Source organism: Gymnoscopelus braueri, assembly GCF_963280865.1.
Source record: "Gymnoscopelus braueri genome assembly, chromosome: 12".
NCBI classification, from domain to species: Eukaryota; Metazoa; Chordata; class Actinopteri; order Myctophiformes; family Myctophidae; genus Gymnoscopelus; species Gymnoscopelus braueri.
Window position 1 is genome coordinate 38,881,894 of NC_137614.1, and position 72,089 is coordinate 38,953,982.

Here is a 72,089-nt window from a genome sequence, read left to right on the forward strand (position 1 = left end):
CGAACCCGGGTCAACTGCTTGGAAGGCAGCTATGCTAGCCACTATACCACCAACGCATGTATTATAAGCCGTTAAAGTGTGAATATTTGCAGAAGGACAAGGTCGCAAGGGACATAAAGGAGTACAAAAAGCCTGTGTTCTGCGTCTGGCAACTGTTCATCATTTTTCCCAAAGCTTTACAGTTCCCAAATTTGCATGAGTGCTTGGCCATTGAACCTCTTCTGAGGACTGCTGGTTCCACAAAGACATAGTAAATGACACTTTTGCCCGATAAGTTGTTTGTTGCATTGGCCGGGAATCGAACCCGGGTCAACTACTTGGAAGGCAGCTATGCTAGCCACTATACCACCAACGCATGTATTATAAGCCGTTAAAGTGTGAATATTTGCAGAAGGACAATGTCGCAAGGGACATAAAGGAGTACAAAAAGCCTGTGTTCTGCGTCTGGCAACTGTTCATCATTTTTCCCAAAGCTTTACAGTTCCCAAATTTGCATGAGTGCTTGGCCATTGAACCTCTTCTGAGGACTGCTGGTTCCACAAAGACATAGTAATTGACACTTTTGCCCGATAAGTTGTTTGTTGCATTGGCTGGGAATCGAACCCGGGTCAACTGCTTGGAAGGCAGCTATGCTAGCCACTATACCACCAACGCATGTATTATAAGCCGTTAAAGTGTGAATATTTGCAGAAGGACAAGGTCGCAAGGGACATAAAGGAGTACAAAAAGCTTGTGTTCTGCGTCTGGCAACTGTTCATCATTTTTCCCAAAGCTTTACAGTTCCCAAATTTGCATGAGTGCTTGGCCATTGAACCTCTTCTGAGGACTGCTGGTTCCACAAAGACATAGTAAATGACACTTTTGCCCGATAAGTTGTTTGTTGCATTGGCCGGGAATCGAACCCGGGTCAACTGCTTGGAAGGCAGCTATGCTAGCCACTATACCACCAACGCATGTATTATAAGCCGTTAAAGTGTGAATATTTGCAGAAGGACAAGGTCGCAAGAGACATAAAGGAGTACAAAAAGCTTGTGTTCTGCGTCTGGCAACTGTTCATCATTTTTCCCAAAGCTTTACAGTTCCCAAATTTGCATGAGTGCTTGGCCATTGAACCTCTTCTGAGGACTGCTGGTTCCACAAAGACATAGTAAATGACACTTTTGCCCGATAAGTTGTTTGATGCATTGGCTGGGAATCGAACCCGGGTCAACTGCTTGGAAGGCAGCTATGCTAGCCACTATACCACCAACGCATGTATTATAAGCCGTTAAAGTGTGAATATTTGCAGAAGGACAAGGTCGCAAGGGACATAAAGGAGTACAAAAAGCTTGTGTTCTAAGTCTGGCAACTGTTCATCATTTTTCCCAAAGCTTTACAGTTCCCAAATTTGCATGAGTGCTTGGCCATTGAACCTCTTCTGAGGACTGCTGGTTCCACAAAGACATAGTAAATGACACTTTTGCCCGATAAGTTGTTTGTTGCATTGGCCGGGAATCGAACCCGGGTCAACTGCTTGGAAGGCAGCTATGCTAGCCACTATACCACCAACGCATGTATTATAAGCCGTTAAAGTGTGAATATTTGCAGAAGGACAAGGTCGCAAGGGACATAAAGGAGTACAAAAAGCTTGTGTTCTGCGTCTGGCAACTGTTCATCATTTTTCCCAAAGCTTTACAGTTCCCAAATTTGCATGAGTGCTTGGCCATTGAACCTCTTCTGAGGACTGCTGGTTCCACAAAGACATAGTAAATGACACTTCTGCCCGATAAGTTGTTTGTTGCATTGGCCGGGAATCGAACCCGGGTCAACTGCTTGGAAGGCAGCTATGCTAGCCACTATACCACCAACGCATGTATTATAAGCCGTTAAAGTGTGAATATTTGCAGAAGGACAAGGTCGCAAGGGACATAAAGGAGTACAAAAAGCTTGTGTTCTGCGTCTGGCAACTGTTCATCATTTTTCCCAAAGCTTTCCAGTTCCCAAATTTGCATGAGTGCTTGGCCATTGAACCTCTTCTGAGGACTGCTGGTTCCACAAAGACATAGTAAATGACACTTCTGCCCGATAAGTTGTTTGTTGCATTGGCCGGGAATCGAACCCGGGTCAACTGCTTGGAAGGCAGCTATGCTAGCCACTATACCACCAACGCATGTATTATAAGCCGTTAAAGTGTGAATATTTGCAGAAGGACAAGGTCGCAAGGGACATAAAGGAGTACAAAAAGCTTGTGTTCTGCGTCTGGCAACTGTTCATCATTTTTCCCAAAGCTTTACAGTTCCCAAATTTGCATGAGTGCTTGGCCATTGAACCTCTTCTGAGGACTGCTGGTTCCACAAAGACATAGTAAATGACACTTTTGCCCGATAAGTTGTTTGTTGCATTGGCCGGGAATCGAACCCGGGTCAACTGCTTGGAAGGCAGCTATGCTAGCCACTATACCACCAACGCATGTATTATAAGCCGTTAAAGTGTGAATATTTGCACAAGGAGGGACATAAAGGAAAGTACAAAAAGCTTGTGTTCTGCGTCTGGCAACTGTTCATCATTTTTCCCAAAGCTTTACAGTTCCCAAATTTGCATGAGTGCTTGGCCATTGAACCTCTTCTGAGGACTGCTGGTTCCACAAAGACATAGTAAATGACACTTTTGCCCGATAAGTTGTTTGTTGCATTGGCCGGGAATCGAACCCGGGTCAACTGCTTGGAAGGCAGCTATGCTAGCCACTATACCACCAACACATGTATTATAAGCCGTTAAAGTGTGAATATTTGCAGAAGGACAAGGTCGCAAGGGACATAAAGGAGTCCAAAAAGCTTGTGTTCTGCGTCTGGCAACTGTTCATCATTTTTCCCAAAGCTTTACAGTTCCCAAATTTGCATGAGTGCTTGGCCATTGAACCTCTTCTGAGGACTGCTGGTTCCACAAAGACATAGTAAATGACACTTCCGCCCGATAAGTTGCTTTGTTGCATTGGCCGGGAATGGAACCCGGGTCAACGGCTTGGAAGGCAGCTATGCTAGCCACTATACCACCAACGCATGTATTATAAGCCGTTAAGGTGTGAGTATTTGCACAAGGACAAGGTCGTAAGGGACACAAAGGAAAGTCCAAAATGCTTGTGTTCTGCGTCTGGCAACTGTTCATCATTTGTCCCAAAGATGATCAATTTCCAAATTTGCGTGAAACCATGGCCTTTGAACCTCTTCTGACGATTGCTGGTTCCACGCAGACACATTAAATGATACTTTTGCCCGATAAGTTGCTTTGTTGCATTGGCCGGGAATCGAACCCGGGTCAACTGCTTGGAAGGCAGCTATGCTAGCCACTATACCACCAACGCATGTATTTTAAGCCCTTAAAGTGTGAATATTTGCACAAGGAGGGACATAAAGGAGTACAAAAAGCTTGTGTTCTGCGTCTGGCAACTGTTCATCATTTTTCCCAAAGCTTTACAGTTCCCAAATTTGCATGAGTGCTTGGCCATTGAACCTCTTCTGAGGACTGCTGGTTCCACAAAGACATAGTAAATGACACTTTTGCCCGATAAGTTGTTTGTTGCATTGGCCGGGAATCGAACCCGAGTCAACTGCTTGGAAGGCAGCTATGCTAGCCACTATACCACCAACACATGTATTATAAGCCGTTAAAGTGTGAATATTTGCAGAAGGACAAGGTCGCAAGGGACATAAAGGAGTACAAAAAGCTTGTGTTCTGCGTCTGGCAACTGTTCATCATTTTTCCCAAAGCTTTACAGTTCCCAAATTTGCATGAGTGCTTGGCCATTGAACCTCTTCTGAGGACTGCTGGTTCCACAAAGACATAGTAAATGACACTTCCGCCCGATAAGTTGCTTTGTTGCATTGGCCGGGAATGGAACCCGGGTCAACGGCTTGGAAGGCAGCTATGCTAGCCACTATACCACCAACGCATGTATTATAAGCCGTTAAGGTGTGAGTATTTGCACAAGGACAAGGTCGTAAGGGACACAAAGGAAAGTCCAAAATGCTTGTGTTCTGCGTCTGGCAACTGTTCATCATTTGTCCCAAAGATGATCAATTTCCAAATTTGCGTGAAACCATGGCCTTTGAACCTCTTCTGACGATTGCTGGTTCCACGCAGCCACAATAAATGATACTTTTGCCCGATAAGTTGCTTTGGCCGGGAATCGAACCCGGGTCAACTGCTTGGAAGGCAGCTATGCTAGCCACTATACCACCAACGCATGTATTTTAAGCCCTTAAAGTGTGAATATTTGCACAAGGAGGGACATAAAGGAGTACAAAAAGCTTGTGTTCTGCGTCTGGCAACTGTTCATCATTTTTCCCAAAGCTTTACAGTTCCCAAATTTGCATGAGTGCTTGGCCATTGAACCTCTTCTGAGGACTGCTGGTTCCACAAAGACATAGTAAATGACACTTTTGCCCGATAAGTTGTTTGTTGCATTGGCCGGGAATCGAACCCGGGTCAACTGCTTGGAAGGCAGCTATGCTAGCCACTATACCACCAACACATGTATTATAAGCCGTTAAAGTGTGAATATTTGCAGAAGGACAAGGTCGCAAGGGACATAAAGGAGTACAAAAAGCTTGTGTTCTGCGTCTGGCAACTGTTCATCATTTTTCCCAAAGCTTTACAGTTCCCAAATTTGCATGAGTGCTTGGCCATTGAACCTCTTCTGAGGACTGCTGGTTCCACAAAGACATAGTAAATGACACTTCCGCCCGATAAGTTGCTTTGTTGCATTGGCCGGGAATGGAACCCGGGTCAACGGCTTGGAAGGCAGCTATGCTAGCCACTATACCACCAACGCATGTATTATAAGCCGTTAAGGTGTGAGTATTTGCACAAGGACAAGGTCGTAAGGGACACAAAGGAAAGTCCAAAATGCTTGTATTCTGCGTCTGGCAACTGTTCATCATTTTTCCCAAATCTTATCAGTTTCCAAATTTGCATGGCCTTTGAACCTCTTCTGACGATTGCTGGTTCCACGCAGACACATTAAATGACACTTTTGCCCGATAAGTTGCTTTGTTGCATTGGCCGGGAATCGAACCCGGGTCAACTGCTTGGGAAGCAGCTATGCTAGCCACTATACCACCAACGCATGTATTATAAGCCGTTAAAGTGTCAATATTTGCACAAGGACAAGGTCGTAAGGGACATAAAGGAAAGTACAAAAAGCTTGTGTTCTGCGTCTGGCAACTGTTCATCATTTGTCCCAAAGATGATCAATTTCCAAATTTGCATGAAATCATGGCCTTTGAACCTCTTCTGACGATTACTGTTTCCACGAAGACACATTAAATGATACTTTTGCCCGATAAGTTGCTTTGTTGCATTGGCCGGGAATCGAACCCGGGTCAACTGCTTGGAAGGCAGCTATATTAGCCACTATACCACCAACGTATGTATTTTAAGCCCTTAAAGTGTGAATATTTGCACAAGGAGGGACATAAAGGAAAGTACAAAAAGCTTGTGTTCTGCGTCTGGCAACTGTTCATCATTTTTCCCAAAGATTATTAGTTTCCAAATATGCATGAAACCATGGCCTTTGAACCTCTTCTGACGATTACTGTTTCCACGAAGACACATTAAATGATACTTTTGCCCGATAAGTTGCTTTGGCCGGGAATAGAACCCGGGTCAACTGCTTGGAAGGCAGCTATGCTAGCCACTATACCACCAACGCATGTATTTTAAGCCCTTAAAGTGTGAATATTTGCAGAAGGAGGGACATAAAGGAAAGTACAAAAAGCTTGTGTTCTGCGTCTGGCAACTGTTCATCATTTTCCCCAAAGATTATTAGTTTCCAAATTTGCATGAAACCATGGCCTTTGAACCTCTTCTGACGATTGCTGGTTCCACGCAGACATAGTAAATGACACTTTTGGCCGATAAGTTGTTTGTTGCATTGGCCGGGAATCGAACACGGGTCAACTGCTTGGAAGGCAGCTATGCTAGCCACTATACCACCAACGCATGTATTATAAGCCGTTAAAGTGTGAATATTTGCAGAAGGACAAGGTCGCAAGGGACATAAAGGAGTACAAAAAGCTTGTGTTCTGCGTCTGGCAACTGTTCATCATTTTTCCCAAAGCTTTACAGTTCCCAAATATGCATGAGTGCTTGGCCATTGAACCTCTTCTGAGGACTGCTGGTTCCACAAAGACATAGTAAATGACACTTTTGCCCGATAAGTTGTTTGTTGCATTGGCCGGGAATCGAACCCGGGTCAACTGCTTGGAAGGCAGCTATGCTAGCCACTATACCACCAACGCATGTATTATAAGCCGTTAAAGTGTGAATATTTGCAGTAGGACAAGGTCGCAAGGGACATAAAGGAGTACAAAAAGCTTGTGTTCTGCGTCTGGCAACTGTTCATCATTTTTCCCAAAGCTTTACATTTCCCAAATTTGCATGAGTGCTTGGCCATTGAACCTCTTCTGAGGACTGCTGGTTCCACAAAGACATAGTAAATGACACTTTTGCCTGATAAGTTGTTTGTTGCATTGGCCGGGAATCGAACCCGGGTCAACTGCTTGGAAGGCAGCTATGCTAGCCACTATACCACCAACGCATGTATTATAAGCCGTTAAAGTGTGAATATTTGCAGAAGGACAAGGTCGCAAGGGACATAAAGGAGTACAAAAAGCTTGTGTTCTGCGTCTGGCAACTGTTCATCATTTTTCCCAAAGCTTTACAGTTCCCAAATTTGCATGAGTGCTTGGCCATTGAACCTCTTCTGAGGACTGCTGGTTCCACGAAGACATAGTAAATGACACTTTTGCCCGATAAGTTGTTTGTTGCATTGGCCGGGAATCGAACCCGGGTCAACTGCTTGGAAGGCAGCTATGCTAGCCACTATACCACCAACGCATGTATTATAAGCCGTTAAAGTGTGAATATTTGCAGAAGGACAAGGTCGCAAGGGACATAAAGGAGTACAAAAAGCCTGTGTTCTGCGTCTGGCAACTGTTCATCATTTTTCCCAAAGCTTTACAGTTCCCAAATTTGCATGAGTGCTTGGCCATTGAACCTCTTCTGAGGACTGCTGGTTCCACAAAGACATAGTAAATGACACTTTTGCCCGATAAGTTGTTTGTTGCATTGGCCGGGAATCGAACCCGGGTCAACTACTTGGAAGGCAGCTATGCTAGCCACTATACCACCAACGCATGTATTATAAGCCGTTAAAGTGTGAATATTTGCAGAAGGACAATGTCGCAAGGGACATAAAGGAGTACAAAAAGCCTGTGTTCTGCGTCTGGCAACTGTTCATCATTTTTCCCAAAGCTTTACAGTTCCCAAATTTGCATGAGTGCTTGGCCATTGAACCTCTTCTGAGGACTGCTGGTTCCACAAAGACATAGTAATTGACACTTTTGCCCGATAAGTTGTTTGTTGCATTGGCTGGGAATCGAACCCGGGTCAACTGCTTGGAAGGCAGCTATGCTAGCCACTATACCACCAACGCATGTATTATAAGCCGTTAAAGTGTGAATATTTGCAGAAGGACAAGGTCGCAAGGGACATAAAGGAGTACAAAAAGCTTGTGTTCTGCGTCTGGCAACTGTTCATCATTTTTCCCAAAGCTTTACAGTTCCCAAATTTGCATGAGTGCTTGGCCATTGAACCTCTTCTGAGGACTGCTGGTTCCACAAAGACATAGTAAATGACACTTTTGCCCGATAAGTTGTTTGTTGCATTGGCCGGGAATCGAACCCGGGTCAACTGCTTGGAAGGCAGCTATGCTAGCCACTATACCACCAACGCATGTATTATAAGCCGTTAAAGTGTGAATATTTGCAGAAGGACAAGGTCGCAAGGGACATAAAGGAGTACAAAAAGCTTGTGTTCTGCGTCTGGCAACTGTTCATCATTTTTCCCAAAGCTTTACAGTTCCCAAATTTGCATGAGTGCTTGGCCATTGAACCTCTTCTGAGGACTGCTGGTTCCACAAAGACATAGTAAATGACACTTTTGCCCGATAAGTTGTTTGATGCATTGGCTGGGAATCGAACCCGGGTCAACTGCTTGGAAGGCAGCTATGCTAGCCACTATACCACCAACGCATGTATTATAAGCCGTTAAAGTGTGAATATTTGCAGAAGGACAAGGTCGCAAGGGACATAAAGGAGTACAAAAAGCTTGTGTTCTAAGTCTGGCAACTGTTCATCATTTTTCCCAAAGCTTTACAGTTCCCAAATTTGCATGAGTGCTTGGCCATTGAACCTCTTCTGAGGACTGCTGGTTCCACAAAGACATAGTAAATGACACTTTTGCCCGATAAGTTGTTTGTTGCATTGGCCGGGAATCGAACCCGGGTCAACTGCTTGGAAGGCAGCTATGCTAGCCACTATACCACCAACGCATGTATTATAAGCCGTTAAAGTGTGAATATTTGCAGAAGGACAAGGTCGCAAGGGACATAAAGGAGTACAAAAAGCTTGTGTTCTGCGTCTGGCAACTGTTCATCATTTTTCCCAAAGCTTTACAGTTCCCAAATTTGCATGAGTGCTTGGCCATTGAACCTCTTCTGAGGACTGCTGGTTCCACAAAGACATAGTAAATGACACTTCTGCCCGATAAGTTGTTTGTTGCATTGGCCGGGAATCGAACCCGGGTCAACTGCTTGGAAGGCAGCTATGCTAGCCACTATACCACCAACGCATGTATTATAAGCCGTTAAAGTGTGAATATTTGCAGAAGGACAAGGTCGCAAGGGACATAAAGGAGTACAAAAAGCTTGTGTTCTGCGTCTGGCAACTGTTCATCATTTTTCCCAAAGCTTTCCAGTTCCCAAATTTGCATGAGTGCTTGGCCATTGAACCTCTTCTGAGGACTGCTGGTTCCACAAAGACATAGTAAATGACACTTCTGCCCGATAAGTTGTTTGTTGCATTGGCCGGGAATCGAACCCGGGTCAACTGCTTGGAAGGCAGCTATGCTAGCCACTATACCACCAACGCATGTATTATAAGCCGTTAAAGTGTGAATATTTGCAGAAGGACAAGGTCGCAAGGGACATAAAGGAGTACAAAAAGCTTGTGTTCTGCGTCTGGCAACTGTTCATCATTTTTCCCAAAGCTTTACAGTTCCCAAATTTGCATGAGTGCTTGGCCATTGAACCTCTTCTGAGGACTGCTGGTTCCACAAAGACATAGTAAATGACACTTTTGCCCGATAAGTTGTTTGTTGCATTGGCCGGGAATCGAACCCGGGTCAACTGCTTGGAAGGCAGCTATGCTAGCCACTATACCACCAACGCATGTATTATAAGCCGTTAAAGTGTGAATATTTGCACAAGGAGGGACATAAAGGAAAGTACAAAAAGCTTGTGTTCTGCGTCTGGCAACTGTTCATCATTTTTCCCAAAGCTTTACAGTTCCCAAATTTGCATGAGTGCTTGGCCATTGAACCTCTTCTGAGGACTGCTGGTTCCACAAAGACATAGTAAATGACACTTTTGCCCGATAAGTTGTTTGTTGCATTGGCCGGGAATCGAACCCGGGTCAACTGCTTGGAAGGCAGCTATGCTAGCCACTATACCACCAACACATGTATTATAAGCCGTTAAAGTGTGAATATTTGCAGAAGGACAAGGTCGCAAGGGACATAAAGGAGTCCAAAAAGCTTGTGTTCTGCGTCTGGCAACTGTTCATCATTTTTCCCAAAGCTTTACAGTTCCCAAATTTGCATGAGTGCTTGGCCATTGAACCTCTTCTGAGGACTGCTGGTTCCACAAAGACATAGTAAATGACACTTCCGCCCGATAAGTTGCTTTGTTGCATTGGCCGGGAATGGAACCCGGGTCAACGGCTTGGAAGGCAGCTATGCTAGCCACTATACCACCAACGCATGTATTATAAGCCGTTAAGGTGTGAGTATTTGCACAAGGACAAGGTCGTAAGGGACACAAAGGAAAGTCCAAAATGCTTGTGTTCTGCGTCTGGCAACTGTTCATCATTTGTCCCAAAGATGATCAATTTCCAAATTTGCGTGAAACCATGGCCTTTGAACCTCTTCTGACGATTGCTGGTTCCACGCAGACACATTAAATGATACTTTTGCCCGATAAGTTGCTTTGTTGCATTGGCCGGGAATCGAACCCGGGTCAACTGCTTGGAAGGCAGCTATGCTAGCCACTATACCACCAACGCATGTATTTTAAGCCCTTAAAGTGTGAATATTTGCACAAGGAGGGACATAAAGGAGTACAAAAAGCTTGTGTTCTGCGTCTGGCAACTGTTCATCATTTTTCCCAAAGCTTTACAGTTCCCAAATTTGCATGAGTGCTTGGCCATTGAACCTCTTCTGAGGACTGCTGGTTCCACAAAGACATAGTAAATGACACTTTTGCCCGATAAGTTGTTTGTTGCATTGGCCGGGAATCGAACCCGAGTCAACTGCTTGGAAGGCAGCTATGCTAGCCACTATACCACCAACACATGTATTATAAGCCGTTAAAGTGTGAATATTTGCAGAAGGACAAGGTCGCAAGGGACATAAAGGAGTACAAAAAGCTTGTGTTCTGCGTCTGGCAACTGTTCATCATTTTTCCCAAAGCTTTACAGTTCCCAAATTTGCATGAGTGCTTGGCCATTGAACCTCTTCTGAGGACTGCTGGTTCCACAAAGACATAGTAAATGACACTTCCGCCCGATAAGTTGCTTTGTTGCATTGGCCGGGAATGGAACCCGGGTCAACGGCTTGGAAGGCAGCTATGCTAGCCACTATACCACCAACGCATGTATTATAAGCCGTTAAGGTGTGAGTATTTGCACAAGGACAAGGTCGTAAGGGACACAAAGGAAAGTCCAAAATGCTTGTGTTCTGCGTCTGGCAACTGTTCATCATTTGTCCCAAAGATGATCAATTTCCAAATTTGCGTGAAACCATGGCCTTTGAACCTCTTCTGACGATTGCTGGTTCCACGCAGCCACATTAAATGATACTTTTGCCCGATAAGTTGCTTTGGCCGGGAATCGAACCCGGGTCAACTGCTTGGAAGGCAGCTATGCTAGCCACTATACCACCAACGCATGTATTTTAAGCCCTTAAAGTGTGAATATTTGCACAAGGAGGGACATAAAGGAGTACAAAAAGCTTGTGTTCTGCGTCTGGCAACTGTTCATCATTTTTCCCAAAGCTTTACAGTTCCCAAATTTGCATGAGTGCTTGGCCATTGAACCTCTTCTGAGGACTGCTGGTTCCACAAAGACATAGTAAATGACACTTTTGCCCGATAAGTTGTTTGTTGCATTGGCCGGGAATCGAACCCGGGTCAACTGCTTGGAAGGCAGCTATGCTAGCCACTATACCACCAACACATGTATTATAAGCCGTTAAAGTGTGAATATTTGCAGAAGGACAAGGTCGCAAGGGACATAAAGGAGTACAAAAAGCTTGTGTTCTGCGTCTGGCAACTGTTCATCATTTTTCCCAAAGCTTTACAGTTCCCAAATTTGCATGAGTGCTTGGCCATTGAACCTCTTCTGAGGACTGCTGGTTCCACAAAGACATAGTAAATGACACTTCCGCCCGATAAGTTGCTTTGTTGCATTGGCCGGGAATGGAACCCGGGTCAACGGCTTGGAAGGCAGCTATGCTAGCCACTATACCACCAACGCATGTATTATAAGCCGTTAAGGTGTGAGTATTTGCACAAGGACAAGGTCGTAAGGGACACAAAGGAAAGTCCAAAATGCTTGTATTCTGCGTCTGGCAACTGTTCATCATTTTTCCCAAATCTTATCAGTTTCCAAATTTGCATGGCCTTTGAACCTCTTCTGACGATTGCTGGTTCCACGCAGACACATTAAATGACACTTTTGCCCGATAAGTTGCTTTGTTGCATTGGCCGGGAATCGAACCCGGGTCAACTGCTTGGGAAGCAGCTATGCTAGCCACTATACCACCAACGCATGTATTATAAGCCGTTAAAGTGTCAATATTTGCACAAGGACAAGGTCGTAAGGGACATAAAGGAAAGTACAAAAAGCTTGTGTTCTGCGTCTGGCAACTGTTCATCATTTGTCCCAAAGATGATCAATTTCCAAATTTGCATGAAATCATGGCCTTTGAACCTCTTCTGACGATTACTGTTTCCACGAAGACACATTAAATGATACTTTTGCCCGATAAGTTGCTTTGTTGCATTGGCCGGGAATCGAACCCGGGTCAACTGCTTGGAAGGCAGCTATGCTAGCCACTATACCACCAACGTATGTATTTTAAGCCCTTAAAGTGTGAATATTTGCACAAGGAGGGACATAAAGGAAAGTACAAAAAGCTTGTGTTCTGCGTCTGGCAACTGTTCATCATTTTTCCCAAAGATTATTAGTTTCCAAATATGCATGAAACCATGGCCTTTGAACCTCTTCTGACGATTACTGTTTCCACGAAGACACATTAAATGATACTTTTGCCCGATAAGTTGCTTTGGCCGGGAATAGAACCCGGGTCAACTGCTTGGAAGGCAGCTATGCTAGCCACTATACCACCAACGCATGTATTTTAAGCCCTTAAAGTGTGAATATTTGCAGAAGGAGGGACATAAAGGAAAGTACAAAAAGCTTGTGTTCTGCGTCTGGCAACTGTTCATCATTTTCCCCAAAGATTATTAGTTTCCAAATTTGCATGAAACCATGGCCTTTGAACCTCTTCTGACGATTGCTGGTTCCACGCAGACATAGTAAATGACACTTTTGGCCGATAAGTTGTTTGTTGCATTGGCCGGGAATCGAACACGGGTCAACTGCTTGGAAGGCAGCTATGCTAGCCACTATACCACCAACGCATGTATTATAAGCCGTTAAAGTGTGAATATTTGCAGAAGGACAAGGTCGCAAGGGACATAAAGGAGTACAAAAAGCTTGTGTTCTGCGTCTGGCAACTGTTCATCATTTTTCCCAAAGCTTTACAGTTCCCAAATTTGCATGAGTGCTTGGCCATTGAACCTCTTCTGAGGACTGCTGGTTCCACAAAGACATAGTAAATGACACTTTTGCCCGATAAGTTGTTTGTTGCATTGGCCGGGAATCGAACCCGAGTCAACTGCTTGGAAGGCAGCTATGCTAGCCACTATACCACCAACACATGTATTATAAGCCGTTAAAGTGTGAATATTTGCAGAAGGACAAGGTCGCAAGGGACATAAAGGAGTACAAAAAGCTTGTGTTCTGCGTCTGGCAACTGTTCATCATTTTTCCCAAAGCTTTACAGTTCCCAAATTTGCATGAGTGCTTGGCCATTGAACCTCTTCTGAGGACTGCTGGTTCCACAAAGACATAGTAAATGACACTTCCGCCCGATAAGTTGCTTTGTTGCATTGGCCGGGAATGGAACCCGGGTCAACGGCTTGGAAGGCAGCTATGCTAGCCACTATACCACCAACGCATGTATTATAAGCCGTTAAGGTGTGAGTATTTGCACAAGGACAAGGTCGTAAGGGACACAAAGGAAAGTCCAAAATGCTTGTGTTCTGCGTCTGGCAACTGTTCATCATTTGTCCCAAAGATGATCAATTTCCAAATTTGCGTGAAACCATGGCCTTTGAACCTCTTCTGACGATTGCTGGTTCCACGCAGCCACATTAAATGATACTTTTGCCCGATAAGTTGCTTTGGCCGGGAATCGAACCCGGGTCAACTGCTTGGAAGGCAGCTATGCTAGCCACTATACCACCAACGCATGTATTTTAAGCCCTTAAAGTGTGAATATTTGCACAAGGAGGGACATAAAGGAGTACAAAAAGCTTGTGTTCTGCGTCTGGCAACTGTTCATCATTTTTCCCAAAGCTTTACAGTTCCCAAATTTGCATGAGTGCTTGGCCATTGAACCTCTTCTGAGGACTGCTGGTTCCACAAAGACATAGTAAATGACACTTTTGCCCGATAAGTTGTTTGTTGCATTGGCCGGGAATCGAACCCGGGTCAACTGCTTGGAAGGCAGCTATGCTAGCCACTATACCACCAACACATGTATTATAAGCCGTTAAAGTGTGAATATTTGCAGAAGGACAAGGTCGCAAGGGACATAAAGGAGTACAAAAAGCTTGTGTTCTGCGTCTGGCAACTGTTCATCATTTTTCCCAAAGCTTTACAGTTCCCAAATTTGCATGAGTGCTTGGCCATTGAACCTCTTCTGAGGACTGCTGGTTCCACAAAGACATAGTAAATGACACTTCCGCCCGATAAGTTGCTTTGTTGCATTGGCCGGGAATGGAACCCGGGTCAACGGCTTGGAAGGCAGCTATGCTAGCCACTATACCACCAACGCATGTATTATAAGCCGTTAAGGTGTGAGTATTTGCACAAGGACAAGGTCGTAAGGGACACAAAGGAAAGTCCAAAATGCTTGTATTCTGCGTCTGGCAACTGTTCATCATTTTTCCCAAATCTTATCAGTTTCCAAATTTGCATGGCCTTTGAACCTCTTCTGACGATTGCTGGTTCCACGCAGACACATTAAATGACACTTTTGCCCGATAAGTTGCTTTGTTGCATTGGCCGGGAATCGAACCCGGGTCAACTGCTTGGGAAGCAGCTATGCTAGCCACTATACCACCAACGCATGTATTATAAGCCGTTAAAGTGTCAATATTTGCACAAGGACAAGGTCGTAAGGGACATAAAGGAAAGTACAAAAAGCTTGTGTTCTGCGTCTGGCAACTGTTCATCATTTGTCCCAAAGATGATCAATTTCCAAATTTGCATGAAATCATGGCCTTTGAACCTCTTCTGACGATTACTGTTTCCACGAAGACACATTAAATGATACTTTTGCCCGATAAGTTGCTTTGTTGCATTGGCCGGGAATCGAACCCGGGTCAACTGCTTGGAAGGCAGCTATGCTAGCCACTATACCACCAACGTATGTATTTTAAGCCCTTAAAGTGTGAATATTTGCACAAGGAGGGACATAAAGGAAAGTACAAAAAGCTTGTGTTCTGCGTCTGGCAACTGTTCATCATTTTTCCCAAAGATTATTAGTTTCCAAATATGCATGAAACCATGGCCTTTGAACCTCTTCTGACGATTACTGTTTCCACGAAGACACATTAAATGATACTTTTGCCCGATAAGTTGCTTTGGCCGGGAATAGAACCCGGGTCAACTGCTTGGAAGGCAGCTATGCTAGCCACTATACCACCAACGCATGTATTTTAAGCCCTTAAAGTGTGAATATTTGCAGAAGGAGGGACATAAAGGAAAGTACAAAAAGCTTGTGTTCTGCGTCTGGCAACTGTTCATCATTTTCCCCAAAGATTATTAGTTTCCAAATTTGCATGAAACCATGGCCTTTGAACCTCTTCTGACGATTGCTGGTTCCACGCAGACATAGTAAATGACACTTTTGGCCGATAAGTTGTTTGTTGCATTGGCCGGGAATCGAACACGGGTCAACTGCTTGGAAGGCAGCTATGCTAGCCACTATACCACCAACGCATGTATTATAAGCCGTTAAAGTGTGAATATTTGCAGAAGGACAAGGTCGCAAGGGACATAAAGGAGTACAAAAAGCTTGTGTTCTGCGTCTGGCAACTGTTCATCATTTTTCCCAAAGCTTTACAGTTCCCAAATTTGCATGAGTAAGCAGCTTGGCCATTGAACCTCTTCTGAGGACTGCTGGTTCCACAAAGACATAGTAAATGACACTTTTGCCCGATAAGTTGTTTGTTGCATTGGCCGGGAATCGAACCCGGGTCAACTGCTTGGAAGGCAGCTATGCTAGCCACTATACCACCAACGCATGTATTATAAGCCGTTAAAGTGTGAATATTTGCAGAAGGACAAGGTTGCAAGGGACATAAAGGAGTACAAAAAGCTTGTGTTCTGCGTCTGGCAACTGTTCATCATTTTTCCCAAAGCTTTACAGTTCCCAAATTTGCATGAGTGCTTGGCCATTGAACCTCTTCTGAGGACTGCTGGTTCCACAAAGACATAGTAAATGACACTTTTGCCCGATAAGTTGTTTGTTGCATTGGCCGGGAATAGAACCCGGGTCAACTGCTTGGAAGGCAGCTATGCTAGCCACTATACCACCAACGCATGTATTATAAGCCGTTAAAGTGTGAATATTTGCAGAAGGACAAGGTCGCAAGGGACATAAAGGAGTACAAAAAGCTTGTGTTCTGCGTCTGGCAACTGTTCATCATTTTTCCCAAAGCTTTACAGTTCCCAAATTTGCATGAGTGCTTGGCCATTGAACCTCTTCTGAGGACTGCTGGTTCCACAAAGACATAGTAAATGACACTTTTGCCCGATAAGTTGTTTGTTGCATTGGCCGGGAATGGAACCCGGGTCAACTGCTTGGAAGGCAGCTATGCTAGCCACTATACCACCAACGCATGTATTATAAGCCGTTAAAGTGTGAATATTTGCACAAGGAGGGACATAAAGGAAAGTACAAAAAGCTTGTGTTCTGCGTCTGGCAACTGTTCATCATTTTTCCCAAAGCTTTACAGTTCCCAAATTTGCATGAGTGCTTGGCCATTGAACCTCTTCTGAGGACTGCTGGTTCCACAAAGACATAGTAAATGACACTTTTGCCCGATAAGTTGTTTGTTGCATTGGCCGGGAATCGAACCCGGGTCAACTGCTTGGAAGGCAGCTATGCTAGCCACTATACCACCAACGCATGTATTATAAGCCGTTAAAGTGTGAATATTTGCAGAAGGACAAGGTCGCAAGGGACATAAAGGAGTACAAAAAGCTTGTGTTCTGCGTCTGGCAACTGTTCATCATTTTTCCCAAAGCTTTACAGTTCCCAAATTTGCATGAGTGCTTGGCCATTGAACCTCTTCTGAGGACTGCTGGTTCCACAAAGACATAGTAAATGACACTTCCGCCCGATAAGTTGCTTTGTTGCATTGGCCGGGAATGGAACCCGGGTCAACGGCTTGGAAGGCAGCTATGCTAGCCACTATACCACCAACGCATGTATTATAAGCCGTTAAGGTGTGAGTATTTGCACAAGGACAAGGTCGTAAGGGACACAAAGGAAAGTCCAAAATGCTTGTGTTCTGCGTCTGGCAACTGTTCATCATTTGTCCCAAAGATGATCAATTTCCAAATTTGCGTGAAACCATGGCCTTTGAACCTCTTCTGACGATTGCTGGTTCCACGCAGACACATTAAATGATACTTTTGCCCGATAAGTTGCTTTGTTGCATTGGCCGGGAATCGAACCCGGGTCAACTGCTTGGAAGGCAGCTATGCTAGCCACTATACCACCAACGCATGTATTTTAAGCCCTTAAAGTGTGAATATTTGCACAAGGAGGGACATAAAGGAGTACAAAAAGCTTGTGTTCTGCGTCTGGCAACTGTTCATCATTTTTCCCAAAGCTTTACAGTTCCCAAATTTGCATGAGTGCTTGGCCATTGAACCTCTTCTGAGGACTGCTGGTTCCACAAAGACATAGTAAATGACACTTTTGCCCGATAAGTTGTTTGTTGCATTGGCCGGGAATCGAACCCGGGTCAACTGCTTGGAAGGCAGCTATGCTAGCCACTATACCACCAACGCATGTATTATAACCCGTTAAAGTGTGAATATTTGCAGAAGGACAAGGTCGCAAGGGACATAAAGGAGTACAAAAAGCTTGTGTTCTGCGTCTGGCAACTGTTCATCATTTTTCCCAAAGCTTTACAGTTCCCAAATTTGCATGAGTGCTTGGCCATTGAACCTCTTCTGAGGACTGCTGGTTCCACAAAGACATAGTAAATGACACTTCCGCCCGATAAGTTGCTTTGGCCGGGAATGGAACCCGGGTCAACGGCTTGGAAGGCAGCTATGCTAGCCACTATACCACCAACGCATGTATTATAAGCCGTTAAGGTGTGAGTATTTGCACAAGGACAAGGTCGTAAGGGACACAAAGGAAAGTCCAAAATGCTTGTGTTCTGCGTCTGGCAACTGTTCATCATTTTTCCCAAATCTTATCAGTTTCCAAATTTGCATGAGTGCATGGCCTTTGAACCTCTTCTGACGATTGCTGGTTCCACGCAGACACATTAAATGACACTTTTGTCCGATAAGTTGCTTTGTTGCATTGGCCGGGAATCGAACCCGGGTCAACTGCTTGGGAAGCAGCTATGCTAGCCACTATACCACCAACGCATGTATTATAAGCCGTTAAAGTGTCAATATTTGCACAAGGACAAGGTCGTAAGGGACATAAAGGAAAGTACAAAAAGCTTGTGTTCTGCGTCTGGCAACTGTTCATCATTTGTCCCAAAGATGATCAATTTCCATGAAACCATGGCCTTTGAACCTCTTCTGACGATTACTGTTTCCACGAAGACACATTAAATGATACTTTTGCCCGATAAGTTGCTTTGTTGCATTGGCCGGGAATCGAACCCGGGTCAACTGCTTGGAAGGCAGCTATGCTAGCCACTATACCACCAACGCATGTATTTTAAGCCCTTAAAGTGTGAATATTTGCACAAGGAGGGACATAAAGGAAAGTACAAAAAGCTTGTGTTCTGCGTCTGGCAACTGTTCATAATTTTTCCCAAAGATTATTAGTTTCCAAATATGCATGAAACCATGGCCTTTGAACCTCTTCTGACGATTACTGTTTCCACGAAGACACATTAAATGATACTTTTGCCCGATAAGTTGCTTTGGCCGGGAATAGAACCCGGGTCAACTGCTTGGAAGGCAGCTATGCTAGCCACTATACCACCAACGCATGTATTTTAAGCCCTTAAAGTGTGAATATTTGCACAAGGAGGGACATAAAGGAAAGTACAAAAAGCTTGTGTTCTGCGTCTGGCAACTGTTCATCATTTTCCCCAAAGATTATTAGTTTCCAAATTTGCATGAAACCATGGCCTTTGAACCTCTTCTGACGATTGCTGGTTCCACGCAGACATAGTAAATGACACTTTTGCCCGATAAGTTGTTTGTTGCATTGGCCGGGAATCGAACCCGGGTCAACTGCTTGGAAGGCAGCTATGCTAGCCACTATACCACCAACGCATGTATTATAAGCCGTTAAAATGTGAATATTTGCAGAAGGACAAGGTCGCAAGGGACATAAAGGAGTACAAAAAGCTTGTGTTCTGCGTCTGGCAACTGTTCATCATTTTTCCCAAAGCTTTACAGTTCCCAAATTTGCATGAGTGCTTGGCCATTGAACCTCTTCTGAGGACTGCTGGTTCCACAAAGACATAGTAAATGACACTTTTGCCCGATAAGTTGTTTGTTGCATTGGCCGGGAATCGAACCCGGGTCAACTGCTTGGAAGGCAGCTATGCTAGCCACTATACCACCAACGCATGTATTATAAGCCGTTAAAGTGTGAATATTTGCAGAAGGACAAGGTCGCAAGGGACATAAAGGAGTACAAAAAGCTTGTGTTCTGCGTCTGGCAACTGTTCATCATTTTTCCCAAAGCTTTACAGTTCCCAAATTTGCATGAGTGCTTGGCCATTGAACCTCTTCTGAGGACTGCTGGTTCCACAAAGACATAGTAAATGACACTTCCGCCCGATAAGTTGCTTTGTTGCATTGGCCGGGAATGGAACCCGGGTCAACGGCTTGGAAGGCAGCTATGCTAGCCACTATACCACCAACGCATGTATTATAAGCCGTTAAGGTGTGAGTATTTGCACAAGGACAAGGTCGTAAGGGACACAAAGGAAAGTCCAAAATGCTTGTGTTCTGCGTCTGGCAACTGTTCATCATTTTTCCCAAATCTTATCAGTTTCCAAATTTGCATGAGTGCATGGCCTTTGAACCTCTTCTGACGATTGCTGGTTCCACGCAGACACATTAAATGACACTTTTGCCCGATAAGTTGCTTTGTTGCATTGGCCGGGAATAGAACCCGGGTCAACTGCTTGGGAAGCAGCTATGCTAGCCACTATACCACCAACGCATGTATTATAAGCCGTTAAAGTGTCAATATTTGCACAAGGACAAGGTCGTAAGGGACATAAAGGAAAGTACAAAAAGCTTGTGTTCTGCGTCTGGCAACTGTTCATCATTTGTCCCAAAGATGATCAATTTCCATGAAACCATGGCCTTTGAACCTCTTCTGACGATTACTGTTTCCACGAAGACACATTAAATGATACTTTTGCCCGATAAGTTGCTTTGTTGCATTGGCCGGGAATCGAACCCGGGTCAACTGCTTGGAAGGCAGCTATGCTAGCCACTATACCACCAACGCATGTATTTTAAGCCCTTAAAGTGTGAATATTTGCACAAGGAGGGACATAAAGGAAAGTACAAAAAGCTTGTGTTCTGCGTCTGGCAACTGTTCATCATTTTTCCCAAAGATTATTAGTTTCCAAATATGCATGAAACCATGGCCTTTGAACCTCTTCTGACGATTACTGTTTCCACGAAGACACATTAAATGATACTTTTGCCCGATAAGTTGCTTTGTTGCATTGGCCGGGAATCGAACCCGGGTCAACTGCTTGGGAAGCAGCTATGCTAGCCACTATACCACCAACGCATGTATTATAAGCCGTTAAAGTGTCAATATTTGCACAAGGACAAGGTCGTAAGGGACATAAAGGAAAGTACAAAAAGCTTGTGTTCTGCGTCTGGCAACTGTTCATCATTTTCCCCAAAGATGATCAATTTCCAAATTTGCATGAAACCATGGCCTTTGAACCTCTTCTGACGATTACTGTTTCCACGAAGACACATTAAATGATTCTTTTGCCCGATAAGTTGCTTTGGCCGGGAATAGAACCCGGGTCAACTGCTTGGAAGGCAGCTATGCTAGCCACTATACCACCAACGCATGTATTTTAAGCCCTTAAAGTGTGAATATTTGCACAAGGAGGGACATAAAGGAAAGTACAAAAAGCTTGTGTTCTGCGTCTGGCAACTGTTCATCATTTTCCCCAAAGATTATTAGTTTCCAAATTTGCATGAAACCATGGCCTTTGAACCTCTTCTGACGATTGCTGGTTCCACGCAGACATAGTAAATGACACTTTTGCCCGATAAGTTGTTTGTTGCATTGGCCGGGAATCGAACCCGGGTCAACTGCTTGGAAGGCAGCTATGCTAGCCACTATACCACCAACGCATGTATTATAAGCCGTTAAAGTGTGAATATTTGCAGAAGGACAAGGTCGCAAGGGACATAAAGGAGTACAAAAAGCTTGTGTTCTGCGTCTGGCAACTGTTCATCATTTTTCCCAAAGCTTTACAGTTCCCAAATTTGCATGAGTGCTTGGCCATTGAACCTCTTCTGAGGACTGCTGGTTCCACAAAGACATAGTAAATGACACTTTTGCCCGATAAGTTGTTTGTTGCATTGGCCGGGAATCGAACCCGGGTCAACTGCTTGGAAGGCAGCTATGCTAGCCACTATACCACCAACGCATGTATTATAAGCCGTTAAAGTGTGAATATTTGCAGAAGGACAAGGTCGCAAGGGACATAAAGGAGTACAAAAAGCTTGTGTTCTGCGTCTGGCAACTGTTCATCATTTTTCCCAAAGCTTTAGAGTTCCCAAATTTGCATGAGTGCTTGGCCATTGAACCTCTTCTGAGGACTGCTGGTTCCACAAAGACATAGTAAATGACACTTTTGCCCGATAAGTTGTTTGTTGCATTGGCCGGGAATAGAACCCGGGTCAACTGCTTGGAAGGCAGCTATGCTAGCCACTATACCACCAACGCATGTATTATAAGCCGTTAAAGTGTGAATATTTGCAGAAGGACAAGGTTGCAAGGGACATAAAGGAGTACAAAAAGCTTGTGTTCTGCGTCTGGCAACTGTTCATCATTTTTCCCAAAGCTTTACAGTTCCCAAATTTGCATGAGTGCTTGGCCATTGAACCTCTTCTGAGGACTGCTGGTTCCACAAAGACATAGTAAATGACACTTTTGCCCGATAAGTTCTTTGTTGCATTGGCCGGGAATCGAACCCGGGTCAACTGCTTGGAAGACAGCTATGCTAGCCACTATACCACCAACGCATGTATTATAAGCCGTTAAAGTGTGAATATTTGCAGAAGGACAAGGTCGCAAGGGACATAAAGGAGTACAAAAAGCTTGTGTTCTGCGTCTGGCAACTGTTCATCATTTTTCCCAAAGCTTTACAGTTCCCAAATTTGCATGAGTGCTTGGCCATTGAACCTCTTCTGAGGACTGCTGGTTCCACAAAGACATAGTAAATGACACTTTTGCCCGATAAGTTGTTTGTTGCATTGGCCGGGAATCGAACCCGGGTCAATTGCTTGGAAGGCAGCTATGCTAGCCACTATACCACCAACTCATGTATTATAAGCCGTTAAAGTGTGAATATTTGCAGAAGGACAAGGTCGCAAGGGACATAAAGGAGTACAAAAAGCTTGTGTTCTGCGTCTGGCAACTGTTCATCATTTTTCCCAAAGCTTTACAGTTCCCAAATTTGCATGAGTGCTTGGCCATTGAACCTCTTCTGAGGACTGCTGGTTCCACAAAGACATAGTAAATGACTCTTTTGCCCGATAAGTTGTTTGTTGCATTGGCCGGGAATCGAACCCGGGTCAACTGCTTGGAAGGCAGCTATGCTAGCCACTATACCACCAACGCATGTATTATAAGCCGTTAAAGTGTGAATATTTTCAGAAGGACAAGGTCGCAAGGGACATAAAGGAGTACAAAAAGCTTGTGTTCTGCGTCTGGCAACTGTTCATCATTTTTCCCAAAGCTTTACAGTTCCCAAATTTGCATGAGCGCTTGGCCATTGAACCTCTTCTGAGGACTGCTGGTTCCACAAAGACATAGTAAATGACACTTCCGCCCGATAAGTTGCTTTGTTGCATTGGCCGGGAATGGAACCCGGGTCAACGGCTTGGAAGGCAGCTATGCTAGCCACTATACCACCAACGCATGTATTATAAGCCGTTAAGGTGTGAGTATTTGCACAAGGACAAGGTCGTAAGGGACACAAAGGAAAGTCCAAAATGCTTGTGTTCTGCGTCTGGCAACTGTTCATCATTTGTCCCAAAGATGATCAATTTCCAAATTTGCGTGAAACCATGGCCTTTGAACCTCTTCTGACGATTGCTGGTTCCACGCAGACACATTAAATGATACTTTTGCCCGATAAGTTGCTTTGTTGCATTGGCCGGGAATCGAACCCGGGTCAACTGCTTGGAAGGCAGCTATGCTAGCCACTATACCACCAACGCATGTATTTTAAGCCCTTAAAGTGTGAATATTTGCACAAGGAGGGACATAAAGGAGTACAAAAAGCTTGTGTTCTGCGTCTGGCAACTGTTCATCATTTTTCCCAAAGCTTTACAGTTCCCAAATTTGCATGAGTGCTTGGCCATTGAACCTCTTCTGAGGACTGCTGGTTCCACAAAGACATAGTAAATGACACTTTTGCCCGATAAGTTGTTTGTTGCATTGGCCGGGAATCGAACCCGGGTCAACTGCTTGGAAGGCAGCTATGCTAGCCACTATACCACCAACGCATGTATTATAACCCGTTAAAGTGTGAATATTTGCAGAAGGACAAGGTCGCAAGGGACATAAAGGAGTACAAAAAGCTTGTGTTCTGCGTCTGGCAACTGTTCATCATTTTTCCCAAAGCTTTACAGTTCCCAAATTTGCATGAGTGCTTGGCCATTGAACCTCTTCTGAGGACTGCTGGTTCCACAAAGACATAGTAAATGACACTTCCGCCCGATAAGTTGCTTTGGCCGGGAATGGAACCCGGGTCAACGGCTTGGAAGGCAGCTATGCTAGCCACTATACCACCAACGCATGTATTATAAGCCGTTAAGGTGTGAGTATTTGCACAAGGACAAGGTCGTAAGGGACACAAAGGAAAGTCCAAAATGCTTGTGTTCTGCGTCTGGCAACTGTTCATCATTTTTCCCAAATCTTATCAGTTTCCAAATTTGCATGAGTGCATGGCCTTTGAACCTCTTCTGACGATTGCTGGTTCCACGCAGACACATTAAATGACACTTTTGTCCGATAAGTTGCTTTGTTGCATTGGCCGGGAATCGAACCCGGGTCAACTGCTTGGGAAGCAGCTATGCTAGCCACTATACCACCAACGCATGTATTATAAGCCGTTAAAGTGTCAATATTTGCACAAGGACAAGGTCGTAAGGGACATAAAGGAAAGTACAAAAAGCTTGTGTTCTGCGTCTGGCAACTGTTCATCATTTGTCCCAAAGATGATCAATTTCCATGAAACCATGGCCTTTGAACCTCTTCTGACGATTACTGTTTCCACGAAGACACATTAAATGATACTTTTGCCCGATAAGTTGCTTTGTTGCATTGGCCGGGAATCGAACCCGGGTCAACTGCTTGGAAGGCAGCTATGCTAGCCACTATACCACCAACGCATGTATTTTAAGCCCTTAAAGTGTGAATATTTGCACAAGGAGGGACATAAAGGAAAGTACAAAAAGCTTGTGTTCTGCGTCTGGCAACTGTTCATAATTTTTCCCAAAGATTATTAGTTTCCAAATATGCATGAAACCATGGCCTTTGAACCTCTTCTGACGATTACTGTTTCCACGAAGACACATTAAATGATACTTTTGCCCGATAAGTTGCTTTGGCCGGGAATAGAACCCGGGTCAACTGCTTGGAAGGCAGCTATGCTAGCCACTATACCACCAACGCATGTATTTTAAGCCCTTAAAGTGTGAATATTTGCACAAGGAGGGACATAAAGGAAAGTACAAAAAGCTTGTGTTCTGCGTCTGGCAACTGTTCATCATTTTCCCCAAAGATTATTAGTTTCCAAATTTGCATGAAACCATGGCCTTTGAACCTCTTCTGACGATTGCTGGTTCCACGCAGACATAGTAAATGACACTTTTGCCCGATAAGTTGTTTGTTGCATTGGCCGGGAATCGAACCCGGGTCAACTGCTTGGAAGGCAGCTATGCTAGCCACTATACCACCAACGCATGTATTATAAGCCGTTAAAATGTGAATATTTGCAGAAGGACAAGGTCGCAAGGGACATAAAGGAGTACAAAAAGCTTGTGTTCTGCGTCTGGCAACTGTTCATCATTTTTCCCAAAGCTTTACAGTTCCCAAATTTGCATGAGTGCTTGGCCATTGAACCTCTTCTGAGGACTGCTGGTTCCACAAAGACATAGTAAATGACACTTTTGCCCGATAAGTTGTTTGTTGCATTGGCCGGGAATCGAACCCGGGTCAACTGCTTGGAAGGCAGCTATGCTAGCCACTATACCACCAACGCATGTATTATAAGCCGTTAAAGTGTGAATATTTGCAGAAGGACAAGGTCGCAAGGGACATAAAGGAGTACAAAAAGCTTGTGTTCTGCGTCTGGCAACTGTTCATCATTTTTCCCAAAGCTTTACAGTTCCCAAATTTGCATGAGTGCTTGGCCATTGAACCTCTTCTGAGGACTGCTGGTTCCACAAAGACATAGTAAATGACACTTCCGCCCGATAAGTTGCTTTGTTGCATTGGCCGGGAATGGAACCCGGGTCAACGGCTTGGAAGGCAGCTATGCTAGCCACTATACCACCAACGCATGTATTATAAGCCGTTAAGGTGTGAGTATTTGCACAAGGACAAGGTCGTAAGGGACACAAAGGAAAGTCCAAAATGCTTGTGTTCTGCGTCTGGCAACTGTTCATCATTTTTCCCAAATCTTATCAGTTTCCAAATTTGCATGAGTGCCTGGCCTTTGAACCTCTTCTGACGATTGCTGGTTCCACGCAGACACATTAAATGACACTTTTGCCCGATAAGTTGCTTTGTTGCATTGGCCGGGAATAGAACCCGGGTCAACTGCTTGGGAAGCAGCTATGCTAGCCACTATACCACCAACGCATGTATTATAAGCCGTTAAAGTGTCAATATTTGCACAAGGACAAGGTCGTAAGGGACATAAAGGAAAGTACAAAAAGCTTGTGTTCTGCGTCTGGCAACTGTTCATCATTTGTCCCAAAGATGATCAATTTCCATGAAACCATGGCCTTTGAACCTCTTCTGACGATTACTGTTTCCACGAAGACACATTAAATGATACTTTTGCCCGATAAGTTGCTTTGTTGCATTGGCCGGGAATCGAACCCGGGTCAACTGCTTGGAAGGCAGCTATGCTAGCCACTATACCACCAACGCATGTATTTTAAGCCCTTAAAGTGTGAATATTTGCACAAGGAGGGACATAAAGGAAAGTACAAAAAGCTTGTGTTCTGCGTCTGGCAACTGTTCATCATTTTTCCCAAAGATTATTAGTTTCCAAATATGCATGAAACCATGGCCTTTGAACCTCTTCTGACGATTACTGTTTCCACGAAGACACATTAAATGATACTTTTGCCCGATAAGTTGCTTTGTTGCATTGGCCGGGAATCGAACCCGGGTCAACTGCTTGGGAAGCAGCTATGCTAGCCACTATACCACCAACGCATGTATTATAAGCCGTTAAAGTGTCAATATTTGCACAAGGACAAGGTCGTAAGGGACATAAAGGAAAGTACAAAAAGCTTGTGTTCTGCGTCTGGCAACTGTTCATCATTTTCCCCAAAGATGATCAATTTCCAAATTTGCATGAAACCATGGCCTTTGAACCTCTTCTGACGATTACTGTTTCCACGAAGACACATTAAATGATTCTTTTGCCCGATAAGTTGCTTTGGCCGGGAATAGAACCCGGGTCAACTGCTTGGAAGGCAGCTATGCTAGCCACTATACCACCAACGCATGTATTTTAAGCCCTTAAAGTGTGAATATTTGCACAAGGAGGGACATAAAGGAAAGTACAAAAAGCTTGTGTTCTGCGTCTGGCAACTGTTCATCATTTTCCCCAAAGATTATTAGTTTCCAAATTTGCATGAAACCATGGCCTTTGAACCTCTTCTGACGATTGCTGGTTCCACGCAGACATAGTAAATGACACTTTTGCCCGATAAGTTGTTTGTTGCATTGGCCGGGAATCGAACCCGGGTCAACTGCTTGGAAGGCAGCTATGCTAGCCACTATACCACCAACGCATGTATTATAAGCCGTTAAAGTGTGAATATTTGCAGAAGGACAAGGTCGCAAGGGACATAAAGGAGTACAAAAAGCTTGTGTTCTGCGTCTGGCAACTGTTCATCATTTTTCCCAAAGCTTTACAGTTCCCAAATTTGCATGAGTGCTTGGCCATTGAACCTCTTCTGAGGACTGCTGGTTCCACAAAGACATAGTAAATGACACTTTTGCCCGATAAGTTGTTTGTTGCATTGGCCGGGAATCGAACCCGGGTCAACTGCTTGGAAGGCAGCTATGCTAGCCACTATACCACCAACGCATGTATTATAAGCCGTTAAAGTGTGAATATTTGCAGAAGGACAAGGTCGCAAGGGACATAAAGGAGTACAAAAAGCTTGTGTTCTGCGTCTGGCAACTGTTCATCATTTTTCCCAAAGCTTTAGAGTTCCCAAATTTGCATGAGTGCTTGGCCATTGAACCTCTTCTGAGGACTGCTGGTTCCACAAAGACATAGTAAATGACACTTTTGCCCGATAAGTTGTTTGTTGCATTGGCCGGGAATAGAACCCGGGTCAACTGCTTGGAAGGCAGCTATGCTAGCCACTATACCACCAACGCATGTATTATAAGCCGTTAAAGTGTGAATATTTGCAGAAGGACAAGGTTGCAAGGGACATAAAGGAGTACAAAAAGCTTGTGTTCTGCGTCTGGCAACTGTTCATCATTTTTCCCAAAGCTTTACAGTTCCCAAATTTGCATGAGTGCTTGGCCATTGAACCTCTTCTGAGGACTGCTGGTTCCACAAAGACATAGTAAATGACACTTTTGCCCGATAAGTTCTTTGTTGCATTGGCCGGGAATCGAACCCGGGTCAACTGCTTGGAAGACAGCTATGCTAGCCACTATACCACCAACGCATGTATTATAAGCCGTTAAAGTGTGAATATTTGCAGAAGGACAAGGTCGCAAGGGACATAAAGGAGTACAAAAAGCTTGTGTTCTGCGTCTGGCAACTGTTCATCATTTTTCCCAAAGCTTTACAGTTCCCAAATTTGCATGAGTGCTTGGCCATTGAACCTCTTCTGAGGACTGCTGGTTCCACAAAGACATAGTAAATGACACTTTTGCCCGATAAGTTGTTTGTTGCATTGGCCGGGAATCGAACCCGGGTCAATTGCTTGGAAGGCAGCTATGCTAGCCACTATACCACCAACTCATGTATTATAAGCCGTTAAAGTGTGAATATTTGCAGAAGGACAAGGTCGCAAGGGACATAAAGGAGTACAAAAAGCTTGTGTTCTGCGTCTGGCAACTGTTCATCATTTTTCCCAAAGCTTTACAGTTCCCAAATTTGCATGAGTGCTTGGCCATTGAACCTCTTCTGAGGACTGCTGGTTCCACAAAGACATAGTAAATGACTCTTTTGCCCGATAAGTTGTTTGTTGCATTGGCCGGGAATCGAACCCGGGTCAACTGCTTGGAAGGCAGCTATGCTAGCCACTATACCACCAACGCATGTATTATAAGCCGTTAAAGTGTGAATATTTTCAGAAGGACAAGGTCGCAAGGGACATAAAGGAGTACAAAAAGCTTGTGTTCTGCGTCTGGCAACTGTTCATCATTTTTCCCAAAGCTTTACAGTTCCCAAATTTGCATGAGCGCTTGGCCATTGAACCTCTTCTGAGGACTGCTGGTTCCACAAAGACATAGTAAATGACACTTCCGCCCGATAAGTTGCTTTGTTGCATTGGCCGGGAATGGAACCCGGGTCAACGGCTTGGAAGGCAGCTATGCTAGCCACTATACCACCAACGCATGTATTATAAGCCGTTAAGGTGTGAGTATTTGCACAAGGACAAGGTCGTAAGGGACACAAAGGAAAGTCCAAAATGCTTGTGTTCTGCGTCTGGCAACTGTTCATCATTTTTCCCCAATCTTATCAGTTTCCAAATTTGCATGAGTGCACGGCCTTTGAACCTCTTCTGACGATTGCTGGTTCCACGCAGACACATTAAATGACACTTTTGCCCGATAAGTTGCTTTGTTGCATTGGCCGGGAATCGAACCCGGGTCAACTGCTTGGGAAGCAGCTATGCTAGCCACTATACCACCAACTCATGTATTATAAGCCGTTAAAGTGTCAATATTTGCACAAGGACAAGGTCGTAAGGGACATAAAGGAAAGTACAAAAAGCTTGTGTTCTGCGTCTGGCAACTGTTCATCATTTGTCCCAAAGATGATCAATTTCCAAATTTGCATGAAACCATGGCCTTTGAACCTCTTCTGACGATTACTGTTTCCACGAAAACACATTAAATGATACTTTTGCCCGATAAGTTGCTTTGTTGCATTGGCCGGGAATCGAACCCGGGTCAACTGCTTGGAAGGCAGCTATGCTAGCCACTATACCACCAACGCATGTATTTTAAGCCCTTAAAGTGTGAATATTTGCAAAAGGAGGGACATAAAGGAAAGTACAAAAAGCTTGTGTTCTGCGTCTGGCAACTGTTCATCATTTTCCCCAAAGATTATTAGTTTCCAAATATGCATGAAACCATGGCCTTTGAACCTCTTCTGACGATTGCTGGTTCCACGCAGACACATTAAATGACACTTTTGCCCGATAAGTTGCTTTGTTGCATTGGCCGGGAATCGAACCCGGGTCAACTGCTTGGGAAGCAGCTATGCTAGCCACTATACCACCAACGCATTGTATTATAAGCCGTTAAAGTGTCAATATTTGCACAAGGACAAGGTCGTAAGGGACATAAAGGAAAGTACAAAAAGCTTGTGTTCTGCGTCTGGCAACTGTTCATCATTTTCCCCAAAGATGATCAATTTCCAAATTTGCATGAAACCATGGCCTTTGAACCTCTTCTGACGATTACTGTTTCCACGAAGACACATTAAATGATACTTTTGCCCGATAAGTTGCTTTGTTGCATTGGCCGGGAATAGAACCCAGGTCAACTGCTTGGAAGACAGCTATGCTAGCCACTATACCACCAACGCATGCATTTTAAGCCCTTAAAGTGTGAATATTTGCACAAGGAGGGACATAAAGGAAAGTACAAAAAGCTTGTGTTCTGCGTCTGGCAACTGTTCATCATTTTCCCCAAAGATTATTAGTTTCCAAATTTGCATGAAACCATGGCCTTTGAACCTCTTCTGACGATTGCTGGTTCCACGCAGACACATTAAATGACACTTTTGCCCGATAAGTTGCTTTGTTGCATTGGCCGGGAATCGAACCCGGGTCAACTGCTTGGGACGCAGCTATGCTAGCCACTATACCACCAACGCATGTATTATAAGCCGTTAAAGTGTCAATATTTGCACAAGGACAAGGTCGTAAGGGACATAAAGGAAAGTACAAAAAGCTTGTGTTCTGCGTCTGGCAACTGTTCATCATTTTCCCCAAAGATGATCAATTTCCAAATTTGCATGAAACCATGGCCTTTGAACCTCTTCTGACGATTACTGTTTTCCACGAAGACACATTAAATGATACTTTTGCCCGATTTGTTGCATTGGCCGGGAATCGAACCCGGGTCAACTGCTTGGAAGGCAGCTACGCTAGCCCCTATACCACCAACGCATGTATTTTAAGCCCTTAAAGTGTGAATATTTGCACAAGGAGGGACATAAAGGAAAGTACAAAAAGCTTGTGTTCTGCGTCTGGCAACTGTTCATCTTTTTCCCCAAAGATTATTAGTTTCCAAATTTGCATGAAACCATGGCCTTTGAACCTCTTCTGACGATTGCTGGTTCCACGCAGACACATTAAATGACACTTTTGCCCGATAAGTTGCTTTGTTGCATTGGCCGGGAATCGAACCCGGGTCAACTGCTTGGGAAGCAGCTATGCTAGCCACTATACCACCAACGCATGTATTATAAGCCGTTAAAGTGTCAATATTTGCACAAGGACAAGGTCGTAAGGGACATAAAGGAAAGTACAAAAAGCTTGTGTTCTGCGTCTGGCAACTGTTCTTCATTTTCCCCAAAGATGATCAATTTCCAAATTTGCATGAAACCATGGCCTTTGAACCTCTTCTGACGATTACTGTTTCCACGAAGACACATTAAATGACACTTTTGCCCGATAAGTTGCTTTGTTGCATTGGCCGGGAATCGAACCCGGGTCAACTGCTTGGGAAGCAGCTATGCTAGCCACTATACCACCAACGCATGTATTATAAGCCGTTAAAGTGTCAATATTTGCACAAGGACAAGGTCGTAAGGGACATAAAGGAAAGTACAAAAAGCTTGTGTTCTGCGTCTGGCAACTGTTCATCATTTTCCCCAAAGATGATCAATTTCCAAATTTGCATGAAACCATGGCCTTTGAACCTCTTCTGACGATTACTGTTTCCACGAAGACACATTAAATGATACTTTTGCCCGATAAGTTGCTTTGGCCGGGAATAGAACACGGGTCAACTGCTTGGAAGGCAGCTATGCTAGCCACTATACCACCAACGCATGTATTTTAAGCCCTTAAAGTGTGAATATTTGCACAAGGAGGGACATAAAGGAAAGTACAAAAAGCTTGTGTTCTGCGTCTGGCAACTGTTCATCATTTTCCCCAAAGATTATTAGTTTCCAAATTTGCATGAAACCATGGCCTTTGAACCTCTTCTGACGATTGCTGGTTCCACGCAGACATAGTAAATGACACTTTTGCCCGATAAGTTGTTTGTTGCATTGGCCGGGAATCGAACCCGGGTCAACTGCTTGGAAGGCAGCTATGCTAGCCACTATACCACCAACGCATGTATTATAAGCCGTTAAAGTGTGAATATTTGCAGAAGGACAAGGTCGCAAGGGACATAAAGGAGTACAAAAAGCTTGTGTTCTGCGTCTGGCAACTGTTCATCATTTTTCCCAAAGCTTTACAGTTCCCAAATTTGCATGAGTGCTTGGCCATTGAACCTCTTCTGAGGACTGCTGGTTCCACAAAGACATAGTAAATGACACTTTTGCCCGATAAGTTGTTTGTTGCATTGGCCGGGAATAGAACCCGGGTCAACTGCTTGGAAGGCAGCTATGCTAGCCACTATACCACCAACGCATGTATTATAAGCCGTTAAAGTGTGAATATTTGCAGAAGGACAAGGTTGCAAGGGACATAAAGGAGTACAAAAAGCTTGTGTTCTGCGTCTGGCAACTGTTCATCATTTTTCCCAAAGCTTTACAGTTCCCAAATTTGCATGAGTGCTTGGCCATTGAACCTCTTCTGAGGACTGCTGGTTCCACAAAGACATAGTAAATGACACTTTTGCCCGATAAGTTGTTTGTTGCATTGGCCGGGAATAGAACCCGGGTCAACTGCTTGGAAGGCAGCTATGCTAGCCACTATACCACCAACGCATGTATTATAAGCCGTTAAAGTGTGAATATTTGCAGAAGGACAAGGTTGCAAGGGACATAAAGGAGTACAAAAAGCTTGTGTTCTGCGTCTGGCAACTGTTCATCATTTTTCCCAAAGCTTTACAGTTCCCAAATTTGCATGAGTGCTTGGCCATTGAACCTCTTCTGAGGACTGCTGGTTCCACAAAGACATAGTAAATGACACTTGTGCCCGATAAGTTCTTTGTTGCATTGGCCGGGAATCGAACCCGGGTCAACTGCTTGGAAGACAGCTATGCTAGCCACTATACCACCAACTCATGTATTATAAGCCGTTAAAGTGTGAATATTTGCAGAAGGACAAGGTCGCAAGGGACATAAAGGAGTACAAAAAGCTTGTGTTCTGCGTCTGGCAACTGTTCATCATTTTTCCCAAAGCTTTACAGTTCCCAAATTTGCATGAGTGCTTGGCCATTGAACCTCTTCTGAGGACTGCTGGTTCCACAAAGACATAGTAAATGACACTTTTGCCCGATAAGTTGTTTGTTGCATTGGCTGGGAATCGAACCCGGGTCAATTGCTTGGAAGGCAGCTATGCTAGCCACTATACCACCAACGCATGTATTATAAGCCGTTAAAGTGTGAATATTTGCAGAAGGACAAGGTCGCAAGGGACATAAAGGAGTACAAAAAGCTTGTGTTCTGCGTCTGGCAACTGTTCATCATTTTTCCCAAAGCTTTACAGTTCCCAAATTTGCATGAGTGCTTGGCCATTGAACCTCTTCTGAGGACTGTTGGTTCCACAAAGACATAGTAAATGACACTTTTGCCCGATAAGTTGTTTGTTGCATTGGCCGGGAATCGAACCCGGGTCAACTGCTTGGAAGGCAGCTATGCTAGCCACTATACCACCAACGCATGTATTATAAGCCGTTAAAGTGTGAATATTTGCAGAAGGACAAGGTCGCAAGGGACATAAAGGAGTACAAAAAGCTTGTGTTCTGCGTCTGGCAACTGTTCATCATTTTTCCCAAAGCTTTACAGTTCCCAAATTTGCATGAGCGCTTGGCCATTGAACCTCTTCTGAGGACTGCTGGTTCCACAAAGACATAGTAAATGACACTTCCGCCCGATAAGTTGCTTTGTTGCATTGGCCGGGAATGGAACCCGTGTCAACGGCTTGGAAGGCAGCTATGCTAGCCACTATAACACCAACGCATGTATTATAAGCCGTTAAGGTGTGAGTATTTGCACAAGGACAAGGTCGTAAGGGACACAAAGGAAAGTCCAAAATGCTTGTGTTCTGCGTCTGGCAACTGTTCATCATTTTTCCCAAATCTTATCAGTTTCCAAATTTGCATGAGTGCACGGCCTTTGAACCTCTTCTGACGATTGCTGGTTCCACGCAGACACATTAAATGACACTTTTGCCCGATAAGTTGCTTTGTTGCATTGGCCGGGAATCGAACCCGGGTCAACTGCTTGGGAAGCAGCTATGCTAGCCACTATACCACCAACTCATGTATTATAAGCCGTTAAAGTGTCAATATTTGCACAAGGACAAGGTCGTAAGGGACATAAAGGAAAGTACAAAAAGCTTGTGTTCTGCGTCTGGCAACTGTTCATCATTTGTCCCAAAGATGATCAATTTCCAAATTTGCATGAAACCATGGCCTTTGAACCTCTTCTGACGATTACTGTTTCCACGAAAACACATTAAATGATACTTTTGCCCGATAAGTTGCTTTGTTGCATTGGCCGGGAATCGAACCCGGGTCAACTGCTTGGAAGGCAGCTATGCTAGCCACTATACCACCAACGCATGTATTTTAAGCCCTTAAAGTGTGAATATTTGTAAAAAAGGAGGGACATAAAGGAAAGTACAAAAAGCTTGTGTTCTGCGTCTGGCAACTGTTCATCATTTTCCCCAAAGATTATTAGTTTCCAAATATGCATGAAACCATGGCCTTTGAACCTCTTCTGACGATTGCTGGTTCCACGCAGACACATTAAATGACACTTTTGCCCGATAAGTTGCTTTGTTGCATTGGCCGGGAATCGAACCCGGGTCAACTGCTTGGGAAGCAGCTATGCTAGCCACTATACCACCAACGCATGTATTATAAGCCGTTAAAGTGTCAATATTTGCACAAGGACAAGGTCGTAAGGGACATAAAGGAAAGTACAAAAAGCTTGTGTTCTGCGTCTGGCAACTGTTCATCATTTTCCCCAAAGATGATCAATTTCCAAATTTGCATGAAACCATGGCCTTTGAACCTCTTCTGACGATTACTGTTTCCACGAAGACACATTAAATGATACTTTTGCCCGATAAGTTGCTTTGTTGCATTGGCCGGGAATAGAACCCAGGTCAACTGCTTGGAAGACAGCTATGCTAGCCACTATACCGCCAACGCATGTATTTTAAGCCCTTAAAGTGTGAATATTTGCACAAGGAGGGACATAAAGGAAAGTACAAAAAGCTTGTGTTCTGCGTCTGGCAACTGTTCATCATTTTCCCCAAAGATTATTAGTTTCCAAATTTGCATGAAACCATGGCCTTTGAACCTCTTCTGACGATTGCTGGTTCCACGCAGACACATTAAATGACACTTTTGCCCGATAAGTTGCTTTGTTGCATTGGCCGGGAATCGAACCCGGGTCAACTGCTTGGGAAGCAGCTATGCTAGCCACTATACCACCAACGCATGTATTATAAGCCGTTAAAGTGTCAATATTTGCACAAGGACAAGGTCGTAAGGGACATAAAGGAAAGTACAAAAAGCTTGTGTTCTGCGTCTGGCAACTGTTCATCATTTTCCCCAAAGATGATCAATTTCCAAATTTGCATGAAACCATGGCCTTTGAACCTCTTCTGACGATTACTGTTTTCCACGAAGACACATTAAATGATACTTTTGCCCGATTTGTTGCATTGGCCGGGAATCGAACCCAGGTCAACTGCTTGGAAGGCAGCTATGCTAGCCACTATACCACCAACGCATGTATTTTAAGCCCTTAAAGTGTGAATATTTGCACAAGGAGGGACATAAAGGAAAGTACAAAAAGCTTGTCTTCTGCGTCTGGCAACTGTTCATCATTTTCCCCAAAGATTATTAGTTTCCAAATTTGCATGAAACCATGGCCTTTGAACGTCTTCTGACGATTGCTGGTTCCACGCAGACACATTAAATGACACTTTTGCCCGATAAGTTGCTTTGTTGCATTGGCCGGGAATCGAACCCGGGTCAACTGCTTGGGAAGCAGCTATGCTAGCCACTATACCACCAACGCATGTATTATAAGCCGTTAAAGTGTCAATATTTGCACAAGGACAAGGTCGTAAGGGACATAAAGGAAAGTACAAAAAGCTTGTGTTCTGCGTCTGGCAACTGTTCATCATTTTCCCCAAAGATGATCAATTTCCAAATTTGCATGAAACCATGGCCTTTGAACCTCTTCTGACGATTACTGTTTCCACGAAGACACATTAAATGATACTTTTGCCCGATAAGTTGCATTGTTGCATTGGCCGGGAATCGAACCCGGGTCAACTGCTTGGAAGGCAGCTATGCTAGCCACTATACCACCAACGCATGTATTTTAAGCCCTTAAAGTGTGAATATTTGCACAAGGAGGGACATAAAGGAAAGTACAAAAAGCTTGTGTTCTGCGTCTGGCAACTGTTCATCATTTTCCCCAAAGACTATTAGTTTCCAAATTTGCATGAAACCATGGCCTTTGAACCTCTTCTGACGATTGCTGGTTCCACGCAGACACATTAAATGACACTTTTGCCCGATAAGTTGCTTTGTTGCATTGGCCGGGAATCGAACCCGGGTCAACTGCTTGGGAAGCAGCTATGCTAGCCACTATACCACCAACGCATGTATTATAAGCCGTTAAAGTGTCAATATTTGCACAAGGACAAGGTCGTAAGGGACATAAAGGAAAGTACAAAAAGCTTGTGTTCTGCGTCTGGCAACTGTTCATCATTTTCCCCAAAGATGATCAATTTCCAAATTTGCATGAAACCATGGCCTTTGAACCTCTTCTGACGATTACTGTTTCCACGAAGACACATTAAATGATACTTTTGCCCGATAAGTTGCATTGTTGCATTGGCTGGGAATCGAACCCGGGTCAACTGCTTGGAAGGCAGCTATGCTAGCCACTATACCACCTACGCATGTATTATAAGCCGTTAAGGTGTGAGTATTTGCACAAGGACAAGGTCGTAAGGGACACAAAGGAAAGTCCAAAATGCTTGTGTTCTGCGTCTGGCAACTGTTCATCATTTTTCCCAAATCTTATCAGTTTCCAAATTTGCATGAGTGCATGGCCTTTGAACCTCTTCTGACGATTGCTGGTTCCACGCAGACACATTAAATGACACTTTTGCCCGATAAGTTGCTTTGTTGCATTGGCCGGGAATCGAACCCGGATCAACTGCTTGGGAAGCAGCTATGCTAGCCACTATACCACCAACTCATGTATTATAAGCCGTTAAAGTGTCAATATTTGCACAAGGACAAGGTCGTAAGGGACATAAAGGAAAGTACAAAAAGCTTGTGTTCTGCGTCTGGCAACTGTTCATCATTTGTCCCAAAGATGATCAATTTCCAAATTTGCATGAAACCATGGCCTTTGAACCTCTTCTGACGATTACTGTTTCCACGAAGACACATTAAATGATACTTTTGCCCGATAAGTTGCTTTGTTGCATTGGCCGGGAATCGAACCCGGGTCAACTGCTTGGAAGGCAGCTATGCTAGCCACTATACCACCAACGCATTTATTTTAAGCCCTTAAAGTGTGAATATTTGCAAAAGGAGGGACATAAAGGAAAGTACAAAAAGCTTGTGTTCTGCGTCTGGCAACTGTTCATCATTTTCCCCAAAGATTATTAGTTTCCAAATATGCATGAAACCATGGCCTTTGAACCTCTTCTGACGATTGCTGGTTCCACGCAGACACATTAAATGACACTTTTGCCCGATAAGTTGCTTTGTTGCATTGGCCGGGAATCGAACCCGGGTCAACTGCTTGGGAAGCAGCTATGCTAGCCACTATACCACCAACGCATGTATTATAAGCCGTTAAAGTGTGAATATTTGCAGAAGGACAAGGTCGCAAGGGACATAAAGGAGTACAAAAAGCTTGTGTTCTGCGTCTGGCAACTGTTCATCATTTTTCCCAAAGCTTTACAGTTCCCAAATTTGCATGAGCGCTTGGCCATTGAACCTCTTCTGAGGACTGCTGGTTCCACAAAGACATAGTAAATGACACTTCCGCCCGATAAGTTGCTTTGTTGCATTGGCCGGGAATGGAACCCGGGTCAACGGCTTGGAAGGCAGCTATTCTAGCCACTATACCACCAACGCATGTATTATAAGCCGTTAAGGTGTGAGTATTTGCACAAGGACAAGGTCGTAAGGGACACAAAGGAAAGTCCAAAATGCTTGTGTTCTGCGTCTGGCAACTGTTCATCATTTTTCCCAAATCTTATCAGTTTCCAAATTTGCATGAGTGCATGGCCTTTGAACCTCTTCTGACGATTGCTGGTTCCACGCAGACACATTAAATGACACTTTTGCCCGATAAGTTGCTTTGTTGCATTGGCCGGGAATCGAACCCGGGTCAACTGCTTGGGAAGCAGCTATGCTAGCCACTATACCACCAACGCATGTATTTTAAGCACTTAAAGTGTGAATATTTGCACAAGGAGGGACATAAAGGAAAGTACAAAAAGCTTGTGTTCTGCGTCTGGCAACTGTTCATCATTTTCCCCAAAGATTATTAGTTTCCAAATTTGCATGAAACCATGGCCTTTGAACCTCTTCTGACGATTACTGTTTTCCACGAAGACACATTAAATGATACTTTTGCCCGATAAGTTGCATTGTTGCATTGGCCGGGAATCGAACCCGGGTCAACTGCTTGGAAGGCAGCTATGCTAGCCACTATACCACCAACGCATGTATTTTAAGCCCTTAAAGTGTGAATATTTGCACAAGGAGGGACATAAAGGAAAGTACAAAAAGCTTGTGTTCTGCGTCTGGCAACTGTTCATCATTTTCCCCAAAGATTATTAGTTTCCAAATTTGCATGAAACCATGGCCTTTGAACCTCTTCTGACGATTGCTGGTTCCACGCAGACACATTAAATGACACTTTTGCCCGATAAGTTGCTTTGTTGCATTGGCCGGGAATCGAACCCGGGTCAACTGCTTGGGAAGCAGCTATGCTAGCCACTATACCACCAACGCATGTATTATAAGCCGTTAAAGTGTCAATATTTGCACAAGGACAAGGTCGTAAGGGACATAAAGGAAAGTACAAAAAGCTTGTGTTCTGCGTCTGGCAACTGTTCATCATTTTCCCCAAAGATGATCAATTTCCAAATTTGCATGAAACCATGGCCTTTGAACCTCTTCTGACGATTACTGTTTCCACGAAGACACATTAAATGATACTTTTGCCCGATAAGTTGCGTTGTTGCATTGGCCGGGAATCGAACCCGGGTCAACTGCTTGGAAGGCAGCTATGCTAGCCACTATACCACCAACGCATGTATTTTAAGCCCTTAAAGTGTGAATATTTGCACAAGGAGGGACATAAAGGAAAGTACAAAAAGCTTGTGTTCTGCGTCTGGCAACTGTTCATCATTTTCCCCAAAGATTATTAGTTTCCAAATTTGCATGAAACCATGGCCTTTGAACCTCTTCTGACGATTGCTGGTTCCACGCAGACACATTAAATGACATTTTTGCCCGATAAGTTGCTTTGTTGCATTGGCCGGGAATCGAACCCGGGTCAACTGCTTGGGAAGCAGCTATGCTAGCCACTATACCACCAACGCATGTATTATCAGCCGTTAAAGTGTCAATATTTGCACAAGGACAAGGTCGTAAGGGACATAAAGGAAAGTACAAAAAGCTTGTGTTCTGCGTCTGGCAACTGTTCATCATTTTCCCCAAAGATGATCAATTTCCAAATTTGCATGAAACCATGGCCTTTGAACCTCTTCTGACGATTACTGTTTCCACGAAGACACATTAAATGATACTTTTGCCCGATAAGTTGCATTGTTGCATTGGCCGGGAATCGAACCCGGGTCAACTGCTTGGAAGGCAGCTATGCTAGCCACTATACCACCAACGCATGTATTTTAAGCCCTTAAAGTGTGAATATTTGCACAAGGAGGGACATAAAGGAAAGTACAAAAAGCTTGTGTTCTGCGTCTGGCAACTGTTCATCATTTTCCCCAAAGATTATTAGTTTCCAAATTTGCATGAAACCATGGCCTTTGAACCTCTTCTGACGATTGCTGGTTCCACGCAGACACATTAAATGACACTTTTGCCCGATAAGTTGCTTTGTTGCATTGGCCGGGAATCGAACCCGGGTCAACTGCTTGGGAAGCAGCTATGCTAGCCACTATACCACCAACGCATGTATTATAAGCCGTTAAAGTGTCAATATTTGCACAAGGACAAGGTCGTAAGGGACATAAAGGAAAGTACAAAAAGCTTGTGTTCTGCGTCTGGCAACTGTTCATCATTTTCCCCAAAGATGATCAATTTCCAAATTTGCATGAAACCATGGCCTTTGAACCTCTTCTGACGATTACTGTTTCCACGAAGACACATTAAATGATACTTTTGCCCGATAAGTTGCATTGTTGCATTGGCTGGGAATCGAACCCGGGTCAACTGCTTGGAAGGCAGCTATGCTAGCCACTATACCACCAACGCATGTATTTTAGGCCCTTAAAGTGTGAATATTTGCACAAGGAGGGACATAAAGGAAAGTACAAAAAGCTTGTGTTCTGCGTCTGGCAACTGTTCATCATTTTCCCCAAAGATTATTAGTTTCCAAATTTGCATGAAACCATGGCCTTTGAACCTCTTCTGACGATTGCTGGTTCCACGCAGACACATTAAATGACACTTTTGCCCGATAAGTTGCTTTGTTGCATTGGCCGGGAATCGAACCCGGGTCAACTGCTTGGGAAGCAGCTATGCTAGCCACTATACCACCAACGCATGTATTATAAGCCGTTAAAGTGTCAATATTTGCACAAGGACAAGGTCGTAAGGGACATAAAGGAAAGTACAAAAAGCTTGTGTTCTGCGTCTGGCAACTGTTCATCATTTTCCCCAAAGATTATTAGTTTCCAAATTTGCATGAAACCATGGCCTTTGAACCTCTTCTGACGATTACTGTTTCCACGAAGACACATTAAATGATACTTTTGCCCGATAAGTTGCTTTGTTGCATTGGCCGGGAATCGAACCCAGGTCAACTGCTTGGAAGGCAGCTATGCTAGCCACTATACCACCAACGCATGTATTTTAAGCCCTTAAAGTGTGAATATTTGCACAAGGAGGGACATAAAGGAAAGTACAAAAAGCTTGTGTTCTGCGTCTGGCAACTGTTCATCATTTTCCCCAAAGATTATTAGTTTCCAAATTTGCATGAAACCATGGCCTTTGAACCTCTTCTGACGATTGCTGGTTCCACGCAGACACATTAAATGACACTTTTGCCCGATAAGTTGCTTTGTTGCATTGGCCGGGAATCGGACTGCTTGGACGGCAGTTATGCTAGGCATTGTACCACCAATGCACGTAAAAATGTGTTTAAATAGCTGAATGCATCTTTGCAGCTGGGAGATATACATTTCTTAGGCTCTTAAAACAGTGAAGATAATGTGTTCCATCTCTAGCATGGCCAATGATATTCTTCTGACCACTGCTGGCTCAGCAAGGATATAGCAAACAAGACTCTTGCATGAAGAGATGCCACTATACCACCAATGCATAATCTTCTAATTCTCAAAGTTTGCACAAATTTGCAGGGAAAAGGGTTTCTTTCATTTCCATTTGATCAAATAACAAATGACTATGTGACTTGAGACTCCCACGTCTTAAAAGCAGCACAGCTTGCTCCTGTAACTGCCCTATGCAGTCCCTTGCTGCTACTCCCCTACACTGCGGCAAATCAGATTTCCTCGTACTGTCTGTCTCTCCTACACTGTCAATCAGCTTTTCTACTGCCCCTCCTACAGTTTAAACAGAATAAGGAAGCACTGCCTGGGTTCAGTCACAGTGGCTTTTGCAAACAGGTGGGTATACATAGAAGCAAAGGAACCCAAAGTTCTGCTTGAGGTACTGAGGCACTCCGTCTTCAGGTGAAAGATATGTATAGATTTATTGCCTCTCCTACACTGTCTCCCTTTCAGCTCTCCTACTGACTCTCCTACACTGCCTCCCAATCAGCTCTCCTACCTTCTGTCTACCCAACACTGTCTCCATCTCAGCTTTGCTACTGTCTGTCTCTCCTACACCGCTTTCCAAACAGCTCTCCTACTGTCTGTCTTCCCTACCGTCTCCCTCTCAGCTTTAATTCCTCCTGTCTGTCTCTCCTACACTATCTCTCTCAGCTCCATCCTACTCTCTGTCTCCCCTATAATGTATTTAAATAGATAAATAATCCAGAGCTATCGCCCCTTACGACACCCCCCCCACCCCACCCCCCCCATAAAAGATAATAACGCTTATAAAAGCTGAATCCCTCCTCAGCTCATATTGACATGGACAAATTGCTTTGTTTAAAAAAACAAAACAAGAGGAGGAGTCCCATGCTGATATGTGATTGGATTTATTATTCAATACAATTCCATTATCTGAATAATTTGTACTCAGACACACTGTAGTGCGTACATTCATGGAAAGATTAAGAAACACGTATTTGACAGGATAATGTGGAAAAAGATTCAACCTCCCAACATGCACCTTAATGTTCCACTGAAATGATTTCAGACAGACAAAGGTGAAAATAAAACAAAAGAAATCTAAGAATGTAATCCCTTTCATACTCTGGCCACTTGCCATCTTTTTTTTTTTTTTTTTTCCCAAACATGTTTTACTTAAATAGTGAAAATAGTGTGGTAAATATTGTGTCAACAGAAGACAGTATCTCTCATGCCATAATTAACATTACATATTCTTTAGTAGTGGAAATGGTTTATTCCTGGAGAACAAGCAGTTTATTACTGACCTAAAATACACCATTTCTGCATCAAAAGAAGTTATGAATCAACAAGCAGCTTCCAACCTTCGAGCTGGAAGGTAGAGCTATCAGGTTGACATTTAGCCCTGCTCCGTATTCCAAATGCAATTATGAAGACACAAAACGACAATATGACGATAGGACATTGTTTCTGTTTTGAGAAAACACCTTGCTGTTTCTAACGTTGGAGTAGGCCACACACTTTTATGTGATTTATTTGTATTCAATATTTCATTAACAACTTATATCCTCTTAGTCAGATAAAATGAATAGCAAGCTCTAGTGAATGTGACATTCAAACCTTATTCATTGAAGCTTTTTTAGTGTGGCAAGCTTTCAAAGCGTCTATCCAATAACCCAAGGCCATTGCTAGCATCACAATGCAGGCTCCGCCATATTCCATATTCCAACAGAATCAGTGTGTGCCAGTGTGAAAATGCCCTTTATACAATATTGAAAGCCAGGAGAATCACGTTGTCGCAAATGTAAATAGGAATGTTTAATTTATTTGAACGTGTATCTGTGCTGTGCTATTCATGCATGCACCACTCATTCATATTTCATTCTTATGAATATGAGAATGCCCTCTGCTCTCTGGTGTCGACGTTAGTAACATCACTGGTGACAGAGGTTTGTGTGTGTGTGTGTGTGTGTGTGTGTGTGTGTGTGTGTGTGTGTGTGTGTGTGTGTGTGTGTGTGTGTGTGTGTGCGTGTGCGTGTGCGTGCGTGCGTGCGTGCGTGTGTGTGTAAGTGTGTTTGTGTGAATGCATTTGCAATGTGTGTGCTTGGGCTTGTGTGTGGGTGTGTGTGTGTGTGTGTGTGTGTGTGTGTGTGTGTGTGTGTGTGTGTGTGTGTGTGTGTGTGTGTGTGTGTGTGTGTGTGTGTGTGTGTGTGTGTCCGCATGTGCGTGTATGTCTGTGTGTGTGTGTGCGTGCGCCTGAGAGACTGGCGTAGGTACAGGCAGTATATTAGACTGGTGGCTTTCAAAGTGGTCTGAGCACCCTCAGGGATCACTGAGGGGGTTCCATAGGGGGTCGAGTAGTTTGCACTATAATTCAATCCGCTTTAAGAAAATAGGAGTGACTTTTCTTTTTTACACAGTTAAAATAATGTTCCATTATCACCACTATGAATTTATTTCTCATGTACAATTATGACATTTAGACAGTTTCATTAATCATTTCCAAACACCCCACCAGCAGCCCCTAGTGTGTAAAGCTGCCTCACTACAACATTACGTGCCTTGCAACCAGCGCTCGAGGCCGCTTCTACCTTTCTGCAGCAAACAGATACAGCCATGTTAAATGTGCATCACCTACCATGGTGTACTGAAGGTCTTCATGCAGACCCACGTAGGACGACTGTACCGCAGTATTGTTATTTTAATCAACACAACGTGGGCACACTTCTCACAGTAGTGAAGAAAACTGAGCTTTTCTTTTTCCCTGGGAAGTCCTGCCCCCTGCAGGATCTTTCCATTTTCATTGATAACTCCCTGGTGATTTCTGTTGTCCTGGACAGTCATGGCTGTCCTTCAAAGCACACATTGCAGCCATCACTCAATCATCGCTATAAGTTTACACTTTACAACATCATTACAACAAGCGGTTGTTGTTAGGTTCAATCATCGTGTCATCTGCATTATTGGGGGCCAGCAATCTTTCACGGCCCGGCAATCGGACGCTGCGTTTATGATTTGAGGCATTTTGTTCAAAACGGGCCACTCCTGTAAACTTTGGAGGTCAATCTTAGCCAATGAGGATGGAATATGAAAAATCGGACAGATCCGTCTTGCTCACACTATGGAGATAATATAGATTGGCGTGATATTTGGACAACATCTCTGTAGCAGTAATTTAAAAAGAAAAGTTTTGTAAAAATCGGCTTCCTGGTGGCGCTATAACAGGCCGATGTGAAATATTTGGGGCAAAGGTTTGGAGACAACAGTTTCAAGTGACCTGACTCTGTCGTACGATAAGGCTGTGCTGTAGACCAGTGGTTCCCAAACGGTGAGCCGGTGTGCCTAGGGATTTTGTGACAACTACTGTACACTTTATCATTGCAATATTTACATTGCAATACAGTGGCAAATTCAATACCCAATATTTTTTTTTACCACTTTCAACTCGGTGTCCGTATTTTGGTCATGTCATTAGAGGCAAACCTTTTTAATTAATGTATTAATGTGTTCATTCATTCAAGTTAGAATTTCTTTTCACACATTTAAAAAAATACCAAAAATAGCAGATCTACAGTACCACGCATTGCTTGCAGTTTTGCTATTTTCGCTATGAATACAGGTGTGACTTGACATTTTGACTGGCCCATTGGTGTGCCTAAGGCACAAAAAAATTTTGAAAACCACTACTGTAGACAATGCACACATAGGTAATGTTTGCCTCCTATTTAAAATGACTGAAAAAGTATTGCTCCGCTATGGCTTGACTATAATCTCTCTGAGTCCATCTCTCTCTCTCTGAGTGGTGGAGGGCTAGCTGGCACCAGGCAGGAATAACAGCCGAGTGGGCAGAGGAAGAATGGCAGAGGCGATGGCAATGCAGAACTCATGCCAGTGCAGCATCTGCCAAGGTAAACACACAGTGGGATGGAATGGAAGTAAACACACAAATCCCCAAACACACTGGTTCTCAACCTTTTTTAATTTCAAGGACCCACCGTTTGATATGCATTAGGCCACGGACCCCTATTTGGTACCAATTTCCCATCTCGTTTGACATAATGTTTGTATTTGTCGATGATATATTATTGTGTTAATTTTGTATGCTATGTTGATTAATTGGATACATAGGACCACAATGAAAACGTCCCCAGGACTTTTTTTGTGTTATTCTTTTAGCTTCAATGTCTTACTGTACCACATGCTGTTTACATTTCTGACTAATAATGTATTCAATCAATCAATCAATCTCTGGGACCCAAATTTACACTCTAAGTTAATTTACTCTGAGAGTGTGTTAATGGACCCATAAAGCGCAATACATACTCTCCCGGTTCGGAAAGGCTTCCCGAAACTATAGTTCGCGAGTCAGGGTTAATGAACAATGCAAAACAAAGCTAGGTGGACAAAAATTATAATTATTCTCATAAAAAAAGATGGTCTTTGTACTACTTTAATGCTGCATTTCAGTGGCGGTAGCAGTTAACAATCAAGAGTTTGCAAAAGAAAAATGTTACCTAAAATATATTGCATTTACACAATATCACAAAGAGGTTTTTAGCATTACACTGGCTCTCAAAAGTACTGAATGAGGTGAGTGTAATCAGGCTATTTTTGTACTATTTGCATTAGTTGACCACGACATTGATCAGTGATGCAGTTATGTGTACATCAGCGCTGAATGCACATGTTACCAGGAGACTCAAAAAGATGAATTCATAACAACAGGTCATTGAATACAATGTCAAGTTAACATTCAAATAACTCTGAAATCACTTGTGTTGAGCATTAGTCACTGGTGAAGAGAAGCCCGGTGTTGTTGATCTCATTCTTTTAGGGTTTCTCCCACAAAGTAATGTTGGTGTCACACCCAGTGCAGGTGAAGTTCTGTTAATGTAAAAACAAAAACAAAAACAATATCAATCCATATTTATCTAATCCAGTTAACTTCATGTTCATAAAGTGGTAAAAACAAATTAATCAGCAGAGTCACGCGCACAAACACACACTCTCTCTCTCTCTCTCTCTCTCTCTCTCTCTGAAACACATTTGCCATATCCACATTTCAAAGTACAGATTTTAACAAAAGAGGACAGAGGACAGTGTGTTTGTGATTATGTTCACCTCCATGTACTGTGGTTTCATTTACTTTATGCTGTTGAAATCTGGGTATTTTCATTTTCTTATCTCAGTCAAATGTTTGCTGCCATGCTCTGTAAATGTTTGTAAGGGGTGGGGGGCAGAGAGGGGGGAGGACATGCATGCAACCTGGGATATTGCAATTACGTGATAGATGCACTATCCGATCATCTGCCCCAGATAAGAATACAAGAAAGAGCAGAAACAGTTTTAAGCTATTTGGATTCAGTACACTGTGTTGTCTATGAAAAAAAGAGATGTATTAAAGCTTCCGTCCTCTTCTTGGCGGGCAGGTTCTTTTATTTAACATTAAACTCTTGATATCTAAGATCTAAATTGACTGAGAGGAGCAACTGTCCAAATGCACTTTGGTTCAGATACCTCAACCCATTTGGCACATCCTGATATGTAAACAGGCCAGTCAATGTCTTTAAGTCATAGCCAGGTAGGACAGGCTTTAGTGAAGCCCGAAGGGCGGATGAAATAGATAAGCACTTCCAGCAAGCACTTTTTTTGTGTGGACAGAGTTCACCTATGTACAAATCAATTCAATCTCTACAGCCAGTAAGTGCCATGGTTTGTAAGGCTATACTTTCTGAATGGGGAAGGGAAGGGGGAGCCTGTTGCAATTAAAGTACTAAGTCTAAGTCTAGAGTACTAAGTTGGGCGGCAGTAGCTCAGGGGTAGAGTGGCCGGGTAGAGAGAACTGGAAACCGAATGTTCCCAGTTCGATCCCGGGCTGGGGGGCTCCCCCTAATTGCTCCCGATGCTCTAGTCAATACAATTATACATGTCCTTTTTTTTATTTGTTTGGAACTCTGGACCATCAAATACATTTTCTAGCAAATCTACCTTTTCACCATTTGTATAATTAGTGTGCAAGTCTACTGAGTAGTTAAAAACATATGTAAACTAGAAAATGTGCTCCTCGGAGCACAAGTCTCCGCCAGCAGACCCGTGCTATTTTAATCAAATGAAATCACTTACCCTATCTTTAACCATAGTTCTATAGGAATGTTCTAATTTTTCCTTTCGATGTTCTCTACAGACTCTTGTACTTTTTCTTCCAGAGATTGTAGCAATCTTTGCTGTGTCATGTTGTCAGCATTTATGGCTAGTCTTCGTTTTTTGTAATCTAGGGATTATTTGTCTCTGATTAATTTCATTCTTTCTCTCTGTTTCTTAGCTCTGTTTAATTTCATTCTTTCTCTCTGTTTCTTAGCTTTGGCCTTCTGCGCCTTTGCGTCTTCATCAGGTTTCAGATGCTCATTTGCTGCTTCTTTAGTTTGCATAATGGGAGTTAGTTGCATTGTGTGATCTCAGCCTCTCCTATCTAAGTTATTTATATATTTATATCACATATTGTGATGTCACGTAAAACTGACCAATGTTAGGTGTTCTCAGAGGAACACACACACGCACGGACGGGTGATTTGTACTTGAAGGTACTGTTCCAATCAAGACTGATTGATCCTGTCTTACCTCACTTCAAAAACATAAATGACTTTTTGAAGTGACACACCTATTTATAGGGTTTTATTTCGTCATACGTCCCTCTAGCCAATCAAAGGCATTGGTGTCAACATATTGACACGTGTCACGTGGAGCTTGACCAATGTTAGCTTGGCTAGGGGCCATGCTAACACACGGCGGGACGAAGCGAAAACATACTCTCCACCTACGGCGGAGACAACTAGAGCTAGAGCTATCTCTTCGCCTTTTGACCAATTCCCATCGGGGTCGCCACAGTGGATCATAAGTTTCCATCTGGTTCTGTTTTCTGCGTCTTCCTCGGTGACCTGCATGTCGTCTCTCACCCCATCCATCCTTTGGCCTTCCTCTTCTCCTCTTATCTATCTGGCAGTTCCATCTTCAGCATCCTTCTAATGTACTGTACCCCTCATCCCTCCTTTTCACATGTCCAAACCATCTCAACCTCGCCTCTCTAGCTTTATCCCCAAACCTTCTACCCTGGGCTGATTCTCTAATGTAGTAATTTCTTATCATGTCATTAGTGTTACCAATGATAGTAATTAAGGTGTTCCATTCATGTCAAACAGAGTCAGGGTGATGCTACTACTGTCTACTGTGCATGTTGGCTCACTGGAAAGACTGTTATCTAAATGGAACAGAATCTTAACATCCGTATATACCCACCCTATACCCCCTGTGAACCATCATCCCTTCATCCATCTTTAACGTACTCTTTAGGTTCTAAGGGTTTATTTATTTGCACCATGTACAAGAGGAACAAATTATATGAAGTGAAACAAAAGCTTCCTCTCCCATCAAAAAATAAACCAGCAGACACAAATCTTTACACAACCTATGGATATGTGGGGAGCATGCTATAGGCTATATCACACGGAAAATAAAAAATATAATATAATATATCATATATTTAATTCAAAACCATTACTTTTAGGAAAATGGTAAACAGAACCTGTGTTCCAATGGATCCAGTACAGTTTAGTCACAAGCTACTGTTGATACTTTTCTTGCTTAAAGCCCACAGACAGACCCAACCAATTTTAACCTGGCATCCTCATTTTGGGAATTTCGTATTTACAAATAGTGAAATGTATGAATAGCTAAAATAGCAGATATATAAGCTTTCACTACTTTTGAACAACACTGTCATACGACAAAGTATACAATAGGGCATTAATTTATTTATTTTTAAAAAGGAAATATGCAATATACAGGGTTTCTGCCTGACAGTGTAAAAACACACTTAGGCCTACTTAATATGTGCATAAAGTGGTTGGTTGGTTGAATTGACCTACACTGTGATAATACCAATATTTCCATCCTTTTATAACTTGTAACTCCATGTCCTCCAGTCTACCCTCTAACCTTGTGTGTCTATACTGTAGCAGTAGTAGGCGTATGCCTCTGGGGTCTTATCTGCACCGTGTGTGGTTTCCATCACATTCGTTTTCTTGATCAAACCAAGAAAACCAGACAGAGAGAAAAAGTTTCACTTTCCGATGCAACGGTAACCTCTAGATTTACTTACTAGTCTACTTTATCAGTCTCTTCCGAGCTTCCCTTGGGAACTGTTGAGGGAATCAGACCCTGGGTCAGTAATCACCCAGACTCCCCACCGGAACCCCTTCGAGATGTGCTATAGTCTCTCCGGTTACCGGAATTTTTACCTTACTCCTATTTATCGCTTTATCTAGAATGGATAAACTCTGTCTCTTGAGTTCAACCTAGAGGATCTATTCTCGGTAGATTACAAGTGGTTTCCGACAATGACTAGACTCAGACTTGGACTAAACATTGCTCAGAACTCAGGCATAAATCTAGAATTAGATTTAATAAACACTCAGTGATCGGAGACCAATACTATTGCCTAGGCGTCTTTCACCAGCAGCTACGGGACACAACTGCTGTCGTATCTGCGTGTGCTTCAACATCAACTGTACAGACCTAATTTCACTCTTGGCTCTGTGTTATCACTAAGCGGCTGGTGCCAAGTGATCTCTCGTGAGCGGCGCTCTGTATCCTGCTTGTATAGGAAATAAATGAGAGCCACTCGTTGAGAGATTGACTGGATGCGCCAACCGTCTTACTCAGTAATGAACAACAGATAGATATCTCCACTAGGGAAATATCGTGAGAATGAAACCTAAAGCCGTGGACAGGGCCTGTCCCAACCTGTATCCGTTTAGAGAGAAACTCTCAAACACAGGCTGGCTCCTATTATTAATGTAATAATTTGTGTTACCAAGCTTACCACAGAAATACAGGAAAAGGACAGAAACCCAGGATATCTTTCTCAGCTAATGAGGCATTGGGGAGGCAGTCGTCGCACAAAGTGAAGTTCAATAAAAAGTATTTATTAAGAAATGAGTTACAAATATAGAGTAGTAAAGTATTGAAAAGATAAGAGGCCACGAGGTGGCTGTTAGCTGTATATGACAACAGATGTCGTAGATGCAAAAGTCCAGGAAGAGTGTCTCGCCCCACCTAGGCGCTCGGGGGTTAAATACATTAAACCCTTGTGGCAGTATACTGTCAGTACATAGCATCCTCCGCCCCTCCCTCCTGCTCAACTCCCAACCCTTGAAGCACGTACACATGTTCCCATAGTGACGCATAACAGCTGCAGCCGGTGCGTGACCTTGAGCGTCTAGTATTTTATCAGTTTTACCTAGACAGTGCATGAGAAACATTTCTAGCAGAAAACACATTTATAGCTGAGTCATATAGTGCTAGCATTTCTCTGAAGGGCTAACAACTAGCTAAGCATTGTTTTACATGTGGCAATAATCTCTAGTAGTAGGGACCATGCTGGCCTCTTGGATCGGGTTGGTATTGGGCAGGGGGCGCCCCATAGAATCCTGTGTTAGGATGGCGGCGAGGATGGGGTAGGGTCCTTGGTGAGGTCCCCTCGTGCATATGGGTGGGGGTACATCGGTGGACCCCCCCCCTGTTGTAGGGACAGCGTTGTATGGTGGATTCCAATTGCTCCATTGCTCGCTGTCTGCGGGCCACCCAGTGGCTGGCGCCCACGCAGCACGGTTGTGTTTCAGCTTCTCTCTCTTCTTGCCGGCCGACACGGCAGATGCCTTGGGCGGGGGCTTTACAGGAGCTCGGGGTATAGGGGTCACATTGATGGCTTGAGCCTCGCTCTCAACACCCCCTCTGACCTCTGGATCTCCAGCTCCCCTCTCACTGCGGTAGTTCCTTGTAACTCGGATCCCAGTGAATTGGCGCGTCTTGTCAGGTTCAGCACATGGGCCTAGCACGGCACCCTCGCGGAACAGTTCCAGTTGTGACCTAGTTGTGTTACAGATCCAGTTGTGACTCTGGACCTCGTCGATGCAGGCCCACAGCATGTTCTGCCAACCGGTCATGCTCTGGTCAGGTCGGACGACCTGGTAGATTGAGACTCTGGTCGGGAACGTAGAACCCCATCCATCCCCAAGGAGAAGATTGGTGACGCGTGATATTAGTTCGGAAACTTCCTCAAAACGCGTTTTATCATGCCATCCCATAGGGTGGTAGGGCTCTCTAATAGGCCTCCTTCCAGCTTGGATTCCCATGATATTGACCCAATTTCTTGGATCACGCAGTTTTAAGTCAGACATCCGTTTCCCAGCAAGGTCAATCAGATTCAGCCGGGCCATGCGACTGGCCAAACCTCTGGTTTCAGTTACTGACTCTCGGGTAGAAGTAATCTGCCTCGAGCTTCTCCTGCCCATTCTGGTAGAGGAGCGTATAGGACCCCCAACGGGTCTGGGGGTCTCTCGATGAGTCCCCCCTAAATTTGACCAGACCCCGGCAGCCTCAACCATACTCATCGCGGGTGCTAAGGTCTGGTCTTCATACAGGAAAACAGTTTCCTCGGCGTCTGCCATATGAGCAGAAAACCCTGCTATTTCTCCTGTCACTTCTACGTCGTTTCCCTGGAAGAGAGACATATTGGCACTTTACCTCGGAGAGTCAACCTCGGAATGTGTAAGAGCCCTACTCATCCTTGCTTATCAAGGGTGACTTCTCTCTTCAGGGAGTTGTGACGTAACTTACAGTAAGAATTCATCCTCCCCTTCGAGGGGAGGCTTGATTTTTCCTACTACAGATTGGCCCACTGCCTTCAAGGTCTCGCCCACTAATGGAAGGAGGCCAATTTTATGCAGAATTGAGACAAAGATAACAAATCCCACAGCCAACATTACAGGAACCCCCCACTTGAGGATCGTTGCTATGGTAACCCAGGCTGTCTGAATGAGAGATGTAACTTGAGTGTATATCTCAGAGGCTCCTTCTATGATAGAATTCCCCAAATCCTTGGCAGCGCTACCGGTAGCTGCTGCTAAGATTATCATGGTAGCTGTGAAATCACTATAATTCCACCGGTCCCTTGGAGATCTATCCTGTGAACAATTCCCCTCGCTGAAGTTCCAGCCATGAGTTATAGGCCAGACCCCCTCAAGAGAGAATTGCTTAGTGGTCCATCCTTCGCCAGGAGCCGTGACCGAACCCCCCTCCTGGAGGTAGGAGGAAGGGCCCTGCCAGGGAGATTGGTAATCGAAGGTGGCTCTGGCACACTGTCCAGTGATTGCAGCATACTTATTGTAACTATTGCAATCATATAATTGTTTTTCTCGCCTAGTCCGATCTCGGTCATTGCAAAATCGGGAATTAGCATAGCTCCATCTATTCAGAAGGTACGCTGAAGGCGGGAAAAAGTAGGGGTACCCCTTCACGTAGACCTCCTCATTGATATTCATTGAGTTTCCACATTTTAGGGTCCTTCCTTGCCAATTAACCGTTGCCAAGCGCTTACCCAAAGGGCCGGCAGGTGAAGTGCGGTGGCAGTTAAGCACCACTAATGGGGCTCCTATATTACGAGGGTAGTTGGGATCTAGGTACTCTGTGCCTAGATCTCCATGTACAGCCCTCCACCTCTTTCCATCTAAAGGCGTCGCAGCTATAGGAGCGTCATACCAGTGCATGTTAGCCCAAGCCCCCGGCTGGGGGGGTGGATTACGCGCAACGTAGTACCAATCCAGAATTTTGTCCATACTTTGGCCAAAAGTCTGTGTTATGCCTAGTGGCTGTGTTCCCCAGGTCACCCAGGTCTGGTTATTGACGTGGGTTATTCTCCTAGTGGATACCAGATCCACCATCGCGGATGTGGCTTCGTCCACATGGGTTTGGGGAAACGAATCTACCTGGTAGCACCACATCCAGTTTTCCTTAGTGCAATATTGCTTCCCCGGATACCCATAGGTGGTGTCCGGGTAGTCACCCAACTCCGCACCTGTCGCCCCAAAAGAGGGCTCCAGGCCCCACCTTACTTTGTAACCATCTTTCGTCTTCCTGGTTAAAAGCAAGGGTGGGGGGATATCCAGTTCCCCTGGGGAATCATGGATTGGGTTTAATGACTTATGTAATTTAGGTGGGAGAACCTTTTTGCTTTCGCGGTTAGGGCCGTGATTTTCCAGTAGTTCCTCCAGAGTATTCCCCCTCACCGTAGTTGGGGGCACTATGTCTCTAGCCATCTTGCCTAGAGACACCCGCAACATCCCGGGGAGGGAGGGCTTCTCCTTGGAGATTACTCTTTCGGTAGATAACTGGAGACCCGTGACCATTGCTGCGAATTGTTGATGTAGGAACATGACTAGCTTGTCGTCCTCTGACTTGCGGCTTTTATGCCAACAGTGCTGTATTAGCAGTGTCTCGTCATGGGTTAGCCCCAGACCCGCATAATATCCCCAATCGTTTAGTGCATTTCCGTCCCTATTCAACGTCATTCTATACCTCCTTAATCGATCTCTAAAATTGAATCGACAGGAGGCCGGTTCTCCTATTGTGCCATTTCCGCCAAGTTGGATCCCCATAGTCCGGGCCTCACGGCACATAGGGACCAAGGTTCCTTCCTCGCGGATCGCCTTTTTGAGAAACGTGGTTTTATCCAGATCTCTCCATGGCCTATCTGTTTCATTCAGGCCTCCCTCCACGCAGTGCAAGAGAGCATCCATCACTCGGGTCCCAAAGGAGCCGGTGAGTTTGCTTACTTGCTCTGGGTCGAGAACGGGAGCTTCGAATGTGTACAGAGTGTGGCCTCCGGCCAAGGTTTCTCTAAGAATCCATGGCAAGCCAGGTGGGTAGGCTCGGTATCCTCCGGGTCCTGGCTTCTTTTTAGCAAGGACCCAAGGATACCACTTCTTGACCGGAGATAAAGAGAACCCTGAGGCTAGCTTTTCCCGGGCCAATTGTTTTGAACCATGTTTTACCAGAGGTGCAGCCATTAAAGGAATAGCTATTGGCGTATCCCTCTGAGGATTTTCTAGAATATCTAGCATATTTAGAACCTCCATAAGGTTTGCCATTTCCTTTAAGAAAGCATCTAGCTCTCTTTTCTCACTAATGGGCCATCTCGTCACAGTAGTTACAACATGCACCTCCACTGTTACAGGGTTCAATACTGACACAAATTTGCGACCGTTTTCCAATTTCACTGCCTTAGTCTGATTGACTTGGGTCAGAGAACAATTGGACACTTCCTCCCAAGGTTCCCACTTTGGGTCCCCCTCATAGCGGAAGCGTGTTGTCACAGTCACACAAGCATATGTGGTTCGGGGCCCTTCTACTGTTCTCAGCTTCTGGACCACCTCTCCACGTAGCCTGTTTACACTGATTGAGTCTATTTCGTAGTCTAACAATCCTTTTACTTCCTCCTCCCTTTGCTCCGTTAGCTCGGGCCATGTAAGGTGCGAGTTACAGTGCTCGGGATTCATGACGTGACAGTCGATGTCATTCTCCATAAGAGAACACTGGGGTGGTGGCCCTAGCTTTGTTAAGTCCAAAGGAAGGCCTCCATTCTCAGCGTTTTGAAATGACTTCCACAACTCCCAGTGTGTCTGGGGGTTATTCTGTCTCATGCATGGCAGTGGACTTACTATTGTAAGGACACCCAGTACCCCCCCTTCCCTGTTATTCAGGGTAGGGGGAAACTCATATTCCCATTGCACCCGTGTCTGGGGGTGCGACAGGGCCCTTATGAGTCCTAAAGTCACCACCAGAGCCATAGCCGTGAAAGTGACTTTTACTAATAGTTTGGCTGTCATTCGGGTGATACTGATTTTTCGGGGAATTTCTGGAGGAGTAATACCTGTCCTGGGGCCCAGGAAAGTTTCTCTAAAGATTGTATCATCTCCTCCGTCATTCCCCTCATCAGCGCGGTCAGTCATCCTGGCACTCCCCCTCCCCTTGTCACCGCTGGAGACCTGCGGGGAGAAGGGTCACAGTCAAGACTACCTTAATAGGTTCCCGCATCCTTTCTATCTCCCCCGAAAGTCCTTACGGCCCTGCGCCATAGTCCTTCTTTCTCAGTCCCCTCCACCCATCCATCAGGCTGCACCTGTCTTTCCCCTAAGGGGACCGCAAATGAAACCCGTGGCAGTTTAGGTGTAAGGGTCCTATCGGGCACGGGAATAACTCCGAACCCAAATGAGATCACATTACCTTCAGGGTCCACGTCCACTGACACGGTTGCCCTGACCCACTGGTATCCTTCCTTTTCAGGGTGTTTACCATGGGTTACACAGGAGCCTAATGACAGCCCGGCAGCCTCAGAACCGAAGGGGGCCGGGCCATCGTTTGCAAGGATTTCCCATACCAGACTCTCTCTGGTCAGGTTCTTCCTCATATAGATAGTGTGTTCAGTGTACCAGTCCCAGTGAGATAGACTATAACTATCATCTTGGTACGGCACACGCTCACACGGTACGCTTAATGCAGTACGAGCCCCCAGCATGCATTTTATTAATGCCTGTATGCTCAGTACCACTGCTTTGCCCACCATCTTTTCAGCAGATTTGCCTTTGGGGTCGGCCCCCAGGACCATCCGCCGTGATGGAGTGTCGGCGATGCATATGGTCTCTCGGCCCTTTTTCCAATGGGTGCGAGAGGAACGGGAAGGCACAGGAATGGGATAACACCAGTTGATAGACTTCTCCAGGTCAGACAGGGTCAGGAGGTGTAAATCCTCCGTACTCCCTTTGAACTGGATCCCAGCCTTATTGGCCAGGGCCTTTCGAACCGGGGTCATCCCACTCTGCAGGTAACCTTTTCCCGTTGTAATACAAACGCCAGAGTTGACCTTTGCGCCCTTATGCAGGGGGCATGGGAACAACTCATCTCCCGTCCAAGCGCACTGGCACTTGTTGGCCCATGATTTACTCATGGGCGGATAACTCGCCAGTACTATTCTGCCACACCAGTTAACGTAACACGTGCCACAGAGTAGGATACGACAGCCCCTAGGGCCTTCTCTAGGGCCTAGGTCAATAGTCGCATCCTCCCTCATACTCAGCTGTGTCACCCACCCTGGCGGAACTGCAGCTGGCTTGCATTTACCCTGCCCCGCCCAACGCTGTGCTGCAACTATCACGTCGCACACTGCGCACAGGCAGGGGGAGTGTCTCCACAGCCACTCTATGGGCTTCTTGTCAAAACCTATTATTGGCAAGAACCCACCCTTCGCCTCCTTAGCCGTCCCCATGCCTCTCCCTAGCCAGATATCCTTACCGTTGGTGCCAGGAGACATAACAAAGAGTGCCCGCTTGTTGGCACACTCCAAAGCAAAAGGTAGGGACCTCTGGGTCTCAACCTTATTCTCTGCTTTAGAATGCTTCGACGCCATAGTACTAAATCACTGAGTTTTGCGAATCTGCTTAGTATGTACTACACCAAATTCCTGTAATACCAACCTGTGTGGACTCAACACTTCTACCAAAGTGTCACGTCCCTCACTCTTCAGCTTAGGATTTCGTCCCTCAGGTCTGCGGCACACCCACACTTCTTCACCTACGGAAAAGAGAGGAGGAGAGGGGTCAGTGCCTAGCACGTACCTCTTCAACTCTCTTCCTAGGTTTACAGTGTCGTGTAACCTGAGGAGAGGGATGGGTTCGTCCTATGTACTCTCCACCCCCTCACGCACGCGAAATCCTTGACCTCCCGCACTGTGCGTTTGGCCACACCATTGGTACTAGCTAGATAGGGTACTGACCAGAGAGCCTGGATTCCCCTATCTTCCAATACCTTGGTTACTGGTTCGGCTTTGAAGTAGGTTGCATTGTTCATCTGGAGGGATTCCATTTCTGGTCCCTCCTTCAGTACGCTGCATAATATGATAGCTACTTGCAAGCCAGTAGGTGCAAACATAGGAAGCACCTTTATTAAACCTGAATAATGATTTCATCATCCGGTTTTGCTAAGGCCAAGAGTTATTTTGGGGCCAATAAAGGCGCCAAACCAGGCTTAGCCACTATCCCTTCAATCCCATGCTTTCCAGCAGTGGGCATTAAAGAGTGACATGCACATATACACATATCCACATATATATATACACACACACACACATATATCATACGGGCATATAGCTGGTATATTAGCATGCAATGTGACTTCAGCTCCTGTGTCTACGAGGTGTTCTTCCCCGTCAATATTACAGAGGAGCGTTCAGTCTTTCTCAGTAGCATTAATTTCCAGTGCCGCTGATAGAGGCCTGTATTCTGAATCTATCGAGATAATGGTATTTACTCTTGCTTTTTAAATATATAGGCAAGCATATATAGGCTCACAGGAGCCTTCAGGGCAACGCGTTTGGCGCGGTGCGCTTCTTGCTCTTGGACTGGAGCTTTCCGAGCAACACGCTTGGCGCGATGCGCTTCCTGCTCCTCCTTTGAGAGTTTCCCCCATACCTCCTTATCGAGGTAGGGTACCAATGGTTTTTGGCCTGTGGTCCGGGGTTCTCCCTGGGACTTCGGGCTCTGGGCTTTCGGGGTGGGGCTCCGAGGCTTCCCCCCCTTGTTCCCGTTTTTTGGCTGAGAGGTGTTTTTCTCTCTGGCCTTTCTTTCCCCCCGGGGTGGCGGTTCGTTTGGGGAACCTGTAGCCCGGGGTTCTGTCACCTTTGAGGTTTTCCTTTGATCCAAGCGCCGATGCATTGCTAGTGCATGGCGTCGACCCCGACCGATAACCTCATTAGTGAGTTGTACTTGCCCTTCACTAGGGAAGGCTTCATTGCAGCCCGGTGGGGGGCCTACAATGGTAGCATTTGGGCATTTTACAATGCCCAAATGGAAATGCCTTAATGCATCAGTAATATGTGACAGGGCAGGAAAGGCTTGGAGAGGATCGCTATGATCGTCCCCTTCTTCCTCGTCTGATGAGGAGGAAAAATCCTCATTACTCGCTCCCTCTGTGGGAGTGGAACTTGAGGTTGCCATATCCTTTTAGCTAGGTTGGATTTTGCTAATCTTTCGCATAAGTAATATTATCTCTAACTCTTATCTCGTGGCTTTCGAGCAGTTATGCTGGTCCTTCACAGAGATGTTTTTACCACCTGTGGCTGCTGGTTGCGCATACCAGCCTCTGTTTCACCCTGTTAGGAGAGATACGCTAGTGGATACAGCCCCCAGTACAAATTAGCTCTATGCTCACAAATTAGAGTAATAATAGCTATACTTCCTGAGTCCTGATATACGGCTTGTAACTCCTAGATAACGATGGACTCGTGTCCACCCAGGGACGCCATGTTGAGGGAATCAGACCCTGGGTCAGTAATCACCCAGACTCCCCACCGGAACCCCTTCGAGATGTGCTATAGTCTCTCCGGTTACCGGAATTTTTACCTTACTCCTATTTATCGCTTTATCTAGAATGGATAAACTCTGTCTCTTGAGTTCAACCTAGAGGATCTATTCTCGGTAGATTACAAGTGGTTTCCGACAATGACTAGACTCAGACTTGGACTAAACATTGCTCAGAACTCAGGCATAAATCTAGAATTAGATTTAATAAACACTCAGTGATCGGAGACCAATACTATTGCCTAGGCGTCTTTCACCAGCAGCTACGGGACACAACTGCTGTCGTATCTGCGTGTGCTTCAACATCAACTGTACAGACCTAATTTCACTCTTGGCTCTGTGTTATCACTAAGCGGCTGGTGCCAAGTGATCTCTCGTGAGCGGCGCTCTGTATCCTGCTTGTATAGGAAATAAATGAGAGCCACTCGTTGAGAGATTGACTGGATGCGCCAACCGTCTTACTCAGTAATGAACAACAGATAGATATCTCCACTAGGGAAATATCGTGAGAATGAAACCTAAAGCCGTGGACAGGGCCTGTCCCAACCTGTATCCGTTTAGAGAGAAACTCTCAAACACAGGCTGGCTCCTATTATTAATGTAATAATTTGTGTTACCAAGCTTACCACAGAAATACAGGAAAAGGACAGAAACCCAGGATATCTTTCTCAGCTAATGAGGCATTGGGGAGGCAGTCGTCGCACAAAGTGAAGTTCAATAAAAAGTATTTATTAAGAAATGAGTTACAAATATAGAGTAGTAAAGTATTGAAAAGATAAGAGGCCACGAGGTGGCTGTTAGCTGTATATGACAACAGATGTCGTAGATGCAAAAGTCCAGGAAGAGTGTCTCGCCCCACCTAGGCGCTCGGGGGTTAAATACATTAAACCCTTGTGGCAGTATACTGTCAGTACATAGCATCCTCCGCCCCTCCCTCCTGCTCAACTCCCAACCCTTGAAGCACGTACACATGTTCCCATAGTGACGCATAACAGCTGCAGCCGGTGCGTGACCTTGAGCGTCTAGTATTTTATCAGTTTTACCTAGACAGTGCATGAGAAACATTTCTAGCAGAAAACACATTTATAGCTGAGTCATATAGTGCTAGCATTTCTCTGAAGGGCTAACAACTAGCTAAGCATTGTTTTACATGTGGCAATAATCTCTAGTAGTAGGGACCATGCTGGCCTCTTGGATCGGGTTGGTATTGGGCAGGGGGCGCCCCATAGAATCCTGTGTTAGGATGGCGGCGAGGATGGGGTAGGGTCCTTGGTGAGGTCCCCTCGTGCATATGGGTGGGGGTACATCGGTGGACCCCCCCCCCTGTTGTAGGGACAGCGTTGTATGGTGGATTCCAATTGCTCCATTGCTCGCTGTCTGCGGGCCACCCAGTGGCTGGCGCCCACGCAGCACGGTTGTGTTTCAGCTTCTCTCTCTTCTTGCCGGCCGACACGGCAGATGCCTTGGGCGGGGGCTTTACAGGAGCTCGGGGTATAGGGGTCACATTGATGGCTTGAGCCTCGCTCTCAACAGGAACCAAACTTTTAATACGTATAGTGTTTGTATTTACGGTAAAAAAGTGATAAGTAATATGTCAAAATTACTAACAGAGTGTTGTATTATTGTGTCTGGACATTACAATAAAACAATAAAACTGCTTTCAATCTAACTGTACGCTAGATTGCCATGGTTTTGCACGTTTTCTGTTTTTCATGTGTCTATGAGGTTGATAGAACTTCATTAAGCCCCCTGGTGGTGTTTTTATGGTGTTTTATGTCTTCTCTGACTATTTTGAGTTTCTACCTGGAGGTTGAAACCTTGAGGGTCAAACGTGCCAATAGAAAAACAGCCCTTTAGTGACATAGTAAAAATATACCCTCCCCCTCATTATCATAACACAACAGGTGTGGGCATGCGTGCGTGCGTGCGTGCGTGCGTGCGTGCGTGCGTGCGTGCGTGCGTGCGTGCGTGAGAGAGAGAGAGAGAGAGAGAGAGAGGGAGAGAGAGTGGACAGATGGACAGGCCAGGTGGGGTGCTAGACAGACAGAGAGACTTGCAGGAGGCTCCACACCACTTCCCACAATGCCTTGCCACAATCCCTCATGGGATGCAATCTCTTGTTTGCAAGATCCTCCCGTCTCTCTCTCTCTCATACACACACACACGCACACGCACACACAGGCACACACACGCACGCACGCACGCACGCTTTGGGTGGGAACAGAGAAAAGGCTGCTGTGTAGACTTGAAGATTTCCCTACAATGCAAAGCCAGGGAAAAAGAGTTCTTTCTTCCTTTTTTTCTTTCTTTATTTCTAGGTGCTTTCACACATCGTAACCCGTAAAATGGCTGGATTATTTACGTTTTTAAGATCCGTCTTGATCACATGACTATAGAGATACCGATGTGCATGATGTTTGGACAAAATCTCGAGGAGTTATATTAAAAAAATGGGTTTTACAAAAAATCATTCTCCTGGTGGCGCTATAACAGTCTGATCTGGAAAATTCTAATCACAGGTTCTGCTCTGGCATCCAGGGAGTGTGTGTGCACAGTTTTGCTGTAATCGGGCCAACGGTGCCGGAGATTAGCTGTTCACGGACGGACGGACGGACGGACGGACGGACGGACGGACGGACGGACGGACGGACAGGGTGCAAAACGTAGTCTCGGCCATGCCTTCGGCAGAGTAACCAACACTGGTCTCTTATAGGCCACACCACTAATGACACACCTTATGGGGATCAGACAATCCTGCATGTGCCAATCATGTCTATTAGATAGGGTGGAGAGAGCAATCAAGGGCCCTTTTCAATCCAATAAACAGTCCCAGCAAATACACCCAATCAGATAATCTAATAACAAAGACAAATAACATACGTTTAAAATCATACTTTACAGTTGAAAAGAAAACAATGATTCTAATGGATATACAGTATAGATAATTACAACATCAGTTATAAATGAACATCATAGATAACAATTAATTTATCCAACAAAGTACCTTGCATAAAACACTTCAAGTCATGGTCAACAATTGGTGCCGGCCTGCGCGTGCATACTGGTTCTTATCAGGTTTTGTCAGATGGAAGAAGGGGTGGCTCCAAGGTAAAAGGTTACCACTAGCCTAATCTCTCAAGACAGATTCTGCTATCTGTCAGTACCACTGCCATAAACATGTAGTGTTGTTGTTAGTAGGAATAAACACAGAAGCACCCGGGAGGAAGTGGATTAAGAAAGGGTAAGAGTACAAAAAAGTATAGGTGTGCCCTTTTGCCCAGAGGCAAAAACAAAGGGGAAAATATGTACCGAATGGGTTCCCACATTGCCACTAGCATAGCACATTTGCAGAGCTTTGAATGGCATAGCAGCGTGAGTTGAGCTGTGTACTTTGAATACATGAGCTGAGCTGTGATTGGCTTACTTTTGTGGCAACAAACAGAGACACCGAGACAGAAGGTCCTTACACAATAGGAAACGTTTTATTTTGGTGTTTATCTGCTGTTGTGTCATGAGTACCCTGAATATAACGAGGCGATGAAGCAATAAAATAATTTTCGAAACGAGGTAGATTTCTACAGCAAATAAAAGCATCAACCCTGTATGAACGAGGCATCACCAAATTAATAGTTCAATGTGAAATATTCGCGACGCATTTACGCATCGTTTATTCGCCACGGTGCCGGTGTGTAAGGACCTAGAGACAGACAGAGATGGCAGACAAACCCTGTTCCCCTTCGGCGCCATGTCATGAAAAACAAACGTGCTTGAGCCTGATCATGAGGCGTTTGTCACAGCTTTAGTAGCATCTGCAGGAATATTAGTGGGGGGAAAAAGATACTCAGACAATGAAAACAGTGCCGACAATAATCCTGAGCTATAAAGGAGAATGTACAGCGTTTGCCTGAAGAGCTACTCAGGGTGTGATGAGCACTGAGGTAGAAGCACTTCTCCTCGCACGGGCTGTCAAATTATCCAAGGATTTCATGATATAAAGGCGGAAGGAAGGAACAATGTGTTCACACACACGCACGCATGCATGTACGCACGCTTGCATGCATGCCCGCACACACACGTGCACACACACGTGCGCACACACACACACACACACACACACACACACACACACACACACACACACACACACACACACACACACACACACACACACACACACACACACACACACACACACACACACACACACACACACGTGCACACACACTCACACACACACACACACACACACACACACACACACACACACACACACACACACACACACACACACACACACACACACTCGGGCCTGTATTACTATTCTTGTGAGGACATCAACATTTTAGGACACCGATGTTATGAATGCCATTTTTTCAATTTGAACCATAGCCCTGAAGCCGAAAATAGCCGATCTACAAGTTCACAAAGCGTCACAAAGCGCTATGCATTGTGAGCTTGTAGATCGGCTATTTCCGGTGCTCGGCACCGGCGCGTAAGCAAGTATAAATCAGGCATAGCTCCAACCCAAACCCCTAAACCTAACCTCTAAATGCTTAATCCTAGCCATAAACCCAACCTGAATCTTTTCCTAATTGTAAGCCTCACTCAATTTTGTTTGCTTAACCATAAAAACAACAATCGCTCTTGTGCCTGAGGACTAGGAAAATTGTCTTCACAATGTCTATTTCTTTTTTCCTTTTTTTCTATTTCTCTTCTACTATATTTGTGGGGACATTTGGCCCTCACAAGTATAGTAATAAACACACACGCGTGTGTGTGTGAGTGTGTGTGTGTGTGTGTGTGCGTGCGTGTGCATATGTGTATGTGTGCGTAACAGGGGAAAAGCTGAGTTTGCTTTCTACAAGACTGATTTCAGTAGATGTAAGCAGTGCGACAGCCAGAAGTGTGTAGCGTGTATTATATGTGAGTGTATCTCCGTAAGCGCACGTGCATTTGTGTGCACGTGTACACGTGTGCATCTGTGCATGTGTGCATACACGTTTGTGTGTGCGTGTTAATCTGGTGCACAACACACAGTCTTTGTGGCAGAGCGTTAAAAGCAGTAAGACCGGAGGCAAAGCCATCCATCAGAGCATGGTACACAGGTAACCCCCGCTCAGAGGTGGAAAGTACATTTACTTAAGTACTGTCTACTGAAGTACAATTTTGAGGTACTCTTACTTTACTTGATTATTTCCATTTTTCGATACTTTATTCTTCTACGGCATCTCAGAGGCAAATATTGTATGTAACTATATTTTAATGCCAATACTTTTGTACTTTCACTCAAGTAACATTTTGAATACAGGCCTTTTATTATTTTATTATTATATTATAACAGAGTATTTCTACTTTGTACTGTTGCTACTTTTAACGGATTATCCCTTTCTCCACTGCCCCTCTCTCTCTCTCTCTCTCTCTCTCTCTCTCTCTCTCTCTCTCTCTCTCTCTCTCTCTGTCTCCTTTTGTCTGTCTTTAGCCCCCTCTCTCGTGGAAACCCCAGAGAAAACATCACATACCTCTACCTACAGAGTAGTCCTGCCTTAACACTGGAGACATTTGAATATTACTAGCTAGTTTGTTTGTTTGTTTGTTTATTTAATTACGTACGTATGTATGTACAGTATGTATGTATGTATGTATGTATGTATGTATGTATGTATGTATGTATGTATGTATGTATGTATGTATACATACATACATACATACATACATACATACATACATACATACATACATACATACATACATACATACATGTATGTATGTATGTATGTATGTATGTATGTATGTATGTATGTTCTACCTCACTACAGATGTTGGACACTGCTTACCATTGTGTTGTAGTAGGCATGAGTGTGTAAATTTCAATATCGGTGGTATTATTAATAATCAAATTAATAATCATACATTTGGAATTATGTGTATTTAAAATTAAGAGTCAACAATTTAGGCACCATGAAAATCAACTTATGACTAAACACAAGCTTAATTTGTATTTAACCTTAACTTTAAACCACCAATAAAATAATGAAATATTATAAAATAATCACTTATTATTTTTATTTCAATAAATCTACAAGATCTGAAGGGGAAAACGTTTTTGTCTCGGCAGAGCCTTTTTAAGATGTGTGTCAACATGTCAATGTTCTATAAGGCAGTGGTTCTCAAACTTTTTCATGCCAAGGACCCCCAAAATGATATGTATTTAGCCGCGGACCCCCCATCTCCAATATTTTGTTCCAGGGACCCCCAGAAGCAAAGATTTGAGTTACAAATGTTTGCATGAAAATATACATATTCAAAAGGTTTGCACACATTTTCACGATTTTTCAAAAATAGCAGATCTACAAGCTCATGCTTGTATATCTGCTATTTTTGAATAGCCAAAGTATAAAAGGTTAAAATTATTGTGACGCTAGATTAACACATTTTGCTGGGGACCCCCTGGTACCCCCCCAAGGACCCCTGGGGGTCCCCGGACCCCACTTTGAGAACCAATGCTATAAGGAATAATAATTCAACTTGAGCAATGACCAAACTAGATTTGATATTAAAAATATATGAATTTATTCAATCAAACCTAAGCTAGGCATGCAACATTTAAGAAAAAGGAAAATCTCAACATTAAATGTAATCAAGGTTTTAGCTGGATTCAGATGGAAGCTAAACCTAACTTTAAATCCTGTAAGAAAGCAACAGTTAAATGAAATAAGAAACAATTAATGATATGCCATGAGCAGCTGAATTGATCCGTTTCAAGAGTTGTTCCTGCGTTTACCGCACATCACAGTTGTCATGTGATGTGTCCGATGTCCAGTGATGAACGTTGTCTGTTTGTGACGACGTGGTGGAATTCACGCTGGTTTTAGGGTGAAAACGTGAGGTTGTAGTTGTCGATCCGTCCTATTGTCTCAGTCTCCACCCAAGCTTGGACTTGAGGAGCCTGTGTATGGCAGAATGCTGCCCATGTGCTGTGCCTATGGTCAGGCAAGAGTGCAGTCGTCGTAGCGTTGAGCAGGGGTGCAGATACGACCGTCAGTAGAGGAAGGACGTCGAGACGTGGTCGTAGTGGGGGTCAGGTCTGGAGAACCCGAGATGCACGTCCTTATACTGTTCTAGTCGGAGAAAGAGAGAGACGAGCCGCATTCGGCTATGGAAGGTCAGGGAGCGTTGTGGCCTTCCAGAAGAGATATCCATCCAGCCATGGAGTGCATCTTCTTCTTCGCAGTCCCTTGCTTGCTTCCTCGCAGAGAGAGGGGGCTTCCGAAGTTTGGGAGCTTCAGAGTAGTCTCTGAAGTAGGGGGTCACACACAGCGTTTATATACGTTGCGTGTTGACAGTAACGTGATGCTGTTGCAACACTTGTGTTCTTCCGAAATACACATGTTGTTGTTTTGAGGCAAAGACTTGTCCAGAGAGATGTCCATCTTGGGAAGATGAAGTCATGCACTTGCATTGCTCATGGCTTAAATTACACATATTCTGCAAATGTCGTGTTTATTTTATTTACACAGATATTACAAACCATTGAATCGAGTGCAGTAAACTACGATGAATATGGTGCAAATAGTATATGTCATAATTACAATCAAAATCATGATTAATGAATTGGAGTGATTACATGAATGAAACATTCAAACATTATGACATGATTGGTGACATGAATGGGGTTACTTGTCAATAAGTCAGAGTGTTATCTGTGGGATGATAATATAATCCAACTAGAAAAAGTGCTCCTCGGAGCACAGGTCTCCGCCAGGTCAGGTAGGTTATTGTGGCCTCCTGGTGGCACTATAATAGGCCAATGTGTTTTGGGTGACATTTGCTCCTCAACATAGTGTGAATGTGCGTGAAAGGTTTTACCGTAATCGGACGCTGCGTTCATGATTTGCGTAATTTTGTTCAAAACAAGCCACTACTGCAAACTTTAGATGTCAATCTTAGCCAATCATGATGGAATAGGAAAAATCAAACACATCCGTCTTGATCACATGACTATAGAGATCATGTGTACTGATTTGCGTGACATTTGGATAAAATGGAAGAAGTAATATGATTTTTTTTTTTTACATAAGTCTTGGTGGCGCTATAAAAGGCAGATGTGAAAAATGCAGGGCAAAGGTTTTTCCTTGACCTGTAGGGAGTGTGCTTACAAAGTTTTACACAGATCGGTGCAGTTATAGGTAAAAACATGAATCGGCCTGTTATAGCGCCACCATGGGGCTGATTTGAACATTTTCAAGTAGCATTTCTTCCTCGGCATAGTGGAAATATGCGTGCAAAATTTCAAGGAAATTGCAGATGTGTTCATGATTTGACGCATTTTGTTCAAAACGGAGCACTCCTGCAAACTTTGGAAGCCATTTTTAGCCAATCAGGATGAAATATGAAAAATCTGAAAGACCAGTTTTGTTTAATGACTATAGAGATACTGTGTACCCATTTGCGGGAGTTTTGGACAAAATCTGTAGGAGTACTGTCAAAAAATATGTTTTGCACAAATCGGCCTCCTGGTGGCGCTATAAAAGGCCTATGTGAAAAATTTGGGGCAGAGGTTCTGCTGTGGCATCCAGGGAGTGTGTGTGCACAGTTTCATTGCGAGCAAGCCAACGGTGCCGGAGATTAGCTGTACACAGACAGAATGACGGACGGACACACAGACGTACACGCGGACGGACGGACGGACAGGGGGCAAAACATACTCTCTCGCCATGCCTTTCGGCCTGGCGGAGACAATAAAGGGAAACAGTATTATAATCCAAGAATCCTGATCCATTCTGGGATTCTGAGTCTGTAGTGTTCCAGTGAGTTCGCTTTGGAGACAAACATCTGAAAATAGAATGTACCAAGTTTCGGTTGCACTTCAAAGTGAGCCAAACCTTGCGTTAGTGAAATTAGATGCAAACTTCCATCTGTATCCATGGTCCAGGAACATTCCTGAGGGTCAATAGGTCAGTTTTTGTGTAGCCAAGGCTCCTATGTAATGTAGATTGAGCCATCAGTATGTGACAGGGAGAAGGGCACAAATGTGTCCATTTGTTCATCCAATATTGTAAGTGTGGAACCTGTATAAACAGTAATTGTGCTTCTATATCGACTGATAGTTACTACAGTGTATTAACCACTAAAACCCTGTATATGTCATTGACTAGTGCGACCCCCAGGCGACTGTATTTAGGCCCTACTTTCCCCCCTCTACATAAAATATCTTCACCGAAAATAGTCGATCTACTAGCTTGTAGATCGGCTAATTGGCGCAAAAAAAATTTCTCCCCAGAATAGGGACGCTAGAGTTCGCGTAGTTAACATTCATTACTGGCTATACTGTATTATCACGTACCCATCATCCCACTCTGTATGCTAAAGTCAACTGCCTGTCGCTGACTGCCTTTAGGCTGCTTCATGGGAACACCTTCATCTATAAATCAATCATTGGTCAGCTCCCTTTTTACCTTGCTTCACACGTCACTATCACATCAAACGCGGCCATCCTCATAGCCTACAATCACTACAAACTAGTGGTTCTCAAACATTTTCAAATCAATTTATATGTATTTGGCTATGAACCCCCACCTGAAAAGTTGTAGTGACAGGGACCCCATGAGAGAACATTTGTGTTATTATTAAAAAATATTTACACTTTTTCCAATTAATTTCAAAAGAAAAGGAAAATAAGGGAAGCTTACAACGTGCCACAATGCGAAGTGTTGTGACTTTGCAGATCGTCTATTTTCGAATGGCGGAAGTATAAAATAGGGTTAAAGTGGTTCAACTTATTTTGACACTATATTAACTAATTTAGCTGGGGACAATGTGGAACCCACACAAGGACCCCTGGGGTTCCCTGGACCCCACTTTGAGCACCTCTGTGCAATGCACTAGAGTATTTACTTGCCTCAGTACCCAGAGCCTGCACTGAGTTTGGGAAAAGGACCTTTGTCTACCCCCTCTGCTTGGAATGAAGTAAAAAATAATAATAAAAAGCTCTGAAACTGCTGACTTTTATTACTTCATCTGTTTTAAAGCTGGAGTTATGGGCATGCTAAAGGCTGAGATGGGAGAACATCAATGTTTTTATTGTGTAGTAGTGTTATATTTATTTCATCAGTGTGACCTTCTCTCCCCAGCAACCATCCTACCCGCTAACCACCCCTTCCCAATCACTTGCTTTTTATGTTCTTGTCCTTCTGCGTTTTGTAGATTTTATGTTTATTTGTTTTTAGATATTTTGACCAGGTCTTGCTCGAAAAAGAGATCTTAGTTGTCAAGTGATGGTAAAATACACAAACTGCCTGTTTTGCTGGCATGCACATACTGTAGAAAGCACCTCTTTCTGCCAGCCAGTTGGATGTCACTTTCTTGTGATATTCACACATTTTGGCAGTTGTGTATAATATTATTATATTTATAGTTTCACTACCCGCTGCCATCTGACTCAATCATTCCTGTGCCAATTTATGAATATAGTAGTCAACATTTTGCTTCCATTTGAATTAGCATGAGGCTGTTTATTTATTTTCACACAGTTGTTACATGATTACACACTCATTACATTTACACTTCATTACTAATCTGACTACTCCCACAGCTGCAATCTGCAATTTATTTTAATTAATAGCCTACAACTTTATTTCAACTAATCTGTTTGGTAGAGCAGTGGTTGTGGGGTCCCCAGATGACAGTAAAGTTACAATTTAAGGACCTTCAATACCTAATACCAACAAAAAAGAAAATGAAAAAAAAATACCATTTACTGCATCAAAAGTAATCAACAAACTATACAATAAAAACTGGTCAAACATTGGCCAAATTGTCAAATGATATAAGAAAGAAACATACATTGTGAAAATAGCTGATCTACATGCTCACAACGCCTCGCCACACAAGACGTTGTGTGCATTTAGATCGAGTCAAACATAATGCAATGCCTCAACTCCTACAATTCCAAGTTCTTGTCAGGTTGGGGGGTCCCCAGTTCAAATATGGTTATGTTGTGGGGTTGCGGCCTGAAAAGGTTTAGAACCGCTGTGGTAGAGTATGTTAACACAATATAGCTAGTATACTGTAGGCTACATCTGCAGTGGTTGGAGGTGGTCTCTCTGCTTTTTGATATTGAGACATTTGCACCCTGTCGTCAGGACACCTACTGGTTCACACAAAGTACTGCCTGAAGCTCATAAGCGTAATCTCTCCCGCAAGCAGTGAGGGGCAGATATTTGGTCTCCCGGCCGAGAGCATTTAAATCCAGAGCTGGACATAAAACTGACGGATTGCAGGTTTAAGCAGTCGGGTTTTAAATGGTCTTCAATTCTCTTCTTGTGTGGATTCATATAATGATTCATAATGAACAGGTGACATCGAAATGCAGGGCTAGAGTCTCCTCACCCTAAAAAAATATAATTATTATTTCATTACACTACCGATGTACAGTACCAATATAATCAATTTTTTAATATAATCGATTAAATCTATTTGTTTGATTTGAACAGTTGCACCCCTACTGTAGGTATTGAGAAATGTGTTGTGTAGTGGTTTGAATGCATCAGTATTATAGATGTGTCATTGATTGAATGCATCAGTATTATAGATGTGTCAATGATTGAATGCATCGGTATTATAGATGTGTCAATGATTGCGTCTCTGAGGGATGCTGGGCAGGAATCCTGTCGTTCTGAGGAGTCGTTGCCACGGCAACAGCCCCAGGTGAGGATGACTTCCGAGCTCAACTTTTATTTCCTCATTTCCTTGGATTTCCACCGGTGTGTGTGTGTGCGCGCGCGCGTGCATGCGCGTGCAATTGCGCGTGCGCGCGTGTGTGTGTGCGTGTGTGTTGATCAAGCTGCATGTGCGTTGTTTCCTTGCCGCCTCTTAAGCGTTTTTTCATGTTTTCAGTCATTAAAAGACTTGACGGATTAAACATGTTTGAGAACCATTTTCATGTCAAAATTAATTGACATGAAATGTATTAGACCACGGAACCCCATATGAGAATATTTTCACAAGATTTGTGATTTGTGATTTGTGATTTGATATTTTCATCAAGATGTTTTTGAAAATTGTGAACTTGTAAATTGGCTATTTCAAACAGCCAGTGTATATACTGTAGGGTTAAAGTGGTTAAAATGATTTTAATGCTATATTAACTAATTTTGCTGGGGACCCCCTGGAACCCCCTAAAGGACCCTTGGGGGCAGTGGTGTGTTCTACCGTGTCCCGCTGTATACGCCGTATACAGTGTAGACTTTTTTGGGGAAAAGCGTATACAGTCTACTAACCATTTCATCCATTGAAAACGCGCTAGCGTATACCCACGACCATGCGCATCTCGTGCAGGGAATGATTATCGTATACCTCCGAAAAAAAACCTAGACCACACCACTGCTTGGGGGTCTCCGGACCACACTTCGAGAACCCCTGGATTAGCTGATACATTGCTCCAAATAAAATCAATCAACGGAAGCCAATGGCGGTCCGATAGGGCTGAAAGCTTGCCCAAATTCAGACTTCAAAAATCAAGTCATATACAGTATGACACAGACGACTGACCTCACAGGTCCACAAGGGAGCCACGCCATTCCCAAGTGGATCTAGAGAGATCTGATTTTGTGTGTGTTTAGGTGAGCGTGCCCGCGTGTCTGCAAGCGTGCCTGTGTGCCTGCCTACCTACCTGCGTGCCTGTGTGCATGCATGCTTGAGTGTTCATGACAGACACAAAACACAAAACTAAACAGAGAGAACGACAGTAAGCGCGGAGCGAAATGAGAGGTGGTGTGTCTTTGCTTTTGCTCATGCGTGAGCGTGCGCCACACATCATTCTTGCACACTCTTGTCAGGCTATTTGTGTTTTGCTGAGCCCCCCCCCATGCACCAGCACCCACGGCGGCGATCCAATCATCCTGCATTGTCCAGCATCTCAATACCAAATCACAGCACTCAAAACAAACCCTCACAAGTCTCACAAAAGACTTCAGTGCCAGATATACTTTGTTGTGAGCTTTGTTGAGAGCTACAAGCTCACAAGACGTCAGAGCGCAACGTGTGGTGAGCTTGCAGATCTGCTATTTTCATTGGACGACACCCGTGCGTAACGAAGTACAATTCTGCCGTGAGCGAGGGAAACGAGGCAAACAGACAAAAGACAAGAAAGCGAGAAGGAAGAAAAACATTTGTTCAAACTCTGTCATTACGGTGTTGTCAAACGGAACAAAGGGAAGAAAAAAAGCCTATTGTGATATTGTGTGTGATTACGCGGAGTGCGTCTGCCTGCGTACGTGTTTGTGTGTGTCTCTGTTTTTAGACGAGGTAATTAGCGGTAATTACAACGAGGTGATATCCACCGGTGGCTCTGCCCGCCCGCCTCCGTCACTCTGGCAGGTGGGACCAGTGTTGCCAGATTTTGCCGGAGAATTAAGCAACCAGGTCTGTGAAAACAAGCCCAAAAGAAGCGCGAAAGTAGGCCTCATGAGCGCTTTAAAGTGCTCATGAGTTTGAACATTTGAACACAAATTGGGGGTCCCTCGCACAAAATATTTTTTTACATGGGGGTTCTCAAATGTTTGAGAACCACTGGGTTAAACAACATCAGGAAGGAAGCCCAAATAAGCAACTACACTTTAGAAACAAGCCCCAAAAAGCACAACCCCCAACTACCAACATTTACAAGCGACTTTGCAGAAAATCAAGCTCAAAGTGGCTTATGATAAGCAGACATGGCAACACTGGTTGGAAAAAACGAGGGGGAGCGAGACACAGAGAGAGAGAGAGAGAGAGA